This window comes from Phaethon aethereus (assembly GCF_964289735.1).
Source record: "Phaethon aethereus genome assembly, chromosome: 7".
Taxonomy (NCBI): Eukaryota; Metazoa; Chordata; class Aves; order Phaethontiformes; family Phaethontidae; genus Phaethon; species Phaethon aethereus.
Genome location: NC_138583.1, coordinates 4,013,258 through 4,084,858, shown reverse-complemented (window position 1 = coordinate 4,084,858; position 71,601 = coordinate 4,013,258). Strand labels below are relative to the sequence as shown.

Genomic DNA, 71,601 nt, shown 5'->3' with positions numbered 1-71,601 from the left:
CTAGAATTCCTTCTTTAATCTCACCTCCTCGCTTCTTTCCCCTATTAAAATTAATGCATCACTCTGGCTAGTTTGTAATGGAGAGGTAAAGAGGTGAGAACTCGCTGGATAGATCTAAAACACTGAATCCACAGTAAACTTTCTGGGGCTTTTATTGTTTTAAGGAGTTTGGGAGCAGGGAATCATGCCCTAAATTCTTTGATGATGGTTTTCTGTATCTTAAGATCAGTCTGTTGTTACAGGGAGGGTTTGTCACTCATTTGCAGGGAAGACCTCTCTGTATGTTGGTCTCTTCTGCTTCATTTGCTAAGAAAATAAACTCGGAAGTATTTCTGCACCTTTTACTCTTTTAGTAAAACTCCAAAGGGAGTGCCTGCCTTCCCTGACCTTAGTGCTGCAGACATCATACAAATATTTGTCTAATTCCATGTATTGCTACATTGAGACCCTTGTGGATCGGCATAGTGCATGCAAGATAACGCAGTGTGTTTTAGCTGAGGAAAGGGCTTGTTACGGATTTTAGAAAAGGCTGTGGGACAGGGCAGAAAACCCTTGAACCTTCTAGTGGAAGTTCACAGTGGCAATACAGCAAGACAGTTAGCCTTCCAAAGTAGCAAGAACTAACAAAGACTTTCTGTTTCTTGTTATTCTTTAAGCGTTAGTGTAGTAATGTTTCTTGCTCCAAACATGTCATGTGGCTTGGCATCTTTCAAATCTAGTGCAAACATTGAAGGGCAAGACAGAACTTCCCCACTGGAGAGTGTTGTACTTTTCTTAAGTTGTGTAAATGTGCTAAAACTTAAATTCCTGTTTGATTTGTTTGACTGTAGAGTCAGTCGAACTCTGTATGTACATGTTAGGAGCACATGTGTGAGTAGAAGTGGTGGATAAAAAGCAAAAACAGAGCAGGTGCCTGCAGCTCTGAGAGAAATGACTGGGGCTGTTGCCACAACCAGAACCTTTGGGCCAAATCCAGCATATTTTCATGAGGCAGAGAGGAAACAATAGAGCCACAAAAAGATAGAAAACTCCTTGCAGAAAAGGGAATTATACAAGGTGAACGAGACTGCAAAGATTTTGGAGATATCTGGGGAGTGGAGGAAGTGAAGATGGGAGGTGGTGGAAAGAGGGGTTTTTTAATGGAAGTTGTCATTCAGAGAGTCGGGACCTAATCCAGTTAAAATAAACTCATGCTATTATTCTTAAATATAATCTTTTTGGATCCATATTCTTTCCTGTACACCACAGCAGGGATTTAATCTAAGATGGCTTTTATTACTTGTCTGAAGTGGTAGTATATTAAACAATTTCCCCATTGCCAAACACCTGTTAGTTTTATTTTAGTTGCAAGATGCACTATATTAAAAGCTAAACAGTACCCATACCTTGGGGGGATCCTGCTTGGATTGTTGATGCTGAGCATTCTTCTTCAGTGACTTTCCTGCAACTGAAACAAACCACAGGGGTTTTTGCTGCTACAGGGTGTACTTACACCTGGCTTGATGTGCTGAACTTGGAAGCACTATTCTACCCATGTTGATATCGCGGTTTCCTGATTAAAAAGTTAAAAAAAAAAAAACAAACACAAACCCTGCCAGGTTAATCCTCACCCTTATGTAGAAGGGATTGGGGTGAAGGGGAACTCTGATCAGGAGAAAGGAGTAGATTATCTACATGAGTGTCAAAAGAATATATTCTGGTAAAGTATTGTCACCAATACAGAAAAAAAGATCTGTTGGAAAGTAGAGGTGTTGCCACAAGCATGAAGACATTTACTACTGAGTAGTTTTAATAGAATGTTATGGTCAAAAAGTGACAGTCTTTTTTGTTTGTTTGTTTTTGTTCTCCTTCTCTTTCATTCTAGTTGAATGGATTGCTGCAGTCTCCTTAGCTGCTGGAGCAGCTGCTGTTGGGTATCTAGCTTACAAAAAATTTCTCTCTAAAGACAAGTGCTGCAAAGCAATGGTGAATCCCCATATCCAGAAGGATAATCCCAAGGTAGTCCATGCATTTGATATGGAAGATCTGGGAGACAAGGCTGTGTACTGTCGTTGTTGGCGATCTAAGAAGGTAAGAGAAGAATAAGTGGTCCAATTTCTTCCCTGTTCAAGAAAACTATTTTCAAACCGCTTCATTTAGTGGAAACTAACTTCTTTTCACCTAAACTACTCTGCAGTGAGATGTAGCGGTATTTTAATGTGTAAAACTATATAGGTTTATGCTGTCACTCAGAGTAAAGCCTGCAGATCAGTGCCAATAGTGAACAAAATGTTTCTGTAGCTCTGAAGAAGCAGATCCCTTAAAAGGAGAGCCACTGTACGGAGCAATCAGAGTCATGAATGACAGGTATAATTTTGTGTGCTGCCTTTGCTAATACTGAGGCTTATACAAAACTACTGGCCTGCTGGCAGTAGGAGCTCAGGAACCACAGTCCGAGAGGACCTTAAACACCTTTTACTGAAGGATGTTGGAAGCTTACTCGGTCAGTCATAAAGTATCTTGCTACTAGTTCATGGTGTTAATAACACTAATTCATTAAGAAGTCTCTTGGTATATTGGAGCTGGTGTTAAATTGTCACTTGCAATGTCTGAACCCATCATTAAATCTTGTAGGCAGGGTGAGTGCAGAATGGTTTTGGAAGAGCCTGTCTTGTGCAGACGGTTTTACAGTGGTACTGCTGTCCTGAATTTATTGTTGTAGTACTGCTGTGCACTGTAGATAGCCACCTCTTGCCATGTGAATGAGTATGGTGATGAATTGTTTCCAGTGGTGATGGAGGTAATCTAAAAAGAAGTCGTTGTAGTTAAAAGCTTTTGAAGAATCTAGACGTACTTAATGCATTTGTGCCTTGGCAACTCGAAGTAGTTATATGGGTAATCCTACAGTAAAGCCAGTGAAATCATGATGGCATACTTTAAGCCTCTGGTTTTGAGCAGTTAAGAGCCTGACCTAGACACTGGTCCAACTTACTTGCATATGAAGTTGCGTTGCCTGGATTGCCTAAAATTAGTGGTAAGCCTGGTACTTAGCCTTTTTATCAGATGTAAATCTCGGGTAGAGATGTGTGACGTAGCTGAGATCTGTATAATTTATCTGTAGTGATAGTTTTGGAATCTGTAGTGAGAGAAAGCGGATTGCTTGAGTAGTCCTTTCCATTTACCATGGGCACACATTTAAAAGCTTTTTTAGAAGTCAATGTACTAATGCGTGGAGACTGAAATAATACAAACCTTCAAAGCCAGATAACTGCGACCAACAGTCTTGAAATCTAGCTGTCTCTCCATCAGTGAACTGAATACCAGATTCTCAAGCCTCAGACACAAGTCTAATCAGGCCACACTCTACAATTTTCCAGGTTCTGTAACTTTTGGTTCTTGCTGTTGTCAGATCTGACTTCATTACTTTGCGGATGAAAATAACTCAGTAAGTTACACATTTGTAGGTGTATTTGGCCTAACACTAAAACTCTACTAAGGATTAAACAGCGTCATGACTTGATTCTGAATTAGTCCTGCGGAGATGGGTTTGTTGTCTTTGCTCTGTCTGGAGTCTAAACTTAAAAACAAAATTCCCCCCTTGTCCATGGAGCACACTGGCAATGGCATAAGTTACATATTGTCATCTCATTACACGGCAGGGGAGTGTGTACATTTACATGCAGTGCTGATGGCTGTACAGCATGCAGGTGTCATGCATGTGTGTAGCGGCATTGCCACTAAATCTTTGTGGTAAGTCTCAACTGATAGCCAGAATCCAGCAGTGGAAGCTGCTGCAAGGGGTACAGCAAAAGAAAAGAGTGGGGGAGAAAGGCTGCTCTAAGTATCTGCACTTCATTTTAATAGTTGAATTTGGATTTACCTCAGGTTACAATAGTGTAGGCACCTCCTTCAGGTGCCTACTGAAAAAAAAATCCTAACCTGAACCTTGATGGTTGTACTTTCTGCTTCCTAGTCCATTTTCTAAACAGAAACGGAAGATAATGTCTGGTTTTAGTGGTTTCATTGCAGGTCCTGACAATATTCTAGCTATTGTTTGATACTGTCTTTTTTGTCTGAAATAAAAATGTTAAGTAGTACGTTTTGGCATATATTGAAGGGGTGTTGTCGGTTTAGGAACGTACTGTCCTACTGAATTAGGGCTCTGTAATCACACACTGGAAGGAAGTAGATGGGGCTACCTTACAGTAAGTCCATTCTTAGAACTCTAATCTGAAAGGTCTTGTAAAGGCATTAAGGAGGTCAGTGGAAGATTTGAAGGCATTTGTTTTCTTTTACTGATGCTTTATAATGAGTATTTTAATCATCATGTTGTGCTTCAAAAACTGCAATTTCCAGTTTTGCTACCTTCCTCTTGCCATGGTTGGTTGACCTTGTATAGTGGGTACCATGATCTTCAAGACGGTACATGTGTTTCTTCTCATGTTGAGTTATTACCAAACAGTAATGCAACATAGGAACATTCTTCATCATTCTCACAGGCTTGTCATCTTTGGAAGTAGTTAGCTAGCATTATCTGTTTCTTACAGTTCTCAAACTAGGATTCTGTTAAAATATGTAAGACTGTTTGTATGATGGTGAAGTGGTAGAATGGTGTGCTTACAATGCAGGGAATTACAATTATTTCAAAAGCAGTTAAGTACCCACTGTTTTTATTAAGTGGCATATTGGGATCTCTGTTCCATATAAAGGTTAGAAGAAATGTCTTGTATAACTGTGTGAGTGCTGCTCATCAGATTTAACCTCATCTCGGGCATAAGGCTGTTAGTAGAACAAGTAGTGTTATGAACTGTAGGAGTCTTCTGTGTGCGCTAGCACTGTGCATGCACTACAGCTGGCTTCACTGGGTGTTCCTTCTGTGTGGGGAATAAAAAACAGTTGGGACTATACCAGGGTGTTTTGGAGTAACTCTTAAAAAATGAGTAGGATTATTTTAATTTTTTTTTTTTCCCCTGAAATATTATACTTCAAAGGCTCTTTGTTTGTTTGTTTATGCTGGCCAAAGTCTTCATGGAGTGTTTAAAAAAAAAAAAAAAAAAAAGCACATGCGGTATCTTCAAATAAGTCCATCTTGGGACACAATTTTCTGTTAAAGCAGGTGGTAGGTAGTTCTTTAAATGGCCATTTCCCGTTCAACATTGCACGCTCTGCCGGCACTTCATAGCGGTGCTTGTCAAGTTTTGTGGAAGAACCCAGTGTTAATATTTACCAGTATAGAGGCAAGAGTTTTGTCTTTAAAACAAACTGTAATTAGTCTAAAGTTGGAACATTTGTTTTCTTACTTTTCTGCATTTTTAAGTGTGTGAGCTGGTGAGGGGGGAAATTAATTTTTCTTTTGCAATGACCTGCAACCTTTGTGTCTTCCAGAGAAGTATTAGTCCCCAGGCTGTGGGTCAAGGAATACTGCTGCAGAACATCAGAAGAAATAGCGATAGAGAATCTAAACCCTTTCAGTGTCAAGGGAAATAAGCTGAGCTGTCCCGATCACTGCACAATTCCCTCGGGGTTTGAGCTTTTGCTGCTATTGCTAGCCTGCTTTATCTTAATCAAGGATGAACATGTTGTGTCAGGCCCGGGATCAATCTCTTCAGTGTCTGGTCTTCAAGGTGATCAAGTAGGTGCTCTGGAGAAGTGCTGGTGGGTTTGCTTTTTGTGGTTGGTTTTTGTTTTGTTTGTGGTTTGTTTGTTTTTTGTTTTCTTCTGAGAAGCTCAAGTCTAGTGTCCCAGCCTCTGGGAGCCAGTGGTTCTGAGACCAGCTGACCAAGAGCATGAATTCAGAGCAGTCAGAGTTGGTAGCTGTTAAAGATGCCTCGATGCTACCTGAAGCCTATGAATCCCACCTTTTTTGTCACTTGCAAAATTGAAGCGATAATGTTGCTGTAGGTGGACCTTGGGCTTACCTCCTTGGGGCACGTGAGATGTTTATGTCTGATGGAAGCTGGTTCGACGCTTCTGTGAGGGCCAATGGACTGTGGTGTTGCATGGAAAAACAACTGTCCCAGGAATATCTGGGTTGGAAGCTGGTCAGTGTCCCATGAACATACGTTCTTGTTTGCTCAGATGTTTTCCGAGTATGTGTCAATACCTACTCATTGAGTCACAAATGACTGATGTGATGACAAAGTTCCTGCGTGATTCAGCTTACATGAGTATTCTCTGAATTCGGGGTTTCTTTATTTAGAAACGTCACCTGCCATTTCTAGCGTGGGTTTTGACATTTTGTAACTGAAAAACAAAAAAAACCCCACCTCATCTCTCTCTCCCTCCAAACACCACAGTACAGTGCATGTGGCTTTATTTTTAGAACTCTGGGGTCTTTTTTTTTTTGCTAGTATACTGTCTTCATTATATGGTTTTAATGCAGTACTTTGAAATCTTTAGTCTAACTAAGCATGAGTGGATAGGGTCTTCCATTTTTTTCCAAGGTGTATGACTGAGGCATGAACATAGGGATCAGTGGAGTGTCAAAAACTGACCATGAGTGTACTGCAAGGGAATATGGCTGTTGCAAAGGCAAAAGCTGAGTAACGGCCAACTTCGATTCCCATTACGTCTAAGCAAACAAAATAGTAACTGAATGCAAAATACTGGTGTGTGATATCTGTGATTGTCTCCAGAGTTTCCTCTGCAGAGGAGGCATAGCCCTGAAAACGCATCCTTGAGAAGTGATGGGATCTAATATTGCTCTTGTTGCTTCACAGAACATCCTTTGGCTATTGCATGCAAAAGGAGCTGTGGAGGAGCAGAGTGGTCTTCACTGATCTGGGACCTAGGCAGTTACAGCTGGCTAAAGGAGTCCCCATGGGTCTTGCTCTGACCAGGCTGTTCTGGGGGGCAGGGGTTATGGAACAAACATTGCTTCAAATTACTTCCTCAGTGCTACCCGTAAGAGCCTTTGATGAACAGCCATGTCAGTTGGAAATGCAGTTTATTTCCATTGGCAGGTCAAAATCCTAATGTGGAAGCCAGCTTGTGCAAAGGGACCTTTGTGTCAATGAGATAAGCTAGCTGTGTCAGGATGAAGCAAAGGTGGCTTGCCGCTCTTATCTCTCTGGAGGCAGGACTAATATGTAGGTGTCTCTCTTAAATAAGAGACGAGCTAGGGAAACTGTCCTTTTCCTCATCACGTGCTATGAACAACCAGGAAAAAAATTCAGCCAAGGATCTCCTTCTGTTTCTCTTCCTCACCCCACTTACCTTCTGTAACTGCACTCAACTCTGGCTGTTGCCTGGGAAAATGGAGTGTGGGGCAAGGTTGAGAGCAAGATATTCCAGGTAGGTTACAGTTGAAGGTCAGTTTGGGCTGCGTTTTCCTCATGCTGGCCTGAGGCAGGAACACCAAATAGAGTGGAGTTGAGTTGCTGCTTTTTCATAACAAGCCTCTAGCCTGCTCTGTGCTCACATGGCCAAAACTAGTTTTGAGAGAAAACTCAGGGAGACCTGAGACGCCAGCACAAAAATTGTGGTGTGCAGTCACAGTGGATTTAATGAGAAGACATTCTAATGAACTTTGAACCTAGGTTCTTAATTCTGACTCTGGATGTACTTTAGATGTGTTTATTCTTTCTTTTTTCAGTTCCCGCTGTGTGATGGCTCTCACACAAAGCACAACGAGGAAACTGGTGACAACGTTGGGCCTCTGATCATCAAGAGGAAGGAGGCATAGAGTGGACAGTAGAAGCTACAGAATAAATGTCTGACAAATCCTCTGCTCACTTGTAATTGGGGGGGAAAACCACAAATTCTTTGTTGTGTCACTGAAGACTTCCCAGTGTAGTATATACATCAGGCTTCAGCATGTGTATTTTCTCTGGTGCTTGTCTTGTTTTAATCACTACAATGCATAATTAACTAAATAGTCATGGTTTAAATTTTTTGTCCTGTAAAGTGTGTGTACTCTCTCATTGAGTGTGAAACTAAAATGACGCACAGAATGTACTTCAGCAGAAGATAGGTATTATTTTCAAATACATGTGTACTACTCTGAGGCTATTCAGTAGAAAGTGTGTTCAAAAGGTAGATCTTAAAATTCTGGAGAGGTTCTAAAGTCACAGGTCTGAATAGATTTCTGTGTAAAAGGCAGCGGCAGGAAAGAAATGGTGCCAAAATGCAGCTTAGCCTTTAATTATGCTGCATTTTCGGCAGATGTCACGTTTGGCCTATTTCACTGCTGTTTTGTGTGGCTTCTGTAAAAGAAGAAATTTAAAATTCCTAACTATGAACAGGCAACATAAAAGGCTTATAGCAAGACGGGGAAAAAGGGCAACTTTACTTTTGATTTTACAGCAGTGTTGAAACTTGACCCTACTACTGTATGGTATCAAGAACATACTACTGGAACTGCAGACCTGTATTTAGAGTAGGATTGGGAAGGTGGTCTCTGCGAGAGCTTTCTTACCGAGTGGAATGATACGAAGTGCTCAGAATGATGGGCAGGGGGGTGGCAGGGTTGTCTTTGCTGCTAGAAAGCCTTACTTTCGCTTGCAGTCTCTAGCAGTGAAGCTAACTTCCCCAGATCACAGTACGCTGCACTGGAGGAGGCTATGGTGATTTATTCCAGAAGCTAAAATAAAATTTAAAACCCCACCCATCATTACTGCCTGCTTCATCATTGCTCTGGCTGGTTCCGGAGGACTCTTCCCCCTGCAGAGGGAGCAGGCACACCTTTCTTACTTAAGTGGCCTTAGGCTCTATGTGTCTTAAACTCCTGTGTCCCTGGGCTAACTGTTACTGTGATTCAGCTAATTTTGCCAAAAGAACTGACATGGACAAGGAAAGGCTGTGGCAACAGCTAGAAACAAGGGGGAAAAGGAAGGATGAGACAAGGAGAGCTCTTCCCCTCCTTTCATATGGCACTTGTCTGCCTGGTCTGGCATGGTTGCATTAACAGCTATCATGTTGGTTTCATTAAATTAAATAGCTTTGGTTTATTAATGTGCAAATGACTACAAACCAAAACGCAAAGACTGGGGTGGCAGAGGGCAGTTTCGTATTAAACCTGGTCCATTAGCGTAACTGCAGCCTGTGTAAGATTGAGCTCTCAATGTCCTGGGACAGAGAGACTACCTCAGAGCTAGAAGAAAGGCCTTTTCAAAAAGCTAACATTTTAACCTAGACCCTTAAGGATTCTTCCAGAGGATTGGGGCAGTAGAGGGTTTATTTCTTTTTTAAGGGTGTGGTTGGTATGACTGGTTAAAATTGAAGAAAATCTTTTGCATGTTCTCGATGTGAGATGTTCAGAGGCTGAGGTCTTAGCTGACTGGTCTGAACTTTGGCAGAAGGCACAAAAAGTAGAGAAGGAGGCACAAAGGTAGAGAAAGAGCATGGGGAGTGCTCTAGGAGGGGCAACTACTGTCTGTGAGACCTCTACTTGTAAGAAGTTTCAGTCAAGCGCATTTAGTTTGTATCTTTTCTTCCTGTCTCAACTGTCAAGGTACTTGATCTTTTTTACTTGGCTGAGTATTGATCTATACGGAAAGTTGTTTTAATCTTAAATTATCAAAGCCATTGCTTTTATCCAAAACAATGTTACTTCTGTATTATTAGAATATGACACTGGTTAGTTCTGTATTTTTGTCAGATACATATTTGAGCTCATCTTAATCTCGAGGTTGTAACGTCTGTGTTACCTCATGGGTGTGCTGTTTGTTTCAAGGGAGAGTTACACTGCGAGCAGTGCTTATGCCAATGTTGCTGTAATCATAAACCTGTGTCTGGGTTGGGTTTTCCTTCTGAGACTTCTTTTCCTGTTAGCAGCAAGGCCTGGCTGCTCTTGAAGGAATAAAAGTTCATGGAAAATGGTGTTAATGTTCTGAGAGATGAAGTCCTGAAGTTTCAAATGAGTTTCCCGAGTCATAAAGCTATTTCCTGGAGTTTGACAATAGAACATTTCCTGGAGTTTGAGCGTCAGGGAAGGGGGTTCCATGATAAGTTTTTGTTCCTGGGAAGCAAAGATGCAGAGTCTTTACTGATTTACCTCCTGGCGAGTTTGTTTTGGAGAAGTGTCTCGTTTAGAAATGTTGACACAAAGTGGTAAAACCGTATTTTGATGTACGTGCAATTTTTTCTACTGTACCTAAAAGATCCTGTTACTGATGTATGTGAACTGTTTGAACGTGATAATGAAAAGAGACTTGAATTTCAGTGAACAAACTTGCCAGCAGTCTTGATGAGCATCACAGAGAACGCTTCATGTTTTTTTCTTAGTACCATAATAGGTTATCATGTTTTGATAGTCCGAGTGCTTGCCTGCTCCAGTGTTTTCTGAAATCTCTATTCTTTAGTGCTTTCTTCACATAATCTCTAGAATATGAAATGAATTGGGTAGATTTTTACCAAGTTTTAACCATAAAGAAATTCTTCTGCAAATGTGCAATTTTCACGTTGAAACTCCCACGTGAAAATATAGTACAAATCCTTCATATTAAAGCAGTGAATGATTCCTGTCCCAGAGTAAAACTGTATTTCTGTTCTACGTTGTTATTTTTCAACATGTACGTGTTCATTAGGAAGGTGAACAAATTAAAGTACTGATTCTGCAGTAATTGAGTGTGACTCATCAAAATAGCCTGCATGTTAAATATTCAAGTGCTTCTAGAATCGGCATTCTTGAGGAGGAGACGGCTGTATGTTACAGGTATTTTCTGCACATTTAGTTGAAGTACCATTAATCCAATGGATAATTTGAAATGGTGGAGGTCAGCACTGCAATAACACACTGGTCCACGAGGAGGAAACAAACGCTGTGCAATGGATGCTCCTTGATGTGGGCAATCCTGGTTTTAATGTGTTTTTTTTAACATGTGCATATATTTACATGTTTTTTCCAGCAGCGTTGTTGTCTGTCTGAGCCAAGGCATCTAGAAGCGGTGCGTAAACATGTTTGGGACTAAGTAGTTTCTCCTGCACAGGGGCTTTGAATCCAGGAGTTATATCACCCGTTCCCCTGACAGCCCGCTGCAAAATTGACCGCAGACCCAACTAAAATTTTCACCATACTGTTGCAGTTTGGACCTTGTTCCAGTGCTGTTGGGTTCTGTAGAACTTATTTTGCACAGTTGCACAGCAGTTGGAGTGCGATTGTCCTTTAAGTGTTGCACATCTAGATAAGGACTTGGAAACGTGAGTCACTGCTGTATCACAGTCGCTCGCTCCAATAACGGAAGAACATTTTGTAATAGCAGGAAGGATAAGAACGTAGGTGTGAAACCAAACATTGGTGTTGCAAATAAACCTTCTTGTCAGCTGGCTTCTCTTTAGCATGGAAGCCTCTTCCCAAATTTGGCTTTTGTTTTAACTCCTGAAGCTTCAAGGCTGACAAAACCCACCCTGAGCCCTGGCTGGATTAGGTGGAAGAGCACGACTTGCCCATAGCGTGTGGGCAGAGAGGGGATGCCCCGCTGTGGCTGTCAGCAGGCTGAGTTTATCAGTGCTCAGCGTTTCTATTTCAGCCCGGTCAGAACGTTTCACGTGGACCTGCTGAGAAGACTAAATGCCCTTTGCATTGTCACTGGTACGCATTAAGCCCAGCAGTGTTGGATGCCCATTCCCCCGGTTGCTTTGTGCAACCAAGGCTTGTTCTGCTCTGGTTTTCCTGCATTGATGAGTAGCTGCTCTGCGCTGGCAGGAGAATGATCATTTTCCTAGAGCCTTCATTAATTTAGGATGGGTACCAGGGGCTGCTGCTTGAAGCTTTCCGCTGCATGTTTTCTACTGTAGGGGTGGTGTAGCTGCACTGCCTGCGGTGCATAGTGTGTTTCTCGGGCAGGATGATTTCCAGGCTGCCTAATGCTGAGGCTAATGCAGAGAGGAGCTGAGTAAAAACTAAATAACATAAAAATAAATGTGCAGAGAGAAACAAGAAGCGGAAAAAAGAGAAATAAAATGGCAGATGGGAGGAGAACATCTAACACTGTGTAACACTGCTAGGTGGTAGCAAAAGGGGTAAATCAAAGTACAGAAAATTGTGTGTTGCATTTCATTATACCTCTTAACAGAGCAAAGCATACGATGTACAAAGTGGCTGTTCCTTAGCTTCTGGGACTAAGACTAAGCAGTTCTATTAGCCGAAAATGTACTCCTTAGAGCCAGAGGGGTTATGTGCCTCGAGCAGACATCTGTTACTGTGTTTTTTCTTCCTGAACTGTTTGTGAAATCCCCCAGTACTGGACAGAAAGCAACATACACTCATGCCGTGGGTCCCCTCTTAGCAGTCTAATGTTCCTCCACACCCACCTTTGTAAACTGTTTAATTAGATGTGCAATTACAATAAATAGGAGGAGTATTCAGCGGTCCGCTCCCTGAAGTCAGTAAAATCGCAGTGGGTTTACGTGATTGCAGCAAAGCAGAATTCAGTCCACCTTTCTCATGTGCAGTTTGGACTGGTAAGAAAGGATTTATCGGGGTTCTCAAGCAACTTCTGTTTTCTTCGATACATAGGAGTTGCATACGTCTTACATAAGCACAGAGATCGTTTCTCTTGTTACTTATTTCCTAGCTGAAGACTGAGCCACCCCTCCTCTCCGATCTGACATTGCACTGCCCTTAATCCGCTCTGCTCTGCATCCTTTCTGTCATGCAGACTGCAGTTTTCTTTTGGCGTTTTTCAATGCATGGCACATTCACAGAAAAAAAGTGCCTTCTGCTCTCTGAGAGAAGCCTGTGCAGAAAAGCGGAGCTTCCTGAGCGTGCCAGATATTACAGCTTTAATGTGTGAAGCAGTCAAAATTCAGCACGCTGCGAGGATCTGCTCAGTAGCTGGAATGTTTGTGCCGTTCAGTCAGGTCAGCTGGCAACAGAAACACTGCAAAATGAATGATAAGGTCACTGACTGCGTAACTTTTCTCAAATACTTTTCTGCAGCTGGCAAATATCACCATACATGGATAAGACGTGGACAAGGCGCACTGTTCACTGCCAGGACTCTTGCTTGAGACTCGGGTTCCAAAACAACGGCCAGAACAGACTTTCACTTCAGTAATTATTAGCTTTTTTGCTTTTTTTTTTTTTTTTTGCTTACAGGGTGATCTTGCTCTTTCAATCTCATTCTTAGCTCCAACAACTGTGAGCACTAAATTACTTTTTAAGGGTTGAAATTCTGTTGCTTTGCAGACAAAGTCCAGGAGTAAAATACCATTTAACAGAGAGGAGACTTTCCTTAATGCCAGTTGGCAGTGGGTTTAGTCAATAAATAGGTGTCTGATTCTACTGCAGGTGGAGGCAATGTAAGTAGCCTCTAGGGAAAGACAAAGAGGCATTTTAAATAAACCTCTTGGCATGTTAATCATCTTAAATCAAGTACCGGGGTTATCCTAAAGCATTAGGACGTGACTGGTAAAATGCCATCATGTATTTGTAAACCCTGGGCAACCCCCTGATAAAGCTACACCACCGTACTCGGAAAATCTTTCTTTAGAAGGACAAAGGGAGTAATCTTTACCTACCTGTAAGCCATGAGATCAGGAGATGGTACTAAAGACTTTGCTCTAATGCCTCTGTTTCAGAAAGAAGCACAGCTTCTTGCCCAAGGATGTCAATGTGCACACGTCTTTGGAGCTGTTTTCTAGGGCTGGAGGCAGCTAAAATGTGTTTCATCTATTCAGACTCTCCACAAATCATAGTTTAATTCCATCTTCTGCACCGATTAATTAATGGTATGTTCCTATTCTCCGTGAGTGACCAGGCATGGAAGCTGGACTCAATACGTGGCACGCTGAGGCTACACAGAGCAGCAAAATGATGCCCTTTGTCATCTTCTCAGTGCTCTTCCTCATGTTGTCCAACATTTTGTTGGCTCTTTTTGCCTGCAGACACACACAGGGCTGAATGATCTCAAACAACTGTCAACAGTGACTTCAGGATCTCTTTCTTGGGCTGTGACAGCCAGTTCCAGGGTCAGCCCTGAGGAGCTTTGGTTTGGATTATTTTCCTCTACATGCATTACCTTATGTTTATCCACACTAAAGCTCCTATGCCAACATTGTGCGTTTCATTCAGTTTTGTGAAATTCTGCGGGATTTCTTTGCCATCGGTGTGGCATTTTACTGCCCTAAGGAGATCACGGGCACCCGCAGACCTGGAGATGTTGTGCACGCTCCTTTCTGCAGGTCATGAATGAAGATGTTGAATAAAACCAGTCTCAGCGTCCACCCACTGCTGCCTCCTCTCCACCCTGAAAGCCCTTCCATTTGTTTCCCACCCCTTAACCTCCTCTCAGGCCGAAAATGAACCTTTCCTCCAAAGACATTGCTTAGTTTCTCTAATGATAAAAAAAAAAGTCCAAGGACTGCGAGGAAGAAACTACTGAAATGTACTTCCCACCTTTATAGTCCTTGTAGCTTTCTAATAAAAAAGATTTCCCAAAATTTGCAGCTGTGGGTAGAAAAGGTGATCCAGAAAATACACAACTGCCATGAATTTACCTCACACTCATTTTTCAAACATACTGTATTATCTCTGGAGAGTGTTAGGCTGGCTTTTGACACCGTCCCTTTGTTTTCATCCTGGAAAACCCCAGATGTACCTGGTTGCCAGGGAGGAGAGTAGTGTCAAAGAGTTTGCATCAGTCAGAGCCAAATAAAATATTAATCATTGTGGGAGCTGATGCCTAAGCGACAAGGCAGTAGCTAGGAAAGAAAGTGAGACAGCAGCACCGTTGAGTTTTACAGCTACAACAGACAAGGATAGTTTAGATTTACTTAGCAAGAACAAAAAAGACAGCACAGAACTACTGTGAATTTATCAAAGGATTAAAAGCCCTGAGCTATTTTATGAGGGTGCGATACAGCAACCCTTCTGCTGTGAAACGGCGAGAAAAAAAGAACTGCAACACGGCTACAACTTCCACGCTGCTGCGATGCCTGCCATACGTCGAATGAGCAGGACAGGCCCTCCTGCCCAACAGAAGCACCACTGCAGATCCTCTCGCCCGCCCAGCAAACTATTGGTTTCACCGATGGACGTTTCTTATCAGGACCACACGTACGGTCCAGGTTGGCTCTTTTGCAATCTGTTCGTCGGGCAGAAGCTACGCAAGCGCGGCTGCCTGCTGCAGGAAGTGGCTCTGCGGGCGGCAGGATCCACGTCTCTCGCACAGACCTCACGCAGAAGACACGGCTCCGGCAGAGGAGGGGTATTTTTGGCAAGATGGGGAAGAAGTGGCTGTGAACCATCCGAAGGGACAGTCAAAAATCCAGCGGTGCTTGTTGACAGCATACCTCTAGAGTATCAGTATTTTGGCCAAGACCCAGCCCTACTAATCTGTTTACCTAATGTCCCCCTGCACTTCCACTGAAGTATGAGCTTATTTCCTGTACTAAACTACCGTGCGTCTTGCGGTTAGCTATTAACTAGCTGGAGTGTTTGAAAAAAAGGCTTTATTTCAGCAGAAAGTGATTCTTTTGTAATCCTTGCTTAGTTCGGGGGAGCTTTGCAATCTGCCGGTGAGACATCCTCTTGCAGCGCAAAGCAGTTTGTGCAAAATAGATGCGTGCATAATATTTTCTAGGCATTGTTAGTCTTTACATTTTCATCAGACCGAGTGAGGTAAGATTGATTTCCAGCAACAGAAAAAGTAATCCAGCATTTAGCATAATTTGGCCAAATGCATTTTGCTGGGGAGGGGATTCCAAACCACCTGCCCCTTCTTTAGGAGCTGTTTGCAGCCTCTTTCTCTTTCTCTTCGAGCGCAGTTGCACAGCCCAGAGACGAGAAGTTTCCTTGGGAATCTTGCTGCTTGGTTCAGCTTTCGGCACAAACTCTTACAGTATCACACCCTGTGGAGAAATTAATTATTTTAATTTCTGGTATTCTCTCAGCTTTGCTTGTTTTATTTTAGAAGTTCCCACATAGGAAGAACTCTGTGTGCTGAAGTGCGAGGGTGGAATGAGTGAGCGGAGGATAGAGTCTCGCATCACTTGATTTCTATGTGCATAAATCTGACTAAAGCAAATATCAGGGGAAAGGAAATAGTCAGTGTTTACTTATTCCAATTACTCATGCTTTTGTATTTCTTTTAATCCCCTCCAGGCCCACTTCTGTTAGCCCTAAGGATATCTAGAAGCTATTTGTTCAGGACTAGGTACTTGAATAGCTTTTAAATTCCAATTTTTTGCCTTTTAATTCAGTTCTTTTTTCCATTAAGGTTTCCAGCTCAGGTAGATCGCAGTGTTAAATGGGCGCTCATGCAAGTCCGAAATGCCATCTATGTTCTTCTCTCTGCGTTTAGACCCAGATCAGCCGAAGTGTTTCACATCTCCGCAGGGGGAAATATCTTTCCGCAAGGCTCAGGTTGGCATCCGAACCTTGCAGCAGCTGCTGCTGCCGAGACCGGGAGCCTTCTCCATGCCAGACACGTACCACTTGTGCTTTTTTTTTTTCCCTGTACTCCTCGGTAATTTTTTTTTTGTGCAAGGGCTGACCAATCTGTGATATTTCTCTCCTGCGTCAGCATCCCCCTAGGAAAATTCAGCATTAGGGAACCGAAGATAGGAGCTTACGCTTGCTGACTCCTAATCTTCAGGGCTGGACAGTAACAACTGATGAGGAGGGGATTCGGAAGGGAGAAACACAACTTTTCTGACCAGCCTTGTTACTTCAGAAAGGATCTTGCTGGGTTGTTACCACTGTCTTCCCCATCTTACCCAATTAAGAGTGTGAAACAAATTGTTCCATGAACAGTGAACTAATGAAACTCATTTTGACAGCTTTATATGCTATGCTCCTTCCTCTCACTCTTCAGACACTCATTTTCCCTGTGACCTTCCTGTTCCTTTGATACTTTAATTTCCCCAGAAAATCCCCCAAACTGCCATCCAGTTCTCCCAACCACCTGCCACGTCTCCCAACTCTGGGATGGGGAAGAGGCAGCAAGTCATAGCCGAGCTCACCGCATCATTGTTCCCCTAATGTCAACACTGATTCCTGATATACATTTTTATAAAACGAGGGGGGAACGTCATCTATCAGCTAAAATTAATTTTCCTATTGCCAGCCTTGTTCTCCCATTCCTGCACCCTACTAATGCGAAATACAACTTGATACTGGCTGACACTGTGGCAAAAGTGCAGGTCTAATATTCACAGAGTTCAGCTAATTTTACGAAGGAAAGGCACAGCCAAAAGAAAAGGCAGTAACTACAGGCTGACAAACAGAGCTGATATATACCTTAGCGAAAAGAAATGTTAATAAAGTCTCCTTGCCAAGCAGCAGGCTTTGGGGTCCTGCGAGTGCATGCAGGGCTTGTGCACACCTTCCTCTCCCTATGGGGAGTTAAAATCCAGATTAAGAGATGAATCCCTTATCCAGTTTTGATCTGCTGTCAGGCCAGGTGCACCCACAAGACCAGCCCCTACAGAGGCTTCCTAAGGCTCTGGTTTAGGCTGCTGTAAAGGTCCTTACCCACTTCAAAGGTCTGGTACTGTTTATGTGCTGCCGTTTGCCGTCACTTGAGGTCCCTCAGATCTACTGGAGGGAAAATAAACGAAGCTCGGGATGGTGCCGAATTGACACAAAACTGAAGAGGATTGGGCCGTATTTCTGCTTCCCGAGAACCAGCGGAGGGGAACGGCCTCTGCCCGCCAACACACGGCTCTCCCGGGAGAGCCCACGGGGGTGGGTGTCACCGGCCGGGGCCGGTTTCGGGCGCGCTAGGCCCTGCTGGCTCCGCAGGCGGCCGCTGAACCCGGGCGCTGCCCGCCCCGGCCTCACCGAGGCGCCGGGGCCCGGGCGCGGCCTACCGCCGCCGCCGCCGCCGCCGCCGCCGCCGCCGCCACCACAGCGGCGGCGACCCCCGCCCCGCTGCGGGCCGGGCCGGGCCGGGCGGCGGAGGCGGAGCCGCCTCCGGGGCGGGGCGGTGCCGTGCCGCGGCCAGTCGCTGCCTCAGCGGCGGGGGTGGGCGGTGCGGCGCGGTGCGGAGCGGCACGGCGCGGGGTGATGGAGCCGCGGGCTCTCGCCGCCCGCGCGCCGACACGCAGCGCCCGCTGAGGCCAGCCCGCCGCCGCCGCGGGGCCGCCCCTCGCCTCCCGCCGCCACCCCGCCACCCCCGGGAGATGGCCACGGAGCCCCCGCGGCCGGCGCCGCCCGCGGCGGGGCGCCCCGAGGGCGGGCGCGGGCGCTGCGCGGGCGGCGGGCGCGGCGAGGCGGAGGAGGCCGCGGCCCAGCCGACGCTCGGCGCTTCTCCGGGCCCCGCGGCGGCGGCGGGGGGCCGGCGGCGGGGGCTGAACGGCTGCGTGCCGCTGTCGCACCAGGTGGCCGGGCACATGTACGGCAAGGATAAAGGCGGTGAGCGGCGGCGGGGCGCGGGGAGCGGGGCGGCGGCGGGAGCGGCGGCCCGGGCCGCCTGTGAGGGGGTTCCCCCCACACCCCCGCCCTCCCGTTCATCTTAATTCGATTCTCCTCACGTCTCGCTGGCGGCGGCCGGCAGCTCCGCTGTTGGCGGCGGGGGGGGGCGGGTGGTGGTGTCGGTGACAGGCGTTGAGCCGCTCAGCGGCGGCGGGAGGGCGGCACCGCCGGCACCGCAGGAGCGGCGGGCAGGGCTTTACCGCCGCGGTGGCCGAGCTCCCGCCGCCGGGCTCTGCTCGCCTCCCCGGCTGGGCTGCCGGCACCTGCTGGGCCCCGGGGCCGGCCTCAGCGGCCCCCCGGTGTCGGCGCTGGGGCCTGGCGGTCAGCTTGGTCTCCCAGGCCAGGGTCTGTCCCTCCCGTGGAGGGCCGGAGGGGCTGGCAGAGCTCGGCCGGGCTGCGCAGGCTGTGGGCGCAGCGGTTATCATCACCCCTGCCGAGTATCTTTCTTCTGGTGGTTTTCATAAATTACTGTCCCGTCAGGGTGGGATAGTTAACAGGAGGCTTTAAGCCTCCGCAGTTCAGCCTCGTTCTAAGAGGCACCTTTTAAAAAAGTGAGTGTTTCGGTATGGCTGTGCTGGTACCCTCAGAATGTATGTTGAAACTGCACTTCATCTGAAGGGAACACCCAAGCCTATGGCCACCAGAAGCTTCAGCAAAGTATTAGTAAGTGTTTTACCAGCTTGGAGGAACTTCTTAGTTGCTTGTTTATTTGACGGTAAGAGTAAGTCCGAACCAATGGCTAATAAGCGGTCTGATAATACAAGCATCAGGAGGACACAGCATTTTTGAAGTGTGCCTCCGCTAGCTGTAAATTTCTATTTAAAGAAGAAGGTGGTGGCTGTTCTGATGAAGGTGCCTTTTAACATAGGCAGTGGTCAGCACCAGAGCAAGCGTCCGGGTTAACGTTGCCAAACGGCATTTCTCACCCTTCCAGGATGTCCCAGTTGGTAGAACTGCTGCCTCTGAGCCAAATGTAAGGTATACATCCATTCAACTCAGTGTGCCCTTTGAGAGTAGCTATAACGAGTACCTGCTGTCATATTGCCTTTGAACCCTGTCGGTAGGAGCTGCCTCTGCCGAACAGGCCAAGGGCTGAACTTCAGAACCCCTTCAGCTATCAGTGGGTGGAATTGCGGCACTAATGGCACTGTAAGTTTGTCTTATCTACAGCCTGCATCCGTGGCATGTCTTGCTGCTGATAATTTCCACAGCAAAGTAATTCTTGTCCCTTGCCCCTGCTGCAACCCGTGCAATAAAATGTCGAGGGAGGTACGCTGGATCCTTGGAGCTGTATGTCTTCCTTGTTGGTCATATAACATAGGGTGGGATCAGGCAAAAAAAGGCTCACTTCAGGGAGAACCTCACCTTTGGCATGCCAATTTTATCGCAGCTGGATCAAGACAACACGGATGATATGCCGTCTGTATTATGGGTGCAGCTCAAATGGAGTAGGTAAAGCTGGCTCCACTACAACGAGCAAGAACAAGATTTTCCTGCAGAGGTACCACCACAGTTGGTGATCTCATCTTAGAGTTTTACATTTAAGTGAAGACCATAGCTACTCTGGCACTCACAGCTCTCTCATTTTTGTTACTGGATCTTCTCGTTTTATTTCTTTACAGATGTTGCATGTAGGAGTGCAAGTGGTTGAGATGCTGAAGATACAGGGTCATGTATAATTCTGCAGTGCTGCTCCCCGTGGTGTCTTTGCTGTGAAGCTAGCGGCCAGGTGTTTGCATAGATGTAGTTGCTTATAGCATTGGTAAGGAATATCACAGACAATCTGTATGCCAGAATCTGTGAGAACTTTACACATGTGTGAGGAGACCAGTGTGTCTTCTACTGTCTCCGTTGCCTCTTCTGCCTTTTTCTACAGTACTGTCCTCAGCACTCGACTTCCTTTCTGTCCCCACGTACAAACATGCAGAGGACTTGAAGGCATCCAAAGTATTTTTTAACTATTTTATTTTTTTGGTTCAAGTACACCTTAAAATTTCTTTGCCGTAGGGTTCCTTCCCTCTTGAATGACCTTTCTGTTTTCCTTTTGCTCCCTGTGACTGTTACCGCTTTGGAAAGAAAGGGCTCTAGCAGTCTCCCTGCATGCACACGTAGACCCTTGGCTTTTGGGAGTTAAGATTGACCTCTTGTTGAATGCTGCGTTCAGTTGTGCTTCCCCTGGAACAGAGTAAATCACCTGTAGTAAGTAAGGTAACCACCTTGGGTTGGTGGCTTAATTCCATAGGCAGGTGGAGAGAGACAGGAGCTGATGGGATACGCCACCTTAACGGAACCTCCCGCACCCGGCTGTGGTTTGGTGCCTGTACCTGCCAAGTGCTGGAGGTCCCCGAGCCATTTAGTGGGATTCTGTAGCTAAAGGAGCCGTTCTCTTTCGGTGTGACTTGCTCGGTCATGCAAATCACGAAACTTCTAACTCTGGCTGCCCTTTTTCTGATGCAAAGGTTAAGGTGGCACACACGTACTGCTCAGTCCTTATCAGATACCCTCAGAGGACCTTTTCTAAAGGAAATATTCGGCATGTTTGTGCAGGACGGGTTTTTGTCATAGTTCAATGAAGCATGTGGATTGGATGTGATTTTTTTGTTTGTTTGTTTAGAAGACTGCGTACATCTGTAGCGGTTATTTTAGCAGTAGATTTGAGTTTCAGAATTCTAGCAAGCTTTGCATGCAGAGCTAGAGAAATGTTTTTGAGGTATTTCAGAATTTTAATTTTGGGGTAATTCTGCTGCTTCTTCAGAAATGTTAACTTGCTTCTTCATCTGCTAAAACAATACTACTTCCTATCTGTGCTGAAAAACCCCAGGAATCCTATAAAAAAAGCATGACCAACGTCCATATGCTGGTATGATCTGCAGGTGATGGTATGTCTGGCTGTTGTTGTACATCGCAGGGAAGGTTATGGAGTTTTCATCTTCCTGGTGAATGTTGAAACATGAGACTTTGGTTTCCAGGCCTGCCTTAGTCACAGTCACAGAGTAGGTGCTCTAGTCTGTGAAGAAATCTGGAGGTTGAGGGAACTGGAGATAACATCCGGTTATATTACACTCTTCAAGTAATATGTGTCAATCCAACAATGTATGGGTTCTACTTCCAGGAATATTTGCCTGGTCTTTCTACCTGGTAGATTGTCTACTTGTCTTATCGTCAAAGCCAATATGCGGATTTTGAAGAATACGTGTTACAAAACATTTTTTTAATGTTGTGATTGCTAACAAATTCACATTCAAATGCTTAGTCCATTTTGCTAAGTGGTTGCCAGCACATGTAAAAGGGTACGGGGCGGGGAGGGAGCTATTGTGTCTTGAAGATGCTATGGTAGTCTGCACGTTGTTGTGTGCCAATATTTTTCTAGTTCTCAAAGTATACAGAATCCAGCTTTCAGCCAGAAACATGACTTGAGAGCTGTTTTATGCAAATTTTTAAAACCACTCTTTGCTCATTGGCACAACCAACTAATGAAACAACTTTTTTATGTCTGATGGTTGTTTTAAAGTTACTATCTTAGGCTCTAAAGATTTTGTTTAATTTCCAAGACTGCACAACAGAGCCCATTCAAAGATAACACTTTCTAAAAGATAAAAACATAATTGCTGTTACAACTGCAAACTCTTTGGGACACAAAGCTCCTGGCTCGTTTAACTGTGCTTCTTCGAGTGATATGCTGAAGGTGGAACCTATTTTGGATACAGTTGACATTTTTGCTTCCCTTCGAAGCACAATAAATTACTATATGAAAAGCTATCAATAAATCCTAGGAGAAGATTTCTTTTCCGGAAGTGGATTTTTCTTCTTCCCTTTCAACTGATCATCTTGAAATTAAGAGCACATTTGACAGGGATGGAGTTACTTTTCTCCGTTCTTGCCCATATCCATCCCTTGAATACTCACAGATATTCAGTTGCATTCCTTGTGCAGCTACTCAGCGATATTGCTGGCTGGAGAGTCATTAAGGCTCTTTTGGGAGGGTATTTTGGGGTTTTTTGATGTAGGCATGATGCAGGTGGCTGCCTGGCTGAGGTGAAATTCTGTATTGTAATTATGGGTGATAGAAATAGTTGCCTCTGATTCACATGGAGTACTATAGAGGTGCTATCTCTAGTAATGTAGAAGTGCTCTTCCCAGGTCACTAGAATAGAAATACATTCACAGGACATATAATTCTATTTTAGCTAGTGAGAAATGCATTAAACTCGGTACTAACTCCTTCAACTTCTTGGCGTTGCTGGAAAAACAACTTATCACTTATTTAATAAGGGAGTGTCTATGTAATCTTCTATAGTTGAATGAATGTTTTCTTTGGGTGGAACTTTTAATGTCAAATCCCGGTACTGTGGTGGCCTTGAGCAGAATTAAGCCCAGGAAATCATCTGATGGCTAGAAAAAGAGGAATGCAAGGAAACCTCTGCTAAGGGTTTTGTGTAGGTGCTGCCAATTTCGACTCTTCTGTGCATGTACTGAAAGCAGTATATCTTTGCGAATACGCTGTCCCTGATGGTGTATTTGTTATTTCTGGGGAGGCCAAAAACAAAAAACAAACAAAAAAAACGGGCTGTATCTCTTAAAACAAAACCCTGAAGGAAACGCTTCTCTTCTAGGTATACTGCAGCATCCAGATGGGACTGTCCTGAAGCAGTTGCAGCCACCACCTCGCGGTCCCAGGGAGCAGGAGTTCTACAACAAGGTGAGGGTCCTGCCACGTGGAGAGAGCTGGCTCGCTGCGGGTGAAATGATGGGTGTGCTTCTTAGTGTTGCAACTGGGAAAATGCAGCCTAAGTATCTAAATGGTAGGTCACCGACAGCCTGATCATGGTATCTGTGTGCCGTCTAGAACTTTCTTCTCTTCGAATGTCTGCCACCATGCCAAACTTACTTCGCTCACAGGGTTTAAGCTTGCTTATTTGCTCATGGGACAGCGGGGTTTTCACAGCATCTAAGATTTTATTGAAAAGCCTTGTGTTATCTCTATCTATGATTAAAGGGTGGTATGTTTGATCCCCTCTTTCTCATGTTGCCGAGTGTCTCAGAATTGGATGCATCTAAATTTAGCATGTCTTACACTTCCGTCTAGTCTGGTTTATTGCTAGAAGTATTGCTCTGTTCACTGTATTAAAACTCAGCTCCTTTAAAGAGTCAATAAAAAGTGAAACTCTCCAGGTGTTTTAACTTGTTTGTTGTATTTTTGCTCTTGCTCACTTCATTTTGCTTTATCAGTAACTTTACTAACATAAACCAGGAAAGCTGTTGCTTGTTATCTTGTGAGGGTAAACTGTGTTTAGACCCTCTTTCCTTTACTGACCTACCTGCCCATGGTAGTCTGTCACATGTTTTTTCTATATCAGCTTGGTATGTCATCCCTTTCTGTGGCTTACTAGGTACAAAGAACTGTAGAAATCTTCATGCAGGATGAGAGAGGAGTCTTGAGACTCTCTTTTTGTTCGGTTTGGTTTTCTTCCCCCCCTAACCCCCCCAAAGAGTATTAAGTTGCTGAAAGACCTTATGTATTTTGTGGAAATGTCTCACATTAGAGCAGACTAAGCAATGTGCTATAAGTGAACAATGTGTTTGCATACTAGCATTACTCAATAATTCTCATGATGGGACCGCTAGACAGAACAGCAGCTCTTGACTTAGTAGGAGCTCAGCAGGAGCCAGTTAAATCTAAATGTAAATATTTTTCTGAGTTTTCTCAGTGACTGTCATTTAGGTGAGGTTAAGAAAGGCGCAATCCAGCTTGAGCGGTAGCTGTCTTCAGTAGGAGAAAGCTTGAACAGGCTGCTTTGAGTGCCAGGCTGCTCACTCGTCTGTGAAATCCTGAGGTACGGACAGTAACGTGCTCTCACTGTCTAAAGCCAGCAGGTAAGAGGGGTAAGCTTGAGTGTTGCTTAGACGCTGACTGTTCACAGTGCAGGCTTTATCCTTTTGGCTGTTGCTTAGACTCACATGACAAGCCAGAACCAACACCCCGGGCAAAATCTTTGCGCGGGAGGTCTGTATTAGTGCCCTTGTTACTATGCCATGTCATAGTGGAAGAAGTCAGGTCTAAAGGCTAGTAACTTGCAAAGTTAGCTTCAATTATGTCTTCCAGGGCCTTGCTGGGTCGCTTCCGATGCTGAATTTGTTTGGTTATAAAATATTTGGGAAAGGGATTGGGCCATTCGTGACAAATAATGGCGAAAGGGAAGGGTGTATACACGATTAGTTGTGCGTGGACTAGAACGCCTTTTTGTGGGAGAAGGGAAGGAGAGCGAATGCCTGTACGTTAACAGAGGTGAAAGTACAGGAGAAAGGTCTTGGGGATTTGTCACTTCTCGGTGATTAACTGCTATCATGTTTGCTCTCAGGCAAGAACCATGTGATGCGGGATATAGACACCTAAGCACTACGTATGGTTGTTACAAGATGAGGATTACTGCGGATTGTGAGGTTCAGTGTAAGGTACGGTTTCACGTACAGCTTGAGCTGATACAATAGCTCATTGCTGCCAAGAGGGAAAGGCCTTTCTTCCCATTCTTGGCACTTACCTTGTGCTGTGCTGGTGCTTTTTGGACATGGATGAACTGATTTGACTTATTTCAAAGATGGCAAAACTTCCTTGTGTTGGTAGTCTTCTGTCAGTTTTAGTGATTAAACTGACAAGCAGTGGCAACAACAGCAAGACTGCCCTGTTTTGGTGACTGAGCTGAAGGCATCTTGTGGTCTGTAATCAGAGACATTATCACCTTGGAGCCTCCAGAGAATGGGAGAAGGAGAATTTTACTACTTATTGAGACAAGGGGTTGTTTACAAGGCAGTCAGGTACAGGAGGTGGTGGGAAACAGTGCAGAAATGAAACACATGAAACAAGACTGATGAATCCTGACTGTCACTTTGTCAGGACTAGGTGGCAAGTCTGTTGATAAGATCAAACCAGAAGGATACCCATTAGTATATGTGGATTAACCATGACTTTTTTTTTTTTTTTTTAATTTCTGCACCTATTTTTTCATATGTGCTTATAACTGTTTTGTCTGTAGCAATAGATCAGTTACTGCTTCCTTTGCATGCTACCTCACCCTGGCTGGAATTAAGATTAGTACCCCAGTACCTGGGCCAGAAACAAGTGGGGTTTTTAGCTTACAGGTAAAGCAAACCTCCTCAGCCGAAGTAATCGAGAACCTTTGTAGTTTATGGTAGCAAGAAGATGAACACGTGTCTGTTTCAGCTGCACAATTTGGCTGAAGAGCTGCTGTCGCAGATCTGAGGCAGAAGTGTCTTCCAATAACCAGCAGTGACCAGAAGCGGTAGTTCAGCATGCAGTCTGAGTGCTCGTGAGCTGAAGTTTGCGGGGAATGTGTCATGATAATGTGGCATTAAAAGACAAGTTTGACTATAACTGATATATTTAACCTGATGCCAGGTAGATATTATCATCCATCTGGACAAGACGTGTTCTGAAACTGCTGGATTTGCCTTCAGCTGGATGTGTGAACGTGACAGAAGGCCATAGTCTGCGTCAGCAAATCACCAGAAGTTTTTTTGCCCTGGTTATTGATGGGGTATTTTCTATTGAGCATGAAGCTGAGTGCTGACTGGTAGAGCCCAAACAAAATGGGCTTCCATTTTGGAATGGAAACCTGGGGGAGACACTATAGTGCAAAATACTAAGAGTGATCTGAAAGCTGCTCAGAGGTGGGTGGCAGCTGGAAGTTTTGAAGAATTTCGCAGGTCTCTGTCAGAGTGAAAAACTGGAAAATCTGTCAAGTAATTCCTACTCAGACTGCCATTAGGTTACCTTTTCCTGATAGTATATTTTCTAGCAGTTTAAAAAAAAAAAAAACCCCACCCTCTAAATACAGGTCTTCTTTCTTAAGTGATTATTTCACCAAGTAAACCAAACTTTTATCTCTACTACAGCAATATATGTCATTCTTTACTAATGGGTAAATGGCTTGCCATGATTCTGTGTTATGAGGGAGGGGAAAAATAGAGTATGACAAGATTATTGTGAATACCTTCTATGATAAAATGTAGTAGAACAATGAGCCGTTTGTAGTCATTGTTAATAACTTACTATGTATTGCTTAACTTATCACTGGAGTGTGACTTTCCCAGTGGTAATGTCCACTTTCTACAGAGTTCTGTAAATATGACTAATTATCAAATCAAAATAATAACATTTAAATTTTTTTCCTGCAAACTCCCTTCCTGTACCTGAGGGCGTGAACTCCTTACAAACATAGGCTGTGTAACCATGGAGTGTTTTACCAGGTCTTCTGGTACCCTTGTCTGGGTAAAAAAATTAGGAGTTTTTTAACCTTGAATAGCTACAAAATACTTTGTTTTCAATAGGTGAGCAGCAATAGAATGAAAAAAAAATTGAAGTAGAAGGGTTGTGGTTTTTTAAGGACTATCTACACTGATGATCAGTTGTTTCCATCTAATGGAAATACTCGGTGAGAATGTGTGGGCGGAGGCACTCTGAAGGACTGCTTTTAAAGGAGTTTCAGAGGGAGCAGTATACAGAGATGTGGAAACAGGAAAATAGTGTTTGAAAAATGCAGCATAATGTATTATGTAGCAGTGACCCATTTCCATTAAAGAAAATAAATTGGTAAAAGGCAGTGTGTGTTTACGGTCGGCTGCCTACACACGCATGCTAAGAAATCCACAAGCAGGCTACTACTCTGTGTGTGTTAGTCTTCGGGTTCAGCCTGCTTTATGCTTTTATGCTAGGGCGTATTTATGCATGCTGAAATGGTCTGATTTAATTCAGCAGCGTTGGGAGAGGGAAGGGAAGAAGCCTATCAGCCCTCCCATGGTGATCTCTTGTGGCAGATGAGGTGGGCACTGTGAGAAAAGCATCCTTTGAAAAGGTTAGTGCAGACCCTGCATGAGGTAAAATGTCCCTGCTTAGCTGGGTACGGAGCTCTTGTCTCAAACATGCCGGGCTGTACCCAAGAGCACTGTGCGCTAGCCTAGCTCCCTCTTCCTATTTAAGAGCTATCCTCTTCAGCACAGGGTTTTTCTTAATCTGTCACGTCAAGAATGTAGCATTGCAGAAACTACTGTCCTGTTGGTGCCCCGAAGAGGGGGAGGAAGCTGGAATGTCAGACTTTAAATAGGGCAGCTGCTTTTGTGGGCGCAAAAGGGTAGAACTTGGGCTGCAAGTATTTGAAATGGAGGAAGAGAGAATTTACGGTTGTTGAGGTTACCTTTGTGACTACAGTTTCCTACAAGCTGTGTGTTTAGCACTAAGAGATGGAGCGTTTCTTATGTTCAACAGAACAAGTGAAGGCTGCTGAACCGTTTTGAAATGGCAGCTCTTTCACTTCTGACTTCTGGCATTCGCTCGGTGGGGCTGTAAACCTCTGTTACTGTATGTACCTGTTCTGAGCGTGGCATACTGAAGTTTTAAAGGTTGCTAATGCAGTAGCTAATAAACTGGGATTTTATGCTTAACAGATCAATAAATGCTCCTGTAAACTTTTATTTGAATTGCCCTTCTGCTCTCCTACGGTGACTGCGTGATACTTGGGGTATGAGTAGTACACCTTCCGCCCTCATCCTGCCTGCCGAAAACTGTCCTGAGAAAGCTCTTACAGCACAGATGACTTCCAGTGCTTAACCTTTTTTTTTCTTTTTTGCTTTTGTGTTTGCTAGTGGCTGCATGTCAGAGTTGTCATAGCTGGTTCTCATGACGTTGCCAAGTCATGGCTTCAAATAACATAACTGCAATACTATAAGGATTCCGAGGCTGTTGTAACACAAGTCTTGCCCGAATTCTCAGATACCCTTGTCCCAGAGTGCAAGGGTAATTTTGGGGGGTTGGAATGAAAAGGTGGAGAGGGTTTTCCCAGTCCCAGCTCAGCTCTGGCAGCCTTCTACCTCTATCCCAATGCTTGGGAACCAAGGGAACTGATTTGCCCCACGTAGCATTGGGAAAAGATAATGGGGCTAGTCGCCTGGCCCTTCTGGATAACAGATCTTCCACTCATTGCCACTTAATGACGGCTCTGTTAACTGCTGTAGCAGTAGTCTGAAAGTGCAGGGTTCAAGCCCTGCTAACATATAATATGAATGCAAGGAAGCTGTTACCTCTGTAGATAATAGAAATTGTTTTTCACTCTTGTTAGATGTCCTGAAAACAAAGCCAGGATGTAAGAGACACAAATAGCTCCAGCCTGTTAAAGAGATTTACGTTAGTTAGGTGAGAGTCAGGCACTTGAAAGCTAGGAAGTAGTGGTTTCATGGTTGCCCACACAATTGTTGTTCTGAACTTTTGTTGTATGCATTATAATGCAGCTTTCAATAGGGCAATGACCTGTCTTTCTGTTTTCTTTCTCCTAAAGAAGCTATTAACTCATTTTACAACCTGACGTAGGGCAGAATTAGTATTGTTTGTGCAACTTTTGCTATCTCTCTTGTAACAGTTAGTTTTTGAGTTTGTGACCCAGAGGATAATGTTAGTGAAGACCCAATTACGTGAATATTCCTGAAGCTGTAGTTCCTTGTGCTTCTGTAGTTATGGAGAAGAAACGTGCAGAAAGCATGCCTGGTTAGACCATTATCAATAATCTTCTCCTTACTATTTTAATTACTTAATTCTCAATAACCTGCCACTACTCCTATGCCATGGCTTTTCGTTACTGCTTAATGCTTTCTTCTTTTTTTGCATTGTCTAATTTTAATTAGTATTCAAGCAGCTTCAAGGCAGTGCAGAAGACTCCTGATGACTTCCCTCCCCCTCCATGGCATAAAATCAAGCCGGCAGCCTGAAAGATGTGTTTTGGCCTGGAAGGTTTTGCACAGAGTTGCAAGAACTGATGCATAAGGCTCAGCCCTCTTTCAGCCTATAGAGCACAAATCACCGTAAGGCAGCCTGCGTTCTGTAAACTGTTCCCTCCTAGTGACGGAAAAGGAAAGGGATCAGGGAGGCAAAGCATATCTTGCTTCAGGATGAATTACCCTCTTTTGTAAAGTCAGTTAACTGGTTTTATAGTCTTGATTTAGTGGATTATCCTTGACTGAAAAAGGAGTGGATGATGGCCATCGTGCTGCTATTGTGTACTAAAATATCCTTATCCCGTCATCAAGTCTCCAGCTAAGGGTCTGATTTGCAGTCTTGTATGGACAAAGCTTGGAGAAGTAGGATGCACAGTTCTCTTAAGATCTTATTTTGGGGATGCAGTGCCTTGCCCAAACCTTTCATTACTACTGCATTCGGAGCTGTAGCTCAATATCCTGAAAGGCAATCTTTGGCCGTGTCTTATTCCGGTACCTCCGGATCTGCTGCATCTCTGGAAGAGATAGCAGTACTGAAGTGTACACATTACCTGTTTGCAAACATGGTGACCACATTCTGATACAGCGCATTTCTGCCCTTGGCATCATTCCTCCTGCTGCGAAACTGTCTGGGAGGGATTCTGTTTTGCTGGGTAAATGAGCAGATTCAAGTTCCCAAACCAGTGTGTGAAATTGCCTCACACTCTATACTTTAAACCACAAGCCTGGACAGAAATGTTGTAGTAGAAGGAAGGACACACAGTACTCCTCAGCTAATGAGAAGAACACTGCTTTTTGACTAAACTGTGAAATACTGGCAGCTTGTATTCAGATGTTTTTTCACATTAGGAGTTGTCTGAGGAAGATGAAGAATGAAGTGTAGGTCTAAGAATCTGCTGGGTTCCTACTGCTCGTAGAATCATAGAAAGATTTGGGTTGGAAGGGACCTTACAGATGACCTGGTTCCAACCCCCTGCCATGGGCAGGGACACCTTCCACTAGACCAGGTTGCTCAGAGCCCTGTCCAGCCTGGCCTTGAATGTTTCCAGGGATGGGGCATCCACAGCTTCTCTGGGCAACCTGCTCCAGTGCCTCACTACCCTCATAGTGAAGAATTTCCTCCTTATATCTAGTCTAAGTCTATCCTCTTTTAGTTTAAAGCCATTGCCCCTTGTCCTGTCACTACATGCCCTGGTAAAAAGTCCCTCTCCAGCTTTCTTGTAGGCCCCTTCAGGTACTGGAAGGCTTGTCTTCCCTCCAGCGTGTCGACCGCACCACGCAGCTTGGTGTCATTGGCAAACTTGCTGAGGTTAATCTAGAAGGGGCTGGTGAGCGTCTGTTCCTTGTGCTCCTTCTGTATTGTGTGCCACAGAATAAACTACAACCTGCTTTAATAAATATAAGAAAAGATCATAAAAGGAGACAATAAAAGTCCATTATTGCAATTTGATGCTATCAGGGAACTACTGGGTGGAGTCAATAACAGAACAAGTCAGTCTACAGTCCATGCTATGTAAGTAAGCAGGAAAAAAAAAAATCCAGTTTCTTACCAACCTGATTTTGGGGAATATTCCTCCTCAGAGTAGATCGCTCTGAAAATAAAGAAAAAATGCATAGTTTTAATGTGCTTATTCACAGTATGTTAAATTGGATTAAGTTACGGTACAGTGCTCCTGCTGTGCTAGAGGGTCATGCAAGCACTAACTTTTTCAGACTGGATCAAATATTGTTTAAACCTCAATTCAGTTAATGTTTCAGAATATGGATAGACTTACTAAAGGTTATGTTGGTGTTACACAGGAAAGTACAGTACTTTTAAATAAGCTTATAATGCACGAAATAAGATACGGTTGGTGGGCTGCCAGTATGGGATTGAGGAGAGTGTAGGTTGCCTCCTTGAAAGAAAAGGAAAATAAATTCAGTCTCTGAAAAGAAAAATTCCTGTTTCCAGCTTTAAAAAAAAAAAAAAGCTTGTAATATGAGAATATTGCATAAAGCCAGGACTGCGTATGTGTGGAAAGAGATGTGAATCACCAGTGCATATGGTGGATAATAATGTAATGTTTTGGTGTGTTCTTGGTCATCCAGCTACCAGATTAACCACAAGTAAATGAAAAACTCCATTAAACACAACATTGCATGTCCCACGGTGTGAATAACATGCTTGTTGAAATTCCTGTAGTATCCAATATGTAGGGAGCAATTTGGTAGCAGTTATTTTTTGGTCTTTGAGTATTTACTTTTCTCTATGTGTGTGTATTAAATATATGTGTGTATATCTATGCACATATATATAAGTGTGTATATACATAACACACACAGATGTATTTTTATATATATATAAAAATAAACCTTCTTGACAAAGCAAAACAAAGGACTTGGCTCACCATGCCTGACTGGAACAGAATCCACTTACCCAGATTTTTCCCTCCGCCTTAGTGGAGCAGTCTCTGATCAAAGGCTTCCTAAAGTTTCTTAGTGGTGTTACTACTGTTGTTTTTTTGGTTTCTCCCCCCGCCCCGTGTTCTAGCACAAGTTAGCACTGCTTTTTGCCTTTCTTGCCAACGGTGAGCAAGGAGTTGTTCGCAGGTTTTGGGAAGCTACAGGCAGTGTGTCTGTCCAGCAGACCGGTGAGTGAAAGGAAGATGCAGGCTCATAGCTGATTCTGTAACTTTCAGTTTTGCGGAGGCGAACGTGTGGGTGGGAATCCAAAGAGCTAATTATTCAAAGCAAACCCAAAAAAATACCTCTACTTCTTACAAACCAGCTATCTGGATGGCAGTGTATCTTCTCTGACAACTGAAAAACCTTCTGCTTGTGTAGAAAACATCAGAATAGCTTTTGGGCTGTTATTTTTAGTCCTTGTGGAAGGAGGTGTTGCATACTCTCCCAGAATCATAAGCCATCAACTAAAACTCCTGTTAGTAGGTGCCATTCTTCTCTGTTTAAAAAAATAAATAAAAATACTAAAATAAAAATACTATTGCTAGCTGCCTCTGTCTTGGCAAGTGTTCTCATCACAAAGTAGATCCCGTTGCTGGCAGAGAAGCTTTTGATGTAGAAACTGTGACTATAAATCTGACACAGCATTTGTGGGGTAGCCCTTAAAATTACTGTTTTGGACACCTGGCTGCAGGTGGGAGTTGAGTATTCTGGAATAAGGGGTAGGGTATACTAGGAGCTGGTAAAATACGTAGTTGTCAGTAAAACAAAAATAATTTAGATGAATACAATTGTCAAAATTAAGGGGAGCACAGACAGGTGTGTTTTTTAACAGAAAGCGAGGATGTGAGTTTTTTTTCCAGGGATACTGATGGTAGATGTGCTTAAATGGCAGTTTAAACAGAGTGCCTTCGCCTGGCACTTGGGCCAGAGACAACCCGAGGTTCTCGGCAGGCTGTGGGAGCAGCTGGATGCTGGCCCTGCTGCAGGGGAGGGGATCAAAATTGTGTGGGACTGGCTCGGAGGGACTTAAAACTCCTGTGAAACTGCACCTTTAGGATAATGCTGCAGTAAAGTCTTTGTGAGGGCTGCCTCTGGCAGTATTAAGAGAAGAACAACCCAACAGATGTCCATCAGGACTTGGTTCCCCTTTCTGTCTCTTAAATAGGCAAAATTTAATTTTACATTTCAAAGTATCACTGCTTCAGGGTTCCTCCCACCCCTTGTTCTCGCTCACTCCCTAGCTTGAATCTTCAGCTGTGATCAGATGGCTTTCCAGAAAGAAAGGGTAATGCTTCTTAATGTTCTCAGAAAGTGTGACAGCTGTGCATGTTGTCCTATTGTTCTACCATTTACTTTTCTTTCAGTAATTTCAGTGATAATTTAAGCTTGAACCCTTGAATAGTTGGAGTTGCTTGGGGGGGGGGAGGGGAAAAAATCATCTTGGAGCAGAAAGTTTGTATGAAGACGCTTTGGCTGCCGTCTTTGTTCCACTTGCTTTTGCATCTGTGAGGAACTGGATGTGTCAAGGTGGTGGTTTCTGACCGGGTCCACATCTTCCCTTAAAATGCTAAGCACTAATCACGTTGCCCCACTTTGAGCATTGCAGTAACACAGCTGTCTTTTGGCACAAGAATTGTTAAGGTAGATGAGGAAACTGGTTGTACCATGCTTCTTCAATCGGCAAAGTGACTTGACTTTTTGCCTTGAAGTTTGCTGGATCTCTCTGGCTGCCGGTAGCTTGAGTTTTTGCAGCAGGTAACTTCAGGACAGCATCACTACAGCTCTATTGGGTGAATGGTTAAGTGTTGTCAAACTAAGAAGGAAGAGTAAGTAAGAATGGGGGAAGTATTTAATGTGTTAAAATTGAAACTTCCGTATCAGATGATCAACAGCAGTATGTCTTAACCATTTTTTTAGGCTGTTGTTCTTTTTATTTTGGCCTCTAGTGGAGAGTGCCTCATATGAACTCTGCTCCTGTCTGTTGTATGTCCGCATTGACATAACTGAACCAAAGGAATGTAGATTCTGGATCAAAGACCCTGATGTGCAATTTGCCATGTACTTTCGGACTATATTCACCTAAGAGTCTCGTAACCTACTTAGGAGGCTGCTTAACATGTGTTTGTGCTGTTAATGTAAATACAATCACCTACACTTGCCTGGGTATCTTCTTTAAGAGCTTTCTTCTCTTTTTTTAAGAAAAAGATGAATCGGATTGTGGTGCCTGAGGGATCAGGCTTTGTTGCACATCCTGAAAGAAGAGCTACCTTTGACTTCAAAGAGCTCTTGAGTTCATTGAAGACTCCAGCTCCTACGCAGTTTAAGCTGAACCTAACATCTGATTGCACTAGCAAGTTGTGAACCTAGGAGAGGCTGAAGGGCAAGAGGAAGCTCAGTTCTGTGGCAAGAGACTTGTGATGAAATGTGGTCTCTAATTTTGCAATTTTGACCAAGAAGGCCCTGATATTCACTACCCTGCTCTGTGCTCAGCTGGGTGGCTTGCAGCAATTGTAGGCGTGTGTGAATAATCTGAACTTGCTCTGTTGCTAATCATTAGTTGCCCAGGAATCTTGTGGGATGAGAGATGAGATGGGAGTTTGCTGCCTTGTGAAGAGGGAAACAACCCTTTCCTGCTTATGATGGGCTGGGGTTGGGTGTCTGCTTATACCTTCTGAAATGCTTTACTGGCTTGCCTTTGTAGTACGTGGTTATTGGTAAGAAAGAGGGACTGGGTGATCTGTCTCTACCCAACTTACCTCCGACCGTTTCAGAGTGACTTGCTGCATATGGTGTCTGCGGCTCTACAGTCACGGCTCCACCGTGGCCTTTGTTCAGTGTTGCTGCTGGTGGCTATCCCTGACTGCTGCCTTTTGGGTTTGTCTTCTGTCTGCTGAAGTTTTGAAGCTGTGCCACATCCTCAGAAACAGGTCAGGGTTTGCGTTGCCTCTTGTAAAGATGATTCCATGCCTGGGGCTGCAAATCTTACTAGGGTCAACCTAAATTTGACTATATAAAACATGTGGAAGTGGATAAAATAAGACCTACTGTTTTTCTGGCATTGTTAGAGAATGACTGGTTGATAAACATGACCAAATAAGTATCTCTCTGGGAGATTTTTGAAGCTTATTTTCACAGCTTTCACTTTTTGGAAGGTAAGATGGCTAACAAAGCTTATAGCCTTGCTATAATTTTTTTTTTCTCTGTCTCCCGGAAGAAAGATATGATCGTCACATGTGTCCACCATTCTTATTTGAAAATCCATTTATGTGATCAGATTGTGGGAATATATCCTGATTTGTTTTAAATTTTTTTTGTCTTTCTGTAGGTATCTTCAGTGAGAAGTGATTACAATCTCATGTATAGTATGGCTATATATTGGATAGTAAAATAAGGAATTCAGTATAATAGTGTTTAGTATAACAGCATTCACAAATATTTAACTTTTGCAATTACGCTGGTATCAGGTATTTTGAATATAAGGAGAGCTAGCTCAATATAGTCATATTTGCGGAAACAAATACTGTGGACGCTTGCAAAAAGTCAAAACACGATGGTACTACTTTGAGAAAGAAAAAAGGGCTATCTGAGTTGTAAAGCCAAGCAGTTATGAATTGCTAAAACCAGAGCTGCTGTTTCAACCTCAGGTTTTTTTGTCCCTTGTACCTGCCTGGTGTAACTGGGTGATGTAGGAGTCCAGAGGGAAATGCAGTGTTTTCTCAGGTAATTAAAGTCTGTGGCATAATGCATAGACATTGGGAGACAGAATTAAGGTTGCGCTATCATCTGTAAATCTCGCATCTGCTAATTTGAGAGCATGACTTACTAACTGCTCCCCACCCCTCAAGAACCCCCGAAAAAAACACAACAGAAGCTGCTGCCCGATGTTGGCAGCTGGTTGTGTGTCCTGAGACTCTGCAAGCTATAGTGCTACTGCCTTTAGGGACAATTTATGATAGCTGGCAAGAAGAAAAGGTGATGCTTCAGACCAACGCGCCTACTCTGGCATTTAAAATTTCATACTCAAATAGCTTTAAAAGAAATGCAAATTTTAAATATATATCCTTTTCAATCAACCCTGTTATGTACTTCAGAGGATTCTCTTTAGACTGCATTTCTGTCCAAGGGGTGGTTTTTTCATCAGGACAATTGAAAATGGGCCTGTACTGCCAGAACTAGTTTGCTGTCGAAATTTAAAAATTTGTTTACCCTCCCTCTGTCATTTATGTGATTAGCTAGTATTTAGAAAACAACAAAAAACCCCCTGAATGTCATGCTGCTTTAAATAAGGAAAAGAACGTTCTCGTTCTCCCAAGCAGCCCCTGTTTGCATTAAAAAACAGATGAATCTGTTTGGATCAGACTTACCAAAACAGAGTGTACTTTGGATTAAAAACCAAGGGATGGTAAATTTGCCTCGGAATTAAAAAGTCCCAAGTAACTGGAAATTATGACTTCATGGTGTCTGTTAGACTCTCTGAGCTTGCCACGGGACATATCTGGGGCATATTCTTCCTATGAGTTGGTTGCTGTAATTTGTAATGGTCGTGTTGTGAGCCCTCCAAATGTCAGCATTCTGTGTATTTGCCTTTAAGCCCAACAGTTACTACATTTTATGTCTCAAGTTTGCGCTATTAGAAGAATGTAGCCCGTGACATGTGGAATGGATACCTCCTACCTCCTCTGGCTGAGCTGACACTGAATAGTTTTGCAGTTCCTGATTTGTTGGATGAAGGCGTTATGTACGGTTACTGGTAAAGCAGAATTGTCAGTGTGTGATGGAGAAATGGGCCTGTTACGTTAAAAAAAAAAAAAAAAAAGGCACAGCTGCCTGAAAAGAAATTGGAATATTGCTGGTATAACTAAAAATATAATGGGTTATTTCTAAAGGTTGTTCTGGGGTAAGTGATAACCTGTCCCTTCCATGAGTTTTCCAGCCATATCTGTAACGAACCCTTTTGGGGCATGAGCTGCACCGTTTATTTCCTGTGTAATTTTAGGGATGCTTTTGTCATTTATACATTTATGTTTGGCATTCTGGATGTGTAGCTTGCTACCAGGTTGTATGAAATGAGAAGAAATGCCCGTGGCATGGGTGCTGTTCACGAGGCCCCTCTCTTAACGAGCAGTTAGTGGTTCTCTCCTGCATAGGAATGAGCATAATTCCTGAAATGTCTGGTTTTGCTGCTTTGCCCACATCAAATGACTTCCTCTGATCTTTATTAACTGAGTGCTTATTCTGGTTTGACATGCAAATACATTACAGGCTGAGATTGAGGTCTACATTAAGGTCAAATAAGTGCTTTGTATATGTTATGTCAGACTTATGAGGGGAGTTTATTACTGTTTCTGGGAGCAAGATAACTTCTTGAGAGATGGAAATAATGCGCTTAGTTCTGTTATGCTGAAGTAATGATACTGAACAATGCATTACCCTGAGTTTTGTCTCCATTTAAAACGTCTTATATCAGTGTATTAAAGGATAGACTGCTTGGAAGATAGCGTTGCTGGAGCTCTTTTCCCCATTTGGCCTTGACTTTGGGCTATTACACCCCATTATAAATTATCTGAATATCTTTATTGTATCCTACTATTTGAAATACACAGGAGTATACTTGTAGTTACTTGCTAAGTTTAATCACCTAATGTTGGTGATTAAAAAGTAGGTCAAAGCAAGAGTACTGGCTCTCCTTAAAAGATGGAAGTGGCCTCCTGACATGTCATTTTCTCAGAATCTGTTTGCCAGTAAAATAAGCAAATGAGTTTTTATTACGTTTGCCTGTTTTTTTCAGATGCGTTCAGTGTTTCTCCTTGTCTGCTGCACTTTTCGTTTCCATCTCTCTCCTCTTTATCCTGTCCTAAAAATATATACTTGCTCCCATGTGAAGGCTGTGATACTGCGTGATGGTCGCTGCTTCTCAGATCTGCTTAAATTCACCTGGGAAAAGAGCGTTTGTGCTGGCTGCGATGCGATTCCCTGTCTTGGCTATGAGGTGCTATGAGAAAAAACTCAGTAAAAAGTTAAAAAAGTTAACACAAATTGAGTTTGTACTGCTTGTCTGAAAATACCCATAGCATGAAGTAATTCCACCAGTCAGTGCTTGGAGTCCTGGCCCAGGAACAGCCGTCTGTACGGTGGGGAACAGTGAATCTCCTGTAAAAGGTAGCAGTGGAGGGGTCTGTGCCTCAGCATCTGCGTGGAGCTGATCTTCCTCTCCCTTTCCTCTCCCACCCTTAATTTTTTTTTCCTTCCTTAAGCTAGTAAGATCAAGCGACTTGCAGTCTTCTGGGGAAAGCACTGTCTTCTGCTGGCAACATCAGAGGCTCAGCAAAGAAATGTTGCATAAATAAAAACAAACAGCAGCCACTGATCCCGGGAACAAGCAAGGTTTTTCATCGCAGCGCACAAGAGTATCAGCATACCAGCTTGTGTTAACGTGGCGGGAAAAACAGACCGAGACATACAATTACCGGTACTCTTCAGAGGCGATGCCAGCTTCTCAAACCAGGACGTGTGAAAAGAGATCAGTGCCCTGTGATGTGACACTGTGACTTGTAAGATACACACCCAGCAACTCCTGTGTGCTTAAGGAAGCAACAGTAGTGGTAGAGGGTGCGGCAGTAGGTGTATGTCAGCGTTTTTGCCTCACGCTGTGCAAAATTTGAGGGGTTCGAGCTTTGAGGATTCAACCCCCTCCTTAGGTTCTTTAAAACGGGGCTTATACCGTGAGCTAGTTAAAGGAATGGGTCAAATTAAACGCTCTGGCATAAAGTCAGCGTGGCTTTGGTTGTATCACCCTCTCGGCTGCTGCCCAGTAACAGTGCTGCCATAAAGGTATCAGAATTGTGGCTCGTATAAGCGCAGGAGAGCCCCGTATTAGATGTGCCTGAAGGGCTATGGAACAACCCCGTGCGTTTGAGGCACTCTGGTGATTTGAGTTTGCCCAGTTTGAGGTTTCTGCGATGAAACCTAAATTTAGCACAAACCCGCATTGACTCATTTTAACATTCTGCTGCTGCGCGAGGCTCTGTCTACAGTTACACGGCATCGGGGGTCACAGCTGAGGTTTGCCTTGATGCTCTAAAACAGTAGCTGGACTTCAGGTCCGGGGGTTTTTTCTCTCTAGATGTATGAATATTGCAATGCTAAAGGTGCGTATTTTGCGATACGGACCCTTTGTAGTTTCCGTCGCAAGATATTCCCCCACTGTGGTTAAACGTGGATCTCGAAGCAATGAGCTGAGCCAACTCTGCAGAGCAATGTTAACACCTTAAATAATTTTTTTTGTAATTTTTTTTTTTTTTTTTTTTTTTTGCATTGCTTCTGACTTCGCAGCGGGCTCTGACTCATTGCGTACTGAGGTGACAGCGGAATTGTTAGCTTGCCTTGGTCACTCGTGCGCAGCCGCTGCAGGGCTGAGGGACAGGACACCGGTCTGCTAGCACCAGAACTGGGATAGCTGCAAGGGGATTAGGATGAGAATGTTCCTAAATGCAGTAATTATCACTGTACCCTGTATTTGTGTGGCTAGAGACCTTTCGGTCTGCAAAGCATGTTGAACTGTGGCTGTAGGCTATCCCCTATGGCTGTAGGCTATCCGCCATGGCTGTAACTAGATCTTCGAGCGGGATGAAAGGAATCTGGTCAAGGGAATGGTTTTGAAACCATTTGAACAACAACGCTGCAAACTGGTGACAGTCATGCGGTTCCGTAGCAGACAGTATCCGAGGCTTCGTTTTAACTCTGCAAAGAATTACTCCTTCAGGAATATGAGCCAGCTGCTGTTCCCGGACTGTCCTTGTTTTTCTTACAGAAGTTGAAAAAAATGTTGAAAGCATTAAAGCAAATGAGAAGAAATATATTTGAATTGCGCATTGTCTGTGTGATGTAGTTACAGGATGAGTTGTTTTGGAGGAAATGAGGAAATACTATCCAGTCTGAGCTTGCATACTGTACGTGATATAACTTAAAAAGCTTCAGCTGTACAACACAATGTAGTAATCCTATGCAGCCTTGGATCCAGGATGGGAGAACACCCTTTTCCCGAAGTAGGCTTCGATGCTAACAATTACAGTTTGGATTTTTATTCAAGTTAAGCCATAAATTATTCTTAGTTAGAGCTGATGCGTCTTTTTGAATTTAAAATTTGAAAGACAGGATACCGTTCATATATGTTGGACTGTGATAATGATCATCTTCATCTCATACGTTTTTTAAATGCGAAGTAGAAATCTTAAACATATGAAAACAAAGACTGTAAGAAATTATAATTATGGGACAACTGGAAGTGTAGAATGAATGTTTTAAACTGATGATCTCTCCACCCCTCCCTAATTTATTTCAGGTTTATGACTCCGACTGTTGCGACAGCATTCTTCTGGAGCTGCGGGAATATCTGCCAAAATACTTCGGTGTCTGGTCACCACCTACTGCACCAAATGGTACTGTTCTAATTTTATCTGTTAATGCAAACCTCCTGGAAGAATCTTCTGGAGACTGATTTTTTGGCAGTTGTGAACTCCGTAGTGGGTTTTTTTATTTGCTTTGCTTTGTAACCCACTAATGTTCCCTCTAACAGCCGGTTCCGGTTTGCAGTCCTCTGGCTGGATGAGGTCTTTGGGGTCTTCCTCCCAGGGGAGATGGGGCATGGCTGTTTGTACCACAGACGTTTCCTGAGAAGCTGGACCTGATGCGTATTGCCCCGGATCCGCTGCTGCGGTCTGGGTCATGTCGGAGGAGTGGGCTGGTTGCATGTTTATGTCTGGTCAGGCTATTGGCGCAAGAGACAGGCGCTGTGTGGGTGTGTAAGCGAGAAAAAAATGGATAGGTTGGGGCCTAAGGGGAGGCATTCAAACCGGAGTCTGCTGCCGGTTCTCCAGGGGTTGGATCCCATCGCCATGCCATATCGTACAAAGCAGTTATTTCAGCAGGTACCTTGCTGGGGACCAATGCTGGTCATCCTCTGTTACTGGTTGGAATGGAACAAAGCTCTGGTATCTTAATTTTGTGTTTGTAAAACATGTTAGGAGCCAGGAAGAAAAAGGTGTTTTTGGAGGACATTTGGCAGATTGTTTCTTCAAGAGAAAATAGATATTATTCGTGTATGTAAAACTGAAACTAGTTTTTCTTCTGCTCTTGCTCCACTTCCCCAGTGTGAGTAAGTATCTGGAACATACAGAACAAAAGGATGCCGTTGAGTCTGTTTAAATCCACGGGCAGTAAAAACTGGATGCTGTGCTCCTGTAATATAACTGTCTTTTGCTTATCCTGTCACTTGATAGACTTGTTTTCCAACGAGAGTAGTGAGACGGTGTCCAAAGATGCTGTCTAAACTCTTGAGAAAAGAAATGTAAGGAGGATTGTGGTAGTACCCAGCACTTTCTTGGCTCAGATTTGACTTCGCGCTTTCATATTTGGCACTAACTCAAGTAGCTCTACTGGAGCTATCTTTTTCCTTCCCTCATAATTTTATGTCTGTCATGGATCTCACTTAATGTCCCCTCCGAATTGCAAATCAATTTTTTTCTATTCACAGTAGGATCTTAAAATATGTAAAATATGTGTAAAAAATCTGTGGTCTAGCCAAGATGCAGTAACTCAACACATCCCTGGTTTACCTTGGGAATTCACTAGCACTGTGCACCACGGGGCTAAATTTTGGCCGTCCTCCATCAGTAGTCCAGATGCAGCCAGTAGGAATAACAGTTTAAAGGCAAAGTAACTTCTGATTTTGTTTGTTTTGCTTCTTGAAAAGACTCTGTGCTATCAGGAGCCCTCTGCATAGAAAGCTGTGGTGGGGGTTCAAACGAAACATTCCATTGCCAACTCTGTTATCAGTGATACTAATGGGTTTTGTGTAGTCTTGATAGAAACCAAGCGCGTTGGAAATCATGGAGCTTAACGGAACACGTGCGTGCTCAGCACAGCTGAAGCTGAGGTGGTAGCCGTTCACGTTGGAAGTCATCTGTTTAGCAGATATTTGCAAACGCAGTTTTGCTAATGCCAGATACGGGGGGGAAACCTCTGTGATGCTTTTGGGTTTGTGCGTCGATGCTTGGCACCAGAGGTGAAAAGAATCGCCAGTGTTGCATCTAGACTGCCTAAAAAGTAGGAAATCCGGTTTAGAAAAATAGAGAGGGGAAGTAAACACACAGAGGAGGGAGAGTGAGGAGAGGCTATTTTGGGGAAATCAGGGATGGGGCTTGTTACCGGTCTCCCCAAATTAGCTGTGGATTAAGCTCTGGTTCAAAAGATGGAACCTTATGCTTAGCTGTTGTGATGCGTGCCAATGGCATGAGATGAAGGAATCTAGCTGCTAGAAAGGCATCTAATTATTGAATTTAGATTGAGGATGTCTTTGTAGCTTTTTGCAGTCTTGACATTGGAAGCCTGATCTTTCCTTTGGTAGTCACTGCTCTACACGTTCTGGGGATACAGCTCCATACAACCTCTGAGTAGTGAACCCATAATTCCTTTGTGTTGCGAAATTGGACAAAAGTTTCTCCAAAAACCCCAAAATGAAACTAAACGATGTATTGGTTACCAAACCAGGCTGGCTGCATATTCTGAACTGTATATATTATTTTAGGAGTGTTTGTGTGGAGGAGCCAGGGCTTGCCTGGTTTGCTAGGGCAGAGAGAGGATGGCCGTTGGTGTCCTTGTTTCATATGAGATAAGGAAGGCTCTTTGGTGACTGGTGCCTTGTACGTGTAGCGTCAGAGTTGTTACCTCAGGTAGAGGTTTGAGAGTTTGAGTAGGTTCATACAGGCTGAAGAGAATCGTAGCTGTGTGGTAGGAAAAAAAACGGAGTAATTTAATTTAGGATGACTCTGAACTTGATCCGTGACCGCCTCTGAGCTCCCGTAAAGCCGGTAAGCAGGACGTGCCATGGGTAAGGTGGAGAAAAGAAGGAATTTATTTTCATAGAGAAACGATTGAGGGAGAAGCATCAGGCTTCTGTGCTAAAAATGTAGGTAAGAGGATGAAATCACGTGCTAAAAGGGGTGACGTGTTAAGTGTAAATGAGCATATAGGAAGGGCGAGGGAAAAGATGGACTGATATTCAGAGGATCGATAAAAATTTGTGAAATAACTGTCCTGTTAAGCTGAAATCGCATGCCTAGTGCTACTGCACAGGAGCCGGAGTTAGAGCTGGATGACGCTGCATCTCGCTAAGCTGATGTAAAATTGTAGTGAGACCAGTTGAACTTTGGGTTCACTGGCATTGTGGGCACTTGGAGTTTATTAATGAAGTGGAAAAGTTGTCATAAAGATGTAGGAGCCATGTTAAGCTTTTTGTAGCTCCTGCTGAGAGGTCTGGTTTTTGCTGCCTACTTGTTGCCCCCCCCCCTTTTTTTTTTTTAAGTAACTTTACCGCTGCTCATTTCATACTGTGCTCTTAAATTTGTTGCCTAAACTGAAACGGGGTAGATAAGTATAAGGCAGCTTCAAGCCTTTCTTTTCTTCCCTCGTTGCTGCAAGCAACCGAGGCTTTTCCCTGCTTATTCGTATGTTTTGAGAGATGTCTTGTAAGTTACGAGAAGTCAGATGCCTCAAGTTATTTTGTCACTTCTGATTCCAGTGAGGACTGAATGCATCAGCACGTACGTGCTGAAGTCTGCAGTGGTTCATGCCATGCATACTTGCTGAATTTTGGTGGTCTTTTTGTTTGTCTCCTTCGGGACTGTAATAAACTATGTAAATAATATGTCAAGCCACATCTTCCTGCCTCCTTCCCTGCCACTGAAAAATAGAAAGGAGGAGGGTAAGCCTCTGAGGAATGATTTGTTTAAATCCTTGAAATATATAGTCAGGATTATCTACCAAAGCTAAGATACAGAAATCTTTATGAATTTTTCTCTGCAGGGGATTTTAATGTAACCTGTTTTTAGGGGGCGAACGCACGATTTTCAGAAGCACATTGGCTTAGCAGTGTGCTATATAATAATGCAGAAAATCTGGACTGCTTGAAAAATCTGCCATTTTTCGTTTAACAAAACAAGGAGAGGAAGGAGAGTGCTTTAGTTACCTGGGCTCAGCTACAGACTTGTTGATGACCATGGGAAGGACACTTGGGGTCAAATCCTCAAAGACTATGAGAGCACCTGACTTGAAAAGGTAGAGCGGCGATACCTGCCGATGTCTGTCTGAATCTGAAGCTTACTTTATTTGCCTTAGTCTTAACGCTTCGAGGTATTGTAGGGGTAACTGTTGGGAGTTGTGGTACGCTCTGATACTGTGGGCTTGGGGTCCGTTTCAGTAGACGATAGATCTTGAACCCAACGCGGATAAGAACCGAACGGTGCCAGGAAAAAATTGAAACGTAAACACTTGATGCGTTTTTCTGAAGCTGTAACGAGAAAAAAAAAAACTTGGTGTAACGCTTTATCTGTGGTGCCATTGCTCTCCCCGCAAGGACAAAAAGCTTTTTGAGGGTGGGGGTGTGTATTGAACAGCTTGTGACATAGTCTTCATTCTGAGCTAGCAGTTAGCTAACTATGACGATTTAAATAATAATTCCAGAAAGTGTGAGAGAGATGAGTCATTTCTGGATAATTCACAAGCTTTGCCAAGTAATTAGTGTTTCCCAGGGTTAGTGTTAGCTCCTAAGTTATTTTAATGCTTAATTTTTAAAAAATAGTAATTGTTACATTTTTAGGAGGTCAGTAAGGGAGATATTCTAGCTTTACAGATCTGAAATGGATGGGGAACTAGAGAGTGACAGATACTTAAAACCTTTAAATATTTTGGAGATGCTGAATCTTGGTGCTGTAGGCTTAAAAAGAGGGATTTGGACCAGTGGAGCAGAGGACAGCAGATAACTGTGGGTGCTCTACCAGTGCCTTTGATGGAGGCAAGACCGTCATGCTCTTTCCGTGTTGTCTGAAGGGAAGTATGCTAGGTTTGGGGAGATTTAGGTTCTGCTTTTTAAGCTAGTTATTTTTATGGCTTCTCTTTTTGTTGCATTATGGAAATAGATGTTTTACACTACTTCATATGCAGTTATGTTTTAGGCTTGACAACAACATTGTTTCTGAACAATTTGTGGTGATTCCTAATTTGTATAACTTTGTATTTGTGGCAGTTTGAGTCCAGAGGTGCTCACAACTTAATCCAAAGCATTTTGGACTTGGTGGTGAAGGACTGCAGCCATTTCCTGAGATGTTTTTCTATTTATTCCCCCCCCCCCCCCCACTATAGCATACCTCTGACTCAGTGGTTTTGGGACCTGAGTTCTGAAAAACTTCAATTTCATTTAGTTGTTGTTCTCTGGATTGTTTGAGAGTGATGACATGAATCTGTTGATTTCTGTAACATGCAAAAAGGATAGGTGTGAAGGATGGCACTTAAATTTTTACAATGTTTGTTGTAATAACAGATAGCTAACAGGTATTATGGAGTCCCCTGGACTCAGTAGTGGCTCCCTAAAGCCCCCCAAAAGCTGTGCTCATGTCTGACTGAATTAGACCTGTGTATAAAAACTTTGAATGGAAAAAGTGGCATTTGCACTTCAAGTGATACAGAATATGCTTCCTGGCAGGGAGAGTATTTGTCCTGCTTCTCCTTAGGGGATATCTAGTGAGCAAATATCGAGTATGTTTGCTGCCCATGGCTTCTCAAAGTTAAGGGTGAGTTATTTTAGCCTGGATATCCCTGCAGTTGTGTTAACAAACCAGATTTATGGGTGAGCTAGTCTATAACGAACACCTTTTTGCTGCAGCTAGATCGATTCTGTAGCCCAAAGCACATTGAAAAGTCCTGAAAGCCCATACAGTGAGTTAGTAGAAGACAGGATTTTTTTCAGTAGTGTATTGGTTTGACATGTAGAGTCATTCTTGGGAAAGCATTAACAATATGCTTACTCCCATTTATAGGTAAAGCAGGCATCTCAGGATTAAAACAAACCTATTTCAGATTGATACAGACGGACTTTGGGGAATTGGGGCATTTGATCGTGATGGCGTAAAAATTGAAGCTCTAAGTAGGACTTAATAAAGTAATAAAGGTCCCTTTCGTTTCGTATCCTTAACAAAGTGTTTCCACTTAAGTGGAACGTTGCTTGTTCCCTTTACCTTGACTTTATCTGGTTTTGTTACCTGTCTGTACAGCTGTTAAAAGAAGGCACTTTGTTGCTCTTTGCTCTTTAAACTTGAACTGTTTTTGCTTTCTTTGGCAATCCCATTTTGACGTACGCTGCAGGAATGAGGAATAATACGATGTTTTTGTGTATTCAGATTGCATTAGAGCCAAAGAAATACACTCATGGAATAGGCTATACTTAAAAGGAAAAACAAACTTTAATGTGAAGTTTGTGACTGATAAAAGGGAGATTTGCAGAAGCTGATGTGAAGAATGAGGCGTGTGCTAATGCTGTGTGTTGTCTTGGTGCCTTTCGTGCCCTGGCCAGGGCTGGAGATTTGTGCAAGCTTCCTCCAAGCAGAGTTGTCTGCGAGTCAAGCGGTTACTGAAGTTTATTTTCTTGTGTTCTGACAATCAGTGCTGTAGATCATCTTGGAAAATAGTCTCTTACCTGCATCAGAGAAAAGCATAAACCAGTTTGACCAGATTGTAGATACTCATTATAATCTTCATGCACTCCAAGGCTCGGGGGTTTTTCGGTCCAGCCAGCCCTCCTGAAGGGACTTTTGGAAATGGATGAAAGGCAGTCTAGGATTTGAGGGCTGTTTCCCCCAAAAGGTGTGCCACGAGAAATGAGTACAGATGGGAGTGGGATAAAAAGGCAAAAAATGAGATGCATTTCGGCCCCTGTAGGGTAGGACTCTGAAGTGTTAATTTCATTTTTAAAATGAGACAAAGAAAAATTGCCCTTTTAATTCTAGGCCTTTCGCACAGAGAAAGAAAACACCATCTCCACTGCAAAACCAGCTATGTAGTAACCTGTATGTGCTTATTAATGCTATTTGAAATATGGTAATGGCTTAATAAAAGCTACTCATGGATTTCATCTGGGCAATAATTTGGATTTGAGTGCTAGGCTAGCACACTTTAATTGTATACAATTTTCTAAACAATAAGGCATTTAGAATTTAATGTCAACAGAATTAGTGGGTGTCAATGACGATGATTTAGTCTGTATTCAGAGACAAATTTCAGAGACTCTTAAAGAACTCGTGTGTTGTTCAAGTCTTAAACTATTCTTCCTCCACAGAAGCTCAGTAGAAACTATATAATTATTTTGCTTTGACCCACTGTTTATGAAAGTTTTGTCTTTTTAACAGATACGTATCTAAAACTGGAAGATGTGACCCGTAAGTTTAATAAGCCTTGCATAATGGATGTAAAAATAGGTCAGAAAAGTTATGATCCGTATGCTTCAGCTGAGAAGATACAGCAGCAGGTCAGCAAGTACCCGCTGATGGAAGAGATTGGCTTTTTGGTACTTGGCATGAGGGTAAGAACTTGTTTTGTTTTCACATTCAGCTTATGCTCTGGCCTGTTGTCCCACACCAGATACAGTGGCTGGTTTTCTAGCAAATGAGAGTCCTCTTGAGTTTTACGTAAATAAAGCATTATCTGAGTATGTTGGTAGTACTGGTATCAACTGTTGTGTGAAGTATGTTCCAAAACGCTGCTTTTGTTCACAACAAGGGTTCAACTTGGCAGTGTCCTTGCTGGGAATCTGTTTGCAACCTGCATTCTGTACATGTATACAAGAAAGTGGTTGGGACAGACCGTAGTTACTTAAAACTGCAATTAATTCGCACATAGCAGATATTTCAAATTACCAAAGTATTTTTTTGACTTTTAGGCTTATATCAGAGATTTACGTACTGAACCAGTCTTTGTAATTATGTCGTAACAAGCTGTATCCTCTCCAGATTTTTCTTTTTTCTTTTTTTTAAGAAGAAAAATAGTTTTTATGTAACTTTTCTATTTATGGAAGAGTACGTTAGCTCTCAGAGGTGATGCATGTAGTTATACATAGCAGCGTAACGTTCTGCATTTAAAAAAGCTTTCCAGCAGAAGATGACATCTTTGATGCTTACGTGCTTGAGGAACAGCTGTCAGCTGAAGGTTAGTTTGAGATGGGTACGGCTCTGCAGATGTCTATACTAACCCTGTTATATTTCCTTATTTTAGGTGAGGAGAGAAAGATGAAGATTGATTATTTGTGTATTGGCTACTCTAAAACCTCAATGTAAAGAAAAGCCGTACAGCTCAGTTATGGATCAGTAACATAGATGTGTTGGTGGCAGTAATGAATTCCTGATGCAATGCACTTAAAGTTCTTTTTTCTGCTATGATTGGCACAGGGATGATTTTCTCTTTTGATAGGAGATGTTTGTTTTCCTTCTCTTGTACACAAAGGCAGGGCTTCTCAAGCTTGGCATCAACAAGCATAAATGGCTGAAGACTTTGATAAGCTTCCTCTTTGCTGTTCGATAGCAACAGCACACAGATTGCACCATTGTTTGAAATAATTCTAATATCTCTGTAATGTTTTGTACTTAACTGCCTAGGCTCTCAGCCTTAACTCCGTCTTGAGATAAACTTTTACAGCTATAAATTATAGCGGTCATGAGTAGTAATTATGTAAGCCTATGAGAGAGAATGTGGGAGTCGAGTCAAAAACCAGTCAAACAGTTTAGATCGAGAAGGAAGGCTGGAGATTATAGCTTTGGATTTGGCTTATGTCGTTACACAACCTTTCTTATCTCATGTGTAAAACAATGTACTTCACATCCTTTGTTCCATCACAGTGCAAAAGGCATGAATGCTTGCTTCCACGGTATTTTTGCTTGTGACTATTGTTTCCAACGTCATCATTCATTGGTATCTTTATCCCGTTGCCGAAATTCTTTTGATTCCCTAATTCAAACTGTAGGTGTAATGATGGTTCCCCCAAGCACTGCAGTTTCCCATCCGGTGTTTAACTAGATGAGATTCATTTTGTGCCTTTGGTACCCACTGCATCTTGAAGTTATTTTCCAAAGAAGAATTCAAAAGGTTCTTCCTCCCCTCATGGCAGCACTTCAAAAAGTCTAAATTCACAAGGCATTTTCTCTGCTCAGCTTGCCTCCTCTTGATTATGGGGTGCTCTCTGCCTGTCTGCCTGATTTATTTTTGCAAGATTCTGGCCATGATGAAAAGCACTCTCTTGTACAGGCGTTTACTGCCTGTAACAGCTAACACGCTCGATAAAAGTTGCCAGTGTTTGCTGAACAAAACTCGCTATAACACGATTCAGAAAGTAGAGGGTTTTGTTTTTAATCTCCCTGCTCAACGTTATTTTTAACATGGGGGGTGGGCTGGCTTATTAAGTTCTTATTTTAGAAGAGCAAGAAAGAGAGGGCCAGGACAAACAGAAAATGTAGTTGCCTGTACTTTTTAAAGCATACATCATATAAGCTGTCGTGAAGAGATACAAGCAAAAATGTGTTATACATGGGTTTTTTTACCCCAAAACTTACTTATAGTGGATTTTTACCCCAAAAGCCATTGATACAGCATTTTTTCACGCACTGGTAAATAAGCAGTCATCTGTTTTATATAAAAAGTACATACGGTTTGTCCTTAAAAGAAGCGAGTCTCCCATCTGACAGAGCTTTGATTTATGTACATAGTTCTGGCATTTGGCATGTGCTAAACTATATTCATCTTAATGCACTGAAAAGATAGAACAAACGCATGGGAACGCATTTACAAAATACAGTCATTTCAGTAACCTTGTTTAAAAACCCAGTTTCATCTTCAGTGGAGAGGTTCCTTTCTTTAACAGATGAGGACATAGGTTTGTTATGAAGGTAGTGAGACTTGAAATGGAAATTGGAAAACTAAGGTACGGTTCCAGTAGCAAAAATACAAGTTGCAAGATGGTTTCAGTAGTAATATATAAATATATAAGAAATATCTTCGCAGGCCAATGCAGTATTAGAAATAGAGTATTTTGTATGCTGTTGAATACAGGCCGAATGCGTGGCTTATGATCTCATTTTGGATTCGCGATCCGTTCAGAATCCACGATTCCCAATTTCTGCAGGATTTCTTTTTCTTCCAGAGCATCTTGATCGCAATACCACGTGGTCCGTAATATTTCTGAAACCTGTTTTTAAAGCACAAACTGGTGATTATGTAACTTTACCAGTATAATCCATCGTTTACTTTTATTGCTTGTGCCTGTGAATGATTGCATGCAGTAATGCAGATACCTCATCAAAGGTGTTTTTACAACCGAATTTCCTAATCTACAGCACATGTTCCTGCAAGATATTTTAAAACTGACTGTAGCTGAGTCCCTTTTATGAGTTCTCCTTATCAACCCTTTCTAGTACCCTGGTAATTTTTATAAGCTCTGATGTTGTTAATAACAAGATTTAGGAAGTAAAGCTATTAAATCCTGCATCTAGTGTTCATATTCTTCCACAGTAAAAAATGACCAGAACTGGTTGGTTGGTTGGTTGGTTTGTTTACATTTATAAATCTAATTCAAGCTTTGATGTTTAAGAAAACAGAGGAATACAAAACAAACACGGAAAAAACCCTCTACAACCAACCAGAAAAAAACCCCTCCAAACAAGTAAGCCCTGCAAAAGTCTGGAAATAGATATCTGCGGTGGTTGAAGCGAGCAGTAAACCGAGGCTCTGGTTGGTTTGTCTGTGCTGTCTTGGTTACCTCTGCTTTTCTCTCCGTCAACTTTCGCTCCCTGATTCTTGCAGTCAAGTTCGGCTCATCCGTCTCTCTGTCTGATGGTGCCAGATCCATGCTGCGGAGCTGAGCGCAGCAATTTTTCCAAGTCCGGTACCTGCTAATGGATTGAAGTGGTGTGTTTCAGAAGTACTTCACTTGTAGAGTTCAGGAGATTCCATCCATCATCCTCTCGGGCCAGTTCTAGCAGATGGGTACCCTGGCCTTTTTTCCAGCAATTTTTCCTTACATGAAAGACTCGTCACATATATGACAGCTGGTCTGTTTGTGTCTTTACGGCTGATACGATTTCCTGTATGTTAGGAAAAAGCTGATGATGGATGAGGTGAGAGATGGCCTTTTTTCCCCCCCCACTCTATAAAAAGGAGGCATAAAAGAAATACATTCTAATGAGGTGCTCTGTGGAAGTTCTGGGAGTCCAAAAATTAATGTATTAAGCTATTTTTAAAATGGTTCATGATTTAACTGCAGTATCGTCGTTCCTTTCATTTAGGAGATTATTAGACTGCTTTTTCATTGAATTAGCTTCCACGTAGTTTCATTCTACAACTTATTTATGTGAGGACCTTACTAAAACTTTGGTGCACTCTGTCAAATACCGGAAGGACAAAGAAGCAAAACAGATAGAATAATATATAAGTATAGTCTTAGAAACGGGGGAGCAGGGATGCATCCGTCCTGTGGTGAATTTTCAAGCTAGCAGCAAACCAGGGATGTGTGTACTTTCATCACTTGTGGTCTAGCAACAAAAATGTAAGGTTTTTTAAAAAAAAAAATAGAGGAGGAGGTGATTAGACAAAGGGGTTTCGATAAATGGGCATGCTTTCAGCAGCAGTAATAGTGTTACAGCATTATAATAAAGCAATAGTATCAAATAAGAGAATGGCTTTAAAAAAAATTGCTCCCTTTCTTATTTTTTCTTCAAATTCCTGTTTTACTTTCTTTTGGAAAAAGAAAAAATGAGGCTTGTCAAAACTCAGCCTTCAAGTTTTCCACTCTGGCAGGATCAGTCCCAGAGAGCTCCCAGGACAGCCAAGAAATCCGGGCTCTTCAGACATGAAGGAAACCCGTGTATTTACGTCGGGACAGTCGTGAGGTCCAGGCAGCAGGTATTCAGCTGTGGCCCTCAGCCTGGCGCTGGAGTTGCCCCCTGCGCAGGCGGTGGCCTGATGCTGATGTCGGGTGTCCTGGGGTTAGCTGGGGTGCTGCCTGCTTGGCTCCGGTTTTGGCAGCAGGCTGGGTACCTGTGTGAGTGTAAAACGGGGATGACCGTGAAGTATATTTACAGAAAAAATAGGAGGGGTGGACAGCTCAGCCCTTTGCCCTTTGAAGTCTGGATGTCTCGGCATCAGAGCGTGTATCTCTAATCTCCATGTCCTTGCGGGCCCAGGCTGCCCTCGCGGGGCATGCGGGGGAGCCGGGACGAGCACCGGGAGCTCCGCCGGAAACTGCTTCCCAGGCACCGGCGAGTACGTGGGAACGTCAGCGGTGCGCGAGTCCCTATCGCACGTGCGGTTAAGTGAGCCTTCTCTACGCACCCGCTCACAATGTTTTGGCTTTTTTCCGCCCCCCTCTGTTTCGGTGATGTGGATTAGTTAATATTTTTTGCAGATGTGAAAGAGCTCTGCAAGTTACTTAACAGATTTTTATTTGTGCTAACAGTATCTCCACCAAACAGGCTAGTCTTAATATGTGTTTAAATTATACTTTCTGGAAGTTAGGGAGTTGCCGCAGAGTATTTGAACAGCGAGTGTATTTTTCTGCCTTGCCATGGAGGCCGGTACTGAATTACCGTAAATAACATTACATAACATTTGGTGTTTATTTTCCTCAATCCAGTCTTCAGCTTAATGTCCTGAAGCTGCAGTTGCGAGGTTTCTAAACTGTGTATCCCACTGTTGAAATCTTGCAAGGCTTGTGCTTTTTTAAAGATCACACTGGACCAACTTTTTTATTTTAGCTCAAGGCTTCCCTCACTTCAAGAATGTCAGAAGAACTAACCGTAATTGAAAAAAGGGCACAAAAACACATGTGCGTGTGCAAGCAGCAATAACTTAGCACCTCGTTGGGAAACAAAAGCCCAGTGCAGGTTGAGAAAGTCCGAAGATAATTTCCCTCAACAGTTAATCATCTGCATTTTTTGATGTGCTGCCTGTACAGAGTCCTTACGACTACTGATAAAAAACTGAACCGGTTAGCATGCTGGATTCCAGTTCTGTTCATGCAGAAACTTCACCGAATGGGAGCTGCTTGTAGGCATGAGGAGGAGCCTCCGCATTGTCAGCCAAAACAGCTCTGATCTTGTGGAGTAAGAATGTATAAAAATTACTGATAGAGCAGGAGTTTTCTTGAAGGCAATGTGTAGCAGATAGTACAAAGTTTTCCCTGTCTTTTACTATATGGTGAAACTCCTTGTGAATACAGAGCAGACATAAAGTATGAGCAGGTGTACAAGAAATGAGATTTTCCTATCTAATAATTTCTTGGCCATTGTTAAGGTTACAGATTTGACTTCCTTGACGTGTCATCATTTTGACAGAAGTGGGCTAGCAGAGAGCTGCAGCAACAGGGATACAGCAAAAGGTTGGTTCAAAGGCAACTACTCTTTTGGGAAGAGTTAGTAGTGGGTTAGTAGTGGATCGGTAGCGGTGATCGCATGAACAAAAGCATGGTGAAGCAAGAGGTCCGTAGACTAGGAAGTTGATTTTAGTCTTCTGCTACTACAGCACAGCCATCCCTGTGTTTTGGAATGGTGGGAAGCTGAGGGTGAAGCAAGAACTGATGAAAGATTATTTCTGTCTGAACTTGGTTTTCTGATCCTCTGCTTTCAGTATGGACTTAATGTATTTGGATTTGGTTGAGGTTTTGCAGGAATGTTTCAAATAGTCACTTCCTTACAGTGGAGTAAAGGCTTGAAGCAGCATTAAGAGACAGCTCTTTGGCTCACATGGAGAATACTTCCACGACTCAGTCACGATGCGTGATTTCAACCTGTATATGTTGCCCTTTAATGCTGTTGTCTGCAGCCAAGCCCGTTGGTAACCAAGGGTGTTCTGAGTCTTTGCTTGTTCACAAGATAGTTAAATGTATACGTTGCACTGTTGGTATGTGTGTGGGACTTGGCAGCTTGTCATCGACTGTTTTGGATAGTTAAAAATGCACTGTTAATGCAAAACGTGCACATCTGGGTATTTCTAAACTACATCGAAAGCCACTTAGGGGGGAACGGTTTTGTGGAAATTATGAGAAGAGGTAGGGTGGCTTCATGGGAAACCCAGCCCAGAAGAACAGGGGGCTTATGTGCTGTTCCAGCATTTCTTTGGAAAGCAAAATGAGCTTGCAGATCTTAATCAGCATTTTTGAGCAAGTGCCGATGTCACAAAAACTGTTAGCTCCTATGGGGAAGAGACAAGGTTCTGGTAAACAAGATTATTCGTTCAGGAGTGTGCTGCTGTATGGAGGAAGCTGCCCCTAGACCACTAAATGAGAACGTTTAATATTATTAAAATGAAGACACAGCTAGTGAAAACTTAGATGTGGTCGTCAGACTCTTGATCCTCTTCCTAAGTAATTTTTTTTTTATTATTATTTCTTGCTTTATTTAATTACCTTTGGCTTGTGGCTCTTCAAATTACAAGGTTTTTGAAACTTTTTGTATGTTTTTGAAAGTAACTTTGGTACCTGAAGTATTTACGTAAGTAATCTTTGGGTTCATACGTTGCATGCTGTACCTCTACTGTGTGCTTCATGGGGGGAAAAAAAAATTATGTTGGGACCTCAGTTTCTGTGACTATCATCACAGTGGAAATAGGAATCGTAACAGTGGGGAGTGTCTCTGCTATCAAGTGAGTTTAAAAATTCAGGCTTACAACTGTTACTTCTTCAGTATAGCCAGAATTATTTACTGTCCCTTCAGTTCATGGTTGATGACTTAAATCAATTTCCACACTCTATGATTTAAGTTCCTTGGGGACCCTGAATTTAATTACTTGGTTTTTTTTTTTTTGTCAAAATAAGAGCTACTTGAGACTTTTATTCCCAGCTACTTTGCGAAGCAGGAGTTACGGACCGGTGTTTTCATACTGCGCTCGTCGTGGTTTGGATGGGGGAGAGAGGCTTTGGGGTGGGGAGCTGCAATGGAAACAGAATTTTTTATTTTTTATTTTTTTTAATTATTGCTCAGGTACCAATCCTTTTTATGCACTGATGTTTCACGGTCCTGGACTTTCTCTGTGGGCTACAAGAAAAAGACCCCAAAGGGGGAGGGATCAGGGACGAGCGTGCCCCAACTTGCTTTCCCTGGGATCCTCTCTTCTTAAGGCGGGTGAAGGGAGGGCAGAGCGCTGCAGCCCGCATGGGTGCCGCAGGGTTGGGTGGTCTGAACAAGCGCCAAGCGCAGCGTCTCTGCCAGAGACGACTGCCTGCTTGGTAACACCGTTATTTCTGCAAATAAGAATTGTCTACACTCTCATAAACAGATTATACTCAGGCCTGGCTGGCTGGCACGTTTCTGCTGTGGAAAATTATTTCAGTTAGAGAGAAAATGTGTCTCTATGCAAAACGTTTTTGAATTCAGTTGTTAAGCTCGTACAATTCCTGATATGGACAAAACTGTACCCGTATGAGTTGCCGCCCTTTCAGGCGAGAGCTGATGTGCCACTATCAGTGCTGGACCCGAGCTTTCACTCCACTGCCGTCATGTATTTAGTATAACCTCATTTGTGCTGACAGTTACAGTTTCAGATGAGTCTCATGGAGCTGGGTCACCCTGCTCACATCATAGCATTTCTTACTGTTTTGCTTGCCGGGCTTAGTATTTTTATAGTTTTCAGAACTGCAAAGTAATTGCGTTGAATTTTTGAGCTTCTTACGTCTTACTAATTTAATAATCGTAGTAACATGGGTAGGAGTATGACAGTGTCAAGTCTTAGCATCGATTTGCAAGGCAGGTGCCATACGAAATGTTCTCCCATCATGGATATATTGCTTTTTGCCAGCATAATGATGATTTTCTCATGCAGGAAAGCTGTAGTCTCGACACCCAAGGTGTGAAGGGGGAGGATTTTGCAAATCAGGGCACTAGAGGGCAGCGCTGGCCGCTGCAAGTAACTTAAAGTTACGCCAGGGATAAATGGTACCAAAGATTTTGTAGCCTGCCTGTAAGGTGTCTCGGGGCTCTGCAGAAATATTGGTTGGTTGAAATAAATATGGAGTTACTTCCTTGTTTCTTGCAGGTTTACCATGTCTCTTCTGACAGCTATGAGACGCAAAACCAGCACTACGGAAGGAGCTTGACAAAGGAAACAGTAAAGGATGGTAAGGGAATTTGCGTGTCAGAATTTGGTGCTCCTGGATATTTTTCATTTATTTACTTATTTATAGAACTGTATGGAAAAAGTAGTCTGTGTGTTTCCTTTTTAAAAGCCCCTTTTTCTCCTCTTGCCAGATGGGTCCTTAGCAGTTTACTGTACCATTTGAACTACCTATCGATCCTAAATTAAGTTTGCGGTTGGCTTTACCAGCAGTGTAGTCTATAGGAATTTCTTCATCACACGTCTTTTACTACTAATAACGGGGTGATAGTGGTAGAATTCAATTTCTTTGCAGCTTTGAGACTATAATGAAATAGAAAACTTTCAGAAGTATTAGATGTTTTTATAATATATATTTATCTCTAGTTGTCTTCTGTGAATATATCCTGGTTTTTGTTTTAGACAGCTACTGGAAGTGCATCTTTCAGTTAAAGTGACCTTCTCAGTCAAAGTCGATTCATATGTTGTTTTACGTTAACAATAAATAAAAATGCTACCATAGTCCGTCTGTTTGGTGGTGATGACTATTTAAAACGATTAATTGATGTCTGTTCATCTGTCCCTCGCCAAGAGACAGAAGGACACATGCACAAGCACATCCCTCTCCAGAGCTGGCACTAATTTGTCAGCTCTGTCGCTCATGATAAAGAGCTGCTTGAGCTGCTTTATCCCTGGAGAATTTGATGGGTCCCTGCCCAAAACTGTCCAGATGCTTGCTAAAATGACGTGGGGAGCAGGAACCATGCTCCTCTAGTGTTTGATTGATATATTGGTTAGTTATTTTTATTTACAATCCAAAGCCAATCTGTACTATTATGCAGCATTATACAGGTGAGGTAACTGAAGGTATCTGAGCTCCTTGGTTCACTTCCGATTCTGTTAACAATTGCCTGAAAGGCAACTCTGTGAATACTGTCTGTTTCTTCAAATTAAGAACTATTCTCATCCTGATAGAAATGAAAAATGTTTGCTTTCTTTTCAGAGGTGACAGTAATCCCCAAATGTCTCTTACTCCTTGCAGGCATCTCAAAGTTTTTCCACAATGGGTCCTGCTTGAGAAAAGATGCAATAGCTGCCAGCATTCAGAAGATTGAAAAAATTTTGGAGTGGTTTGAGGGCCAGAAGCAACTCAGCTTTTATGCAAGCTCGTTACTGTTTGTTTACGAAGGTTCATGTCAGGCAACAACCGTGCGGCTGAGTGATGTCACCTTGGCAGAGAAGAGAGGAGTGCCCAAAGGACTGTTATCAGGTGGAGACATACTGGAGTATAATAATAATATTCATGTAATAAATTCTACAGAGAATGGAAAAATTGAGGCCTCTGTAAGTAAAGGCTTGTCCAAATTTTATGCACTTCACAAAAAGGCATACTCTAAGAGGCACCACAGCGAACTCTCGCTACAGGTTGAAAACTTGGAGCAAGACAACGTGTGGAAAAGCAGCACGTGCATTACACAGGAGCATCTGAACGGAAACGTTATACCCCAACTGGAAAAAGTTTTCTGTCACATGCCAGCAGAGATCAAGGAAAGCGCAAACGTAGAAGTCCGAATGATAGATTTTGCTCATGTGTTTCCGAGCAACACAAAGGATGAGGGCTACATTTATGGTCTGAAGAATTTAATCACAGTACTTCAAAATATTTTGGATAACTAAATTCTTTGCTATGGTTTTTACTGGGGGCCAATAACAAAGAAGAGCAACAACATGAAGAATTTCTGCACTTGTAATGCTGTATAACTGGGTTTGTATTGTTCTATATTTTATTTGTCTTTGTACTTTTGGTAGAAGGGTTTAACTTTTTATAATCTCACTCAGGAAAATAGTTGATAGTTAATTAGGGAGTGTGAAAGGATGAAGATACTCGAGATGAAGCAGGATAGGTAAATTAGTAGGATGGAATGTGTATGGTTGGCTTAAATCCAAGGAGTACAGTGGTACAGTAAGCAAGGGTTATGTTAGTTCCCATAACGACTTTAGCGTAGATAAACACTTGCCCACTTAGCCTTGACACTGAGCCGTATCTCCATTAACAGGTTTTAGAAAATGGGCTGAAAACTCTGAAGTGCAGGATTGATGTCCTCAGTACTGCCCTCTTGTGTTTACTGTATTTAAATAACTGGAGTTAACCCTACTTCTGGAGAGAAATCCTGTTTTGAGTCAGAAATCTGGAAGCTAGTGTATCAAAAAGTGCGTTTTCAATGTCACGGGACGATGTTGCTGTTATTTCAACACTGGTTTGGGCGCTTCCCCTCTTGATGGTTGTCCGTAGCTGATGTTCACCACAGACAAGCTACAGCGTAATTTGTGTTGAGGTGCTAAGAAAATGCTGGCGTACAATATCGTAACAGGCTTAAACTGCACAACTGCTGGAGCAACTGATTGTTCCTAAGGAAGACTAAAAGAATGCAAATGCGAGACGTTCCAGGAACTAATTTGGTTTAGGAGATTAAGTCAGTCTGTTAATGGAGTGTCTGGTGCCGTGACTTATGGGAAGTGCCTCACTCCTTGTGTTCCGATGGCCCTTCTCCAAAAACATTGCTTTTAAAAGCAAACTTAATTGAACGGGGAAACAAAGCATTTTGAGTAAGCATACAGAGATTTCCTCTAGCCGTTTGCTGCTTGTACTTCTGCAACAAGCGTTTCACGTTTCCGCTGCTGGGGAGCACCGCCTGGAAACTGCGCGCAATACAGGCAAAGGACCCTTTACTTCGAAGATCCAGTTCAGCCCTGGAGCAGCCAGACGTCCCTCTGTTTGTCGCAGTGGAGTTGTGGCTCTCTTACCCTGGGCTAAAGCCGGCTCTGATTTTTTGGGTTTGGTTTGTTTTGGTTTTTTTAATAACACACAGGCAAGCTGTGTAATTTGAAAGTTGTCCCGCTTCCTTCTTTTTCACAGGAAAAATCAAAGCTTACATCATCCTGATCTCAAATATTCCATATGAATCCAAAGCATTTTTGGCATATATCTTCCGTATGCTGTGTATGTAGCTGCCCTACCACGCGTATATATTCAGCTATACGAAAAGTCGAGACGGAGCAGTCTTGCCATCTCTAGAGCAAGATTTTAATGCTTTAAGCAAGCCCCAGAAGTAAAACTTCTTAGAATGGATTTGGTCGTTGGAAACATACATCTTTTACATGCGGAGTTAACGTGACACCGTGGCCTTGCTGCTCTCTCTGTATGATGTTCTGCACTATGCACTCATTTGTGTACACGTCTTTGCAAGTTCTCGATTTGACCTCTGTTTTCTATAGCAGAAAAAGAGAAATACCTTTTCAAATAAATATGCTGTTTTAACTGAAGCTGAAATTTTAGCGCTTTGAGAAGCTGGGTTAATTGGAAGAAAGAAGGTATTATGTGTAGAACTACGTTGTTTAGACTTTAGAGCTAATATTGGCCAATACATTCAAGAATGAAACCGATCTGTTAGTAACATAATGTTTTTGAAGCATGGGAAAAGGCACTTGCAGGAGGGGCAGTATCATTTTGTTGAAAATTTTATGCAAGTTATGGTGAGGGCTGAGGGGAAAATATCAAGAAAAGTCTTCTTTTCTGCCTGGTATTTCCATGGCATCATATAGTTAATATATTCCCAACTCTCTGTGAACTAATTTAAGCCATATTCTAGGAAGAGTTTGTGGTTTTGTTTGCTTTGACGCTGGTTTCTCTGTTATGATTTTTGTTGTTCTATCCCATAAGTAGTCAACACTAGAGTAGGCTAGGCTGGTAATGGCCTTGTATGATAAATTCACAATGTTTTATAGAAAATATGGGGGAAAACATTTATACATCTGAATTTTTGTCCTCTGTAATTCATCTCTTCTGGATTTTAATCCATTTTGTGCCGGAAAAATCGGACATCTGCCTCACAGAAGTCAGTTGTTGGAAAACTATCTGTATGCTCTTAGTATAAGCACATTCTCCCGTCTCTGCTTTAAGATATACGTCTTCAGTGTTTGAATGCTCTTAAAGTATTGATTGTTGTGTTGACTATGGCAATGTTTGTAATGCACCTGGAATATTGTTAAACTGTCAGAATATTTTTAATAAAGAAAATAAAATAATTTTATCTTTTTTTTTTTACCAGTAGTTGTTATGGATGTATTTCTGTTAATTTAAAATGTAGCTTGAGAGATAACAGTATTTTTAATTGGAAGTTGTGTAAATAAAGCTTGCTATAGAGGTGTTTTGGCATAGTACCAGCTGTGAATTGATGCCTGCAAAGGCATTATCTTCACAGCATTCTTGCACATTTTAGGTTTGGTGTTTGTAGTGTCTCGTATCTGGTCAGATTGCTTTCAGTTAATAGTTGGAGATGCATTGGCAGAAATCATTAAACAGAGTACAGAATTAATTAGAAAATGAAGAGGGAGACACCGGTCACTAAGCATATGCATTGCCATCGATCTCCCTCCCTGTCAGTGATGCCTCTTTTGTTCCCTGTACGCACTGTACAGCACAGGCAACAGTTATGGGGAAATCTTTATGGAAATGGTAACAAGGCTTGTAGGTATTTCTGTCCCATAAAACTGAAAGCAGGTCCCTTGCCCAGACTGGTGTGGTGTGTCTGATGTTGATGAAACCCGTCTGTTTCGATTTTTAAGCAATAAGAGTTTGATTCACAGCAGAATCGATTGTCAAAAGGGACAATTCATGGAAGCGTTGTCGTTCATGTACTCGCTGAGAATATACTTTTCTGAAGACTTTCTACCTAGGTGATTGTGAGAATTGTGTATAGGCTTATGTAACGAGAGCTTGAATTGTATAAAGTTTTATAAAAAAGCATTTACATATATGGTATTTTTGGATATGGGTGGAATTTGTTGCATAAATCACATTGGAAATTATTATACCATTAATGAGATGTTTAAAATATTTTAATCAAATAATTTTATGAACTAAACCGGAGACTTCACATATAGTTGTGATTTACATGAGATTATTTTCTCTTTTTTTTTCCTGCTGTTATGCATACTCAGATTGTTCTTTTCCGTAACGCTGCAGTTTCATGGAGAATTTTTAAAGTACTCGGTAGATTAGGAAATCACTAATTCCCTTTAGTTTGATTAACAAAGTGCATATGTTCTTGAAATACTTCAGTGCACACAGTATTTTAAGTAATGTTAGTCTAATATATATCTAGCGTCGCAGTAGAACTTCCTTACCTGCAGAGGGCTCCTGCTGATGCGAGTCTGGATTACGCAGAATTTAAAATGGGCCTTTTGACATGTAGCAGCAGCAGCAAAAGGAAGGCCATGTCAGGCAGGTGTGCTCACAGCCTCAACCTACAAATCACTGTAATCGTTTTCTCACTTCACAATGTGAAGTATTATCAAGTATAGGAGGACAGGGGAAGGACAGAGACTCGCATCCACATCTGCTGTTTAAAGTTATGATTAGTTGTTCATCCTCCCTCATTTATTTTTTTCCCCCCCTCCAAGTAAGCTTTCCTCCTGCGTGCCTTCTTCAGCCCTTGCCACTGGTAACCTCCTGTAGCATCACTGTGGAATGATTTAAAGTGTAATTTTTATCTCCTAAAAAACTTAGGCCCCATAACTGTGGGTATTGAAAACCACCATCAAACTGCCTCAGATTTCCCTTTTGCACTCTTTCCCATGAAAGAGCAAGAGTGGAATGTTAGTGGGAGAGCATACTTCAACGGGAGACGATCATAGGTTTTACGAAACTTCTTTATCTGTGTTTGGAAGAGGACGTTTTTGGGGCAAGGTGAGTGACAGCCAAACTGCATGAAGTTTTCCTTTTCTTACCGCAATGAATATTGAGGTTGGGGTTTAAGAAAGTAGCACAGCGGGAAGTGGTGAAAGTTCATAAGGAGCCCTGGGGAGGATATCTGGTCAGTTCTGCAGTGCGGGTAATCGCTACGGATAAGAGACAAAGGCTGCAAGTCTTCAAGCATCTCGCAGGGGGAATATGCCATGCATATTCATCGAGTTCCAACAGACTGTTGTAGGAGGTTATCTGTGAAACACATGGCTCTCCGTAGCCACCGGACAAATACTGCCTGTTTTCCATGTTCACAGCAATCTGTAAAGGAAAGCTGCAGAGAAGGTTGTCATCCGAAGGACAGACATAACTGAGCAGTGTTTGAACGGGGGGAAAAGATGAGAAAAAGCTAAGGATTGCACAGCAAGAAAACACACTTCAAGAAATACCTTTTACTGTAATCTTGTTTAGTGGAGATGGGCCCTGTGTATTTGGAGTTTAATTTGTTTGCTGTATGACATTCAACAGCAAATAGTCAGAACAAAGGTATTTTAAAACCACCTTAGTTTGAATAGTGTGTGTTGGTTCAAATAGTTACCATATTTTTTAACAAAAAGTGACCTCTGAAGTAACCTCCAAATATGAGGTGTGTTGCACCTGACTATAAATGAAACTCAAGGCACTTTAATACTCTGGGAACTGTACTGGAAGATAAATGAAAGCATGTGAAATTGCACCTGATGTTGTGTTGTTAATTGTTTTTAAAATCTAAAATTCTACATTAATTATGCTTGATGGATGAATGTGTCTTGTCTGGCCTCAGTTTCTCTGATTCAAGTCTCTAAAGCCATCACTCAGTCTCCTCTGGTTTGTATGTGTTTGTAGTTTCATTTGCTATTTTTTTGCCATTGTTGGACTGCGGGGGGTATTGTTAATATTACATGTGTTTATTTTATAGAACATTGTACTATGCTATCTACCAACTTTTGTAACTTAATTATAAGTGATATTTAGGGTAATTCTAATAGCTGTATGTTTGGCAAATTATTAAAATTTTCTGCAAGTGACTTGCAAGTATAATTGGTTTCTTTTTCATACAGGAACATTGTTTAGAAAAAGTTTTCTTGAATATACCTGTACTGATTACTCTCTCTGTTTTCATCTCTTTTCTGCGTGCTCTATAATGGGTGTTTTCCTTGGATTTACCAGTTTTGCTTCACCACCATATTCTTGTTATGCCATCCATTGCTATTGTTTGTTTGGAATACTTGCCTTGGTATACAGGAGACACATCTCTAAAATGAAAAAAAAAAAACAAAAACCCAGCCCCAACCCCACACACAATAAAACCCCAAAACAGAACTCTCTTTTTTTTTTTCCCCTGGCCCCCCCCCCCCCCGAAGTCCATGCTGTGCTTGTTGCGTGTGAATTGTTGGTCAGCATTGTATTCGACAGCCATAGCAGTCTGCCATAGTATTTCCTAAAACCTTCACTGCTAGGAAGTGCTTCTCTGAATGGGAGGAGGATTGGAGAAGACAAAGCCATCCCCCTAACTGAGACACAAAAAAAAAAAAAAAAAGATTTTTCATAAATTTGGGACAGTTCAGGCCTTGATGAGCAACTAGGAAATGGCTGTTTGCCTCCAGAATAATTGAACATCAAGATTACCTTTAATATTTGATTGAAAGCTGTGAAAATCACAGCTTAAGGGTGGTAAAAGCTGACTTGATTTCTCTCCTTTCAGAAGAGGGTGAGCAGTTGGGCAGTGAAAGGAAGGCAGAGATGAAAATGTGGAAAAGCTACTCGTCTCCTTTGTGCTCTGGGTTGTAAAGCAGGATCCTGTGAGTCGTCCTCAAAGAGGACACAGTCTGAGCTGTGTATGAAAGAGTTTACTGCCTATGTTAAGGTGGGCAACAGTTACTGCTTTGCAGATGCAAAAAAGAAATTAAGTTAGTCAACTGATGGGCATCATGGTTGTAATTATATTGGAACAGTTGGTGCCAATTAATAGTATTTTCCAGCTAAGGGATACTTAAGGACAATGCCTGCAGTTATTTGGGGATATAGAGCACAGCAGTCTTATTTTACACCACACCTTCGAGTAAATGAATTAAATTGTTTATGCAGGACATCTGTATCTAAAATGGCCGTAATCCTTTAAACTCATCCTGAAAAACACTTCACAGGTCTACGAGAGGCTGCATATGTTGTTGATTACAAGTCCTTTTGCACCCACAATTGGGTCCCCAGTTCTGAAAGCCTGTAGGAACAGCCTTCCAGTTTCATTGTAAATCTGTTTGGTCTTGGTGTTGGGTTGGTTGGTTGTTTAAATGCGTTGTCTTGCTTGTATACCAAAAAGCTTTCTAAATGTGCTCAGTAGTCTTAGTACTGTCCTGTGGGTCTGCATAGCCTTCCTTCCTGTGCCCAGGAGTGAAGAAATTATTAAAAATGGGGTGAGGCTACAACTGTGGTGAGCAACATAGTTTTGTGGGGAGCTAGTTTTTATTGGGTGGCTATGCATTGAAGAATCGTCTAAAGAAAACCCCATTTTCTTGTCGGTTTAGAGTGAAGGAGGACCTATGCTCCTTCACTGCTTGCTCAAATCGCTTGTCAGTGGGGTATTGCCCAGTTGGGGGTCACCCTGTCTCTCTGCTGTCTCCTTCCTTGCACTGATATGAGGGTTCAAATGGCTGCACAGTGAAATGTCGGGGAGCTGACATGGCCGAAAACGTGACTCAGACAAAATTACATGTGGGGAGGTGCAGAGGGGAGCTGGGGCACTGCACAGAGCCCTCCCGCACGGAAATCCCATCTGGGATGGATGTGGAGTTTAAGCTGTTTGGATACAGCCCTATGGGAAGAGTGAACTGACTACTCTTCTACCGTAAAGACCTAGTTGCAGGTCTTTGCTAGCCCAGCTACCGGGTTTATTTTTTCCCCTCTCCGTTGCAGAAAGCGTGACGAACAGCTAACGGATGCTAAACTTTTACAGTCCTGCTCTCGCCTCGCCCTGGGAAATCTGTTCCTGCGCTTGCTCCAGCTCAGCCGAGGCTGTCTACAGCAAGTGGGTTTCACCAGCAACCAAGCCTACACATAAATTATGATTTTTCTGCTGTCTTGAATTCCTAAATTTGGCTCATTTTGGGGGAGACAAGTGCCTCTTCTGGGCACAGTGGAAGCGGTGAAAGATTGTGGCTGTGGAAGGAGAATGGGATTGCTAGGGAGCCATTAAGAAGGCTTACCTTTAATACCAGACATTTCTCTTCATCTCCTGTTGCCGGTCTGCTAGCTTTGCTTGTACTTTTCATCCTTCTTGCCATGCCCAAACGCAGACTTCCACTAAATGTAACTTACTTTAATTTGTGGACTAGGTCATCACAAGATTTGATGATAAATGTAATCTAGAGTAGAAACTGCAAAATACCTGCAATTGGTACAAGTTTTCCTCTGGTCATCTCTATGCTTACTTTGACCCTCAGCGGAGCAAATAAATCTACGTACGTATTGTGCAGCACATCTGTAGGGCAACCTGTAGCCTGCTGCACTCTATGTCCCCACTGCTGGCGGTAAAGAGTCGGCATCAGCACACGCTTTGCTTGATGAAGCATAAGGAGAAATTGAGTGCAGCCTGTTTTCCCACAGCTATATAAGCTTTGCAATGTGGCTAGCAATAAAAACTTGATTTTGTTAGCAAATTCAGTGGATATAAATTGGGCAAGCAGATGGGAAGCTATCAAATAGATAGTGTGTCCAAGCACCAATTTTGGAAAATTACTTTTTAAAAGAAAAGCTGGAAAACAACCAGGAACAGCTACAAAGAAAATACTGACTTCTGGACTTCGGTCAGCACAAACCATTTGTTCTCAAATACCGTGAGTTTGCAACTGGAGTAAGCGGCTCCTCTAGGATGTATTGGCATCCTTTTTATGCACAAAAAGCCATACTTATGCCCTTAGGCTTCTCCGATACAAGTTTGTGGGTAGGAGAGGTAATTCCAGAAAAACATCATGTTCAGTAGCAATCAAAAACCATTGGGAATTTGTATTGGATCTCTATTTGACCCAAGCAGAAAGGAGCGTTATGCCACCATCTAAATCCATAAAAGTAATGGTCCTCCTATAGCTTGAATACTCTGTGTGGTTTTCAAAATATTGATGGAAAGCGGAGCTGGATAGACCCTCATGTAGAATCACATGGCCTTTTGTTAGGTCTCTCCCTGTTTAAAGTCACTGCGGTCTCACATAGCTGGGGACGATGCATCTCCTGGGACTCTGCTCACTTCACCCAGGGCATTTATCCTCTGCAGCTCTGGTGGTCAGAGCATCTTCCTCCTTTCTCCTCTGCCTATGCCAGGAGATGTCGAGCTCAGGGACTCCCTATCCTTTTTCCAGCTTTTATTCCAAGTTCTTCACTGTTTCTTTTTTTCTGCTAAGATCCATCGGGGTCAGGGGGGAAGCACTATTTTTAACATGTAAAGTGCCATGTGATGCTCTGGATCGTAGGCAGCTGGGCTGGTTATCAGAGCCCTCTCCCAGCAGTACACGGCTCTCCTTAGCCTGTAGCAAAAGTCCAGAATAACTCATTAAACTACAGTTGTTGCCACAGGCTTAAGTGTTAATGCCATGCTGTGCAACCTTCTTAGTAAAGAAAAATAATGTTCTTGTGAATAGACAGTGTGGCCTCAGCCTGCCTGCTTTCTTCCCTTTTAAATCTGTTTTTTACTAAACTTGAGTATTAAACCCATAGTTTTAAAATGAACTAAGAGATCAGAATTGCTTTTATCAGTTAAACTGGTTTTGTGGTCTGTATGAGGAAAATGGAAGCAATAAAAAGGAAAAAGAGCAGTCCAGGCATCAAAGCAACAGTTATCATCTGTCTGGGTCAACAGATGTATTTTTATGAGTTTGTTTATTTTTATGAGTTTATCATTACAAATTAGAAAAACATACTGCCTTATAAAGAGACTTGAGAGCTGGGCAGTTTGCACAAGAGCTTCTCTTTGTATTGTTAAACAAATTAAACCAAAATCATGGCCCATATGCATCCTCGTTGTTAAATTATAGTTATCCTGAAAGCTAATAAAAATCCATGTAACTGGATTTTTCGGTCTAATTAAAGCCCGGCAGCTCACATAGGTTTGTGGGAGGTGCTTCTGAAACAATCTGAAGGTTTTCAGCAGCCTAGATTGAGCTCTCTCTGAAATCTTGGATCTGACTTAAGTAATTTTAGCGCTAATGGCAGTTCCTAAGTTTGACCTAAGTTTAGCATTTGCTTAGTCATAGCTGGGAGTAACATAACTATGAAGCCTTTATTTGTGTTTGATCTTCGTGCAGCCACTGAAGGAGAGGTACCCTTGGGGAATGTAAAATACACTCCTCTGCAGGGCTGGCAACTTTTTGTTCTGTGGCCTTTTTCAAATTAATTTTGCAGAGGGAAATATGATTGTAAAAAAGGAGAGTGAAAAAAGGCAGCAATTCTCCAATGCTATGCTTCCTCTGCATCCCTCCTTAGTCAGGGCTTTTACAGACTTCAGCCCAATGACTGGAACCACACGTTGCCATTTAATTGGCTTGAATTGATTTCTTCTTCCCCTGCCTGGCAGCTTTTTGGGTCCATTTTCAAAATTGGTACCCCAATATCTGGAGCAAGGAGGCTCCAGGTCTTTCTCCTACCACGGTGGTGCCTCGGAGGGGCTGATAACCAGCCAGGCTCTGTCACGGCTCATCTTTGACGTCCACTTGCGGCAAGACTAGAAGCAGTAGTGTTTTAACACTATGAAAACTCTGTCCAGAGAAGTAAAATGATGAATCACTTGATCCATAACAGCCAGTGTGCCTCTAGGAAAATAACGAAGACACAGAAGTCCTGAGTACGCTCTTGATTTATGCTTCTTTACTGACACTTTTTCATTTTCAGACCTCCCATCTCACCTGGTAGTTGCCAATACCAAAGCAACCGCACTGTGTGTCAGAGCAGGACAGCCGGTGTAGGAAGTCTGAGAAGTGAATCAGAAGGTGTTTATAATGCAAAAATTTTTTGCCAGCTGGAAAGGAAGGTGCCACTTTCAGTCCTCAATTATGTTAGCTTTGTCTAAATTAAAGTAGCTCCCAGGGTATAGAAATCAAGACAAAATGCATAATCAATTAAGGAAAGGAGAGGGGGAGAGAACTGTGCTGAATAGGAGGAATGCATTTGCAGGGAACTTGGAGTTCTCCCCTAAAGAAAAGTGCATTGAAGTAAAAGAAGTTTAACCAAAGACTCTGCAGAGGGATCTGGACAGGCTGGATCGATGGGCAGAGGCCAACTGTATGAGGTTTAATAAGGCCAAGTGCCGGGTCCCGCACTTGGGTCACAACAACCCCACACAACGCTACAGGCTTGGGGAGGAGTGGCTGGAGAGCTGCCTGGCGGAAAGGGACCTGGGGGTGCTGGTCGACAGCCGGCTGAACATGAGCCAGCAGTGTGCCCAGGTGGCCAAGAAGGCCAACAGCGTCCTGGCCTGTATCAGCACTAGTGTGGCCAGCAGGAGTAGGGCAGGGATCGTGCCCTTGTACTCGGCACTGGTGAGGCTGCACCTTGAATCCTGTGTCCAGTGTTGGGCCCTCACTACAAGAAGGACGTTGAGGTGCTGGAGCGTGTCCAGAGAAGGGCAACGGAGCTGGTGAGGGGTCTGGAGCACAAGTCTGATGAGGAGCGGCTGAGGGAACTGGGGTTGTTCAGTCTGGAGAAGAGGAGGCTGAGGGGAGACCTCATCGCTCTCTACAGCTACCTGAAAGGGGGTTGTGGTGAGGTGGGGGTTGGTCTCTTCTCCCAAGTAACCAGCGATAGGACGAGAGGAAATGGCCTCAAGTTTCCTAAACCAGGGGAGGTTTAGACTGGAGATTAGGAAAACTGTCTTTACCCAAAGGGTTGTCAAGCCTTGGAACAGGCTGCCCAGGGAAGTGGTGGAATCACCGTCCCTGGAGGGATTTAAAAGCCACTTAGACGTGGTGCTTAGGGACACGGTTTAGTGGGGGACTTGGCAGTGCTGGGTTAGCGGTTGGACACAATGGTCTTAAAGGTCCTTTCCAACCTACATGATTTTATGATTCTCTGAAGAATAAGGGTTTGTTGTTTGTGAAGTGTGTAGTGGGCTAGTAATAGAAATCACTGATTTATTCACACTAAAATAGAGCCTGGGAGTTGCAGAAGGGCTCCCTTAACCTCATCTATGTTATTCTTAAATGCCAACACTGGCTCTCCCTGTTGTGGCCACTGTGTATATTCCACATGACTCTCGATAAAGTGGAAAACTGAGTTCAGCTTTGCCTTTAAGTGGCTCTATCACCTGGTACAGAAAACTTGAGCTGTTGCATTTTGGTTGGTGTTACTAAACAAAGACTATTTGTGTCCGCTTTTTTCAGGGATGTCAGCAGGAGCTTTTCTCTTGGAGTATGTTTGGAAAAGACACTTTTGCTCCTCTGATCCAATTCAGTGCCATTTCCAGTTGCACACCACACCCCTGACTACAGAGTACTGACAAGTATCCTGAGAGTTTGCAGGCTGATACAGTGGTCTGCAGCATCCTCCTAAACCACTTGCTGCTTTGGGTGATGCTAGGTGAAGTCTTTTATATTTCTTCAGTGCCTCAAGATGAGTATCCTGTTTGTTTGTGGAGAACATCCTGAATTCTTGTCCTTATTTTGGCACCATGCCCCTCAGCTAGTCTGGTTCCAGAGTTTCTAGTGACCCTCCTGAGACTCTTTCACTGTTTCAAGGTTTTTTTCTCCTTCCCTGTCTTTCCTTGAGCCAGAGATAAACCCACTGCCGACAGTGTTTAATGCCACCATTGGCACGTTTTTCCCAAAACACGTAACAGTAATTCTGACTTCTTACACATGGAGAATGATTGGGATTTTTTTTGGCAGATAGCATCTTTTGCATTTTCCCTGGCTGCACATCCCCATTGCAGTGGGGAGGCCCTGGAGCCTCCCAGGTCCCTTTGTACTTTCTGGCACCGCTGTGGACCTGTTCTTACTGTGGGTGTGAATATTTCACCAGCATGGGAAGATAAACCCTGGGAATGTTCTGGATGAAGATCTGCGAAACTCACGGCAGAGATGCCTACCCCCCGTGGGGTTTTTAGCTTTTGACCTGCAATTATTTTAATTAAAAATTATTGTTCATCATCAAAGGCTTGATTTTTATTCCATGCCGGGATCATCTGTTGGTGTTGATTGCTTTTTGTTATTTTTTTCACTCAGATGCAGACTGCAGGAGCTCTGCACAGTTTGGAAAACGCTATGTATTTGTGTTTCAGTTGTGTGATATCTTTAGCTGCCGAGTGAGACATCCCCAAATCAATGTTCTAGTTACCTGGGGAGGGAGTGACAACACTTGTCAGTCCTGTGCATGACAAGTTAAAGTGGAGACTTGGTTAAGTAAGGATAAAATTTTGGACAGTCAACTGTGGGAGTATTTTGGGGAGGACCAGAGCTGGAGATGCTCTGTAACTTGTGCCAGAGGCAGGTCACATTGAGGAGGTTGGTGGTGGGGGTGACTGCTGAAAATTTCCCTGAATTTCTCTTCCCTGCTTGAAGATCTACAACTATTTTCTTTGGCAGTAGCAACTGAGATACTGCTGACAATAAAGAGAGCTGCTCTGCCCCAATAAAATGCTAGAGACAGTGCATTAAACCTGACCAAGACAGGTTTACTATTGGGTATCTCTTGGCTTTATAAATGTACATAAGAGAAACCATGCTATACATTAAGGGGATTATTTCACAAGACACAGAGAAGTAATAGAGCTCGTATATCAGTGGAGTTGTAGTAAATAGTCTTACGGCTAATTATGAATTACCAATTATAAGAAGGAGCACTTTCCCAAGGGAAGCTGTTACACATGTTCAGTGCCATGTGTTACTGACAAATATTGACGCATTTTCTTTAAAAAAACCCTGTGTTTTTAAAGACATCAGTCTATGATTCCCTCAGCTGTGTGGTTGTAATAAGTATGTATTTTTAAATGAAAATCTGCGAGGGTTATGCAGCCTTGCAACATAAAATAGCTAAAAAAGAGACCCTCTGGAAGATAAAGGTATGTATCTGGGAAATACCAGTTCCTCCAGGAGGAAAGACTGCGGGCTTTGAATGAGAAAAGGATGGGAACAAAACCCCAAACTCCTCCGTGCAGCCTCATGCGATGCCAGGCAATGAGAGGGAGGCCAGGGAGGGGACACAGTTGGCAGCCGGGATGTAGGAGAGATCCCAGATTTTGCCTCCAGTTGAGCCTTCATCCTCTCACCCCTTCAGTTAAAGCTCTTTAATCACAGTTTCCTCAGCAAATTGGCCCTCAAAAGTAGGTTAGAGATGAGCTTATAACAAGCAGCCCTGCCAGAGAGAGGGTTTTGAGCAAGAGGGCACCAACTGCTCCCTCTTGCCCCCAGCATGGTGGCAATGATCTTTGCCAGCAGCAGGCACAGCAGCCTGGCCATGCAGAGTGACTTCAACCAGAAACATGCCTAGTTGTGCCTGAAAGCATCATGTTAACCTGCTGGCTTATGGAAAAAGAAGGAAAATGCTGTTTTTTCAAAGCACCCCCCCCTATTTATTTAGTAGTGTAATAGTCAGTGAAAGTTGAAATAATAACAGTATTGATTATTTTCTTTCTTTACAGCAGCCTGGGCTGGGTTACGGCCACTTTTGGAAGCAGTTTTGGAATAATTTTCCTTCTTGTTCTAGGATAGCTCATTTAGGGAGTTGCTCTGGGTTTTGCCCTCTGGCAGATGGTTTGCATAGAGTGTTAGGAACAGCATATTTCACAAAATAATTGCTTTTGTAGCTCTTTGCATATTTTCATTTGAAGATGCTGCCCTAAAGCGGTGCACGTCTGCGTAGCAGCATGCATGTTAGGGGCTCTGGCATGCAGCTCTTGCCTGGCCACATTGTACAGGGGATGCAATATGCTGTGGGTTTGCGCTACCAAAGCCTTCTTGCTTGTACAGGAAGACCAAGTTTTGGCTACAAGAGCGCTCTGGAGAAAGGACAGAGGTTAGAAAGACAGAGTGAGGTTTGGGGGGGGCTTTCTGCCTTTTTCCCCTTTACTGGAGACCCTGTCTCCATCATCCCCCGTGGATGGGCTTGCAGGGAGCTTCCCAACCCCACCACCACTGGGGGAGAAGGCATTTTCCCCCCACAAGACACCTACAAGTGATTAATTACAGCAACAAGGTGCTGTACAGGCAGAGGTAAGGGAGCCAGAGGAGCCCATCCTCATCTCCTCTGGGCTGTGCAGAGTCCGAGGTTTGAGCCAGTTCACCTACAGGCACATAGAGCTTAAAATGAAGCAGCTCAAGTT

The 71,601-nt window shown here is 43.0% G+C and overlaps 2 protein-coding genes across 2 annotated transcripts in view; both read left to right on the top strand.

The window, feature by feature from the left end:
* The window catches only part of CISD1 (CDGSH iron sulfur domain 1), a gene marked incomplete at its 5' end in the record, with an annotated part of 11,620 nt that extends 3,924 nt beyond the window's left edge, over window positions 1–7,696 (top strand). The window contains 2 exons of the mRNA XM_082002234.1: window positions 1,865–2,070; window positions 7,574–7,696. Coding sequence (XP_081858360.1) covers window positions 1,865–2,070; window positions 7,574–7,663 — 296 coding nt within the window. The 3' untranslated portion in view covers window positions 7,664–7,696. The remainder of the gene's footprint in view (window positions 1–1,864; window positions 2,071–7,573) is intronic.
* Window positions 7,697–18,045: 10,349 nt separating this feature from the next.
* IPMK (inositol polyphosphate multikinase) lies at window positions 18,046–57,193 on the top strand (the record flags this gene model as incomplete). Its single annotated transcript, XM_082002455.1, has 6 exons — window positions 18,046–18,277; window positions 22,951–23,036; window positions 39,903–39,999; window positions 46,798–46,970; window positions 55,460–55,541; window positions 56,559–57,193. The coding sequence occupies 6 exons, from the start codon at window positions 18,046–18,048 to the stop codon at window positions 57,191–57,193; spliced, it is 1,305 nt and encodes a 434-aa protein (XP_081858581.1).
* Between the last annotated feature and the right edge of the window lie 14,408 nt (window positions 57,194–71,601).